Genomic DNA, 60,948 nt, shown 5'->3' with positions numbered 1-60,948 from the left:
GTGGTGGCTGCAGACAGGATCTTATGTATCTGAGAGAGGATTCAGAAAGATATAAATAAACTGGAGAAGTGGGCAGCAACTAACAGAATGGTTTTTAACAGGGAAAAATGCAAAGTACTACATCTGGGCAATAAAAATGAAAAAAGCATATACAGAATGGGAGGAATAGGGCTAAGTGACAGCACATGTGAAAAAGACTTGGGTATACTAATAGATCACAGACTGAATATGAGTCAACAGTGTGATGCAGCAGCAAAAAAGGCAAATGCAATTCTAGGATGTATTAATAGAAGCATACAGTCTAGATCACGTGAAGTCATTATTTCCCTCTACTCTTTGGTCAGACCTCATCTGGAATATTGTGTCCAGTTTTGGGCGCCACATTTTAAAAAAGACATCAACAAACTGGAGCAAGTTCAGAAAAGAGCGACCAGAATGGTGACCGGTCTGCAAACCCTGTCTTATGAGGAAAGGTTGCAGGATTTGGGAATGTTTAGTTTGCAAAAGAGAAGACTGAGAGGAGACTTAATAGCTGTCTACAAATATCTAAAGGGCTGTCACATTGTAGAAGGATCAACTTTATTCTCATTTGCACAAGGAAAGACTAGAAGCAATGGGATGAAACTGAATGGGAGGAGACACAGATTAGATATTAGAAAAAACTTTTTGACAGAGTGATCAATGAGTGGAACAAGCTGCCACGAGAAGTGGTGAGTTCTCCTTCAATGGAAGTCTTCAAACAGAGGCTGGACAGACATCTGACTGAGATGATTTAGCGAATCCTGCTTTGAGCAGGGGGTTGGACCAGATGGCCCAGGAGGTCCCTTCCAACTCTGCGATTCTATGATTCTATCTCTGTATACAGGGAGTTCCCCCTAGTGGTGGCTGCAGACAGGATCTTATCATGTATCTCTGTATACAGGGAGCTCCCCCTAGTGGTGGCTGCAGACAGGATCTTATCATGTATCTCTATACAGGGAGCTCCCTCTAGTGGTGGCTGCAGGCAGGATCTTATCATGTATCTCTGTATACAGGGAGCTCCCCAGTGGTGGCTGCAGACAGGATCTTATCATGTATCTCTGTATACAGGGAGCTCCCCCTAGTGGTGACTGGAGACAGGATCTTATCATGTATCTCTGTGTACAGAGAGCTCCCCCTAGTGGTGGCTGCAGACTAGATCTTATCATGTATCTCTGTATACAGGGAGCTCCCCCTAGTGGTGGCTGCAGACAGGATCTTATGCATCTCTGTATACAGGGAGCTTCCCCTAGTGGTGGCTGCAGACAGGATCTTATGCATCTCTGTATACAGGGAGCTCCCCCTAGTGGTGACTGCAGACAGGATCTTATGTATCTCTGTATACAGGAAGCTCCCCCTAGTGGTGACTGCAGACAGGATCTTATGTATCTCTGTATACAGGGAGCTCCCCCTAGTGGTGGCTACAAACAGGATCTTATCATGTATCTCTGTATACAGGGAGCGCCTCCTAGTGGTGGCTGCAGACAGGACCTTATGTATCTGTATACAGGAAGCTCCCCCTAGTGGTGACTGCAGGCAGGATCTTATCATGTATCTCTGTATACAGGGAGCTCCCTCTAGTGACTGCAGATCTCTATACAGGGAGCTCCCCCTAGTGGTGGCTGCAGACAGGATCTTATCATGTATCTCTGTATACAGGGAGCTCCCCCTAGTGGTGGCTGCAGACAGGATCTTATCATGTATCTTTGTATACAGGGAGCTCCCTCTAGTGGTGACTGCAGATCTCTGTATACAGGGAGCTCCCCCTAGTGGTGGCTGCAGACAGGATCTTATGTATCTCTGTATACAGGGAGCTCCCCCTAGTGGTGGCTACAGACAGGATGTTATCATGTATCTCTGCATACAAGGAGCTCCCTCTAGTGGTGACTGCTGACAGGATCTTATCATGTATCTCTGTATACAGGGAGCTCCCTCTAGTGGTAGCAGCACGGTGGCTCAGTGGATAGCACTGCAGCCTTGCAGCGCTGGAGTCCTGGGTTCGAATCCCACCAAGGACAACATCTGCAAGGAGTTTGTATGTTCTCCCCGTGTTTGCGTGGGTTTCCTCCTGGTACTCCGGTTTCCTCCCACACTCCAAAGACATACTGATAGGGAATTTAGATTGTGAGCCCCATCGAGGACAGTGATGAAAATGTGTGCAAACTGTAAAGCGCTGCGGAATATGTTAGCGCTATATAAAAATAAAGATTATTTATTATTATTATTTAGTGGTGACTGCAGACAGAATCTTATCATGTATCTCTGTATACAGGAATCTCCCTCTAGTGGTGACTGCAGACAGGATCTTATCATGTATCTCTGTATACAGGGAGCTCCCTCTAGTGGTGGCTGCAAACAGGATCTTATCATATATCTCTGCATACAAGGAGCTCCCCCTAGTGTCTGCAGACAGGATCTTATCATGTATCTCTATACAGGGAGCTCCCCCTAGTGGTGGCTGCAGGCAGGATCTTATCATGTATCTCTGTATACAGGGATCTCCCCCTAGTGTCTGCAGACAGGATCTTATCATGTATCTCTGTATACAGGAATCTCCCTCTAGTGGTGACTGCAGACAGGATCTTATCATGTATCTCTGTATACAGGGATCTCCCCCTAGTGTCTGCAGACAGGATCTTATCATGTATCTCTGTATACAGGAATCTCCCTCTAGTGGTGACTGCAGACAGGATCTTATCATATATCTCTGCATACAAGGAGCTCCCCCTAGTGTCTGCAGACAGGATCTTATCATGTATCTCTGTATACAGGGAGCTCCCCCTAGTGGTGGCTGCAGGCAGGATCTTATCATGTATCTCTGTATACAGGGATCTCCCTCTAGTGGTGACTGCAGACAGGATCTTATCATGTATCTCTGTATACCGGGAGCTCCCCCTAGTGGCTGCAGACAGGATCTTATCATGTATCTCTGTATACAGGGAGCTCCCCCTAGTGGTGGCTGCAGACAGGATCTTATCATGTATCTCTGTATACGGGGAGCTCCCCCTAGTGGTGGCTGCAGGCTGATTTTTGCCGCTTTCCCTGGTCTTGTGTAGATTACGGTCAGGACACAGATGTGACCTTTGTATGATGTGTTTAATGTACAATCAGACAGAACATTATGTCAGCGTTCGATCTTGGCCCTTTGTGCTGTCCTGGGCCTTGTTTGTCCCTTGGTGCTTACTTTGGTCCACCTGCTCTTCGGCTTCTCTCTTCAGGGGTGTTACTGATGAGTATCACTCATAAAGGTGTGCACTGAGCCGGACATGTTTGTGAATGAGTTTCTCTCCCTCTTAGTCACCGCTCTGCCCCTCTCTACAGGCCGTGATGCGCCCCCTGTTGGCCGGACACTAGATATGGGTGCCTTTCGCTCCTGTGTGCAGAGGTATCGGCGGGTGCTGTGACTGTAGGACGAGTGTCTGCTCCGCCCGGTGCCCACTTTGCCATCTGCATCAGTGCTCCCTGGTCTGGCAGAAGTTCAGGGAGTGACGCCGGTGTCTCCAGGGCCCGGGTATATACGTATACCAGTGGCCACCGCTCTGGACACCTGGGGATCACCGGCTCTAGATGGAAGTTCTCTGCTCACATCTTCCCTCATTTCTCGTAGCTCCGGATCCGCACCCAACAGCCCTTATCACACTCTCTGTCCCATACGTAGATGGCGGCATGTAGCGGTGCCGTGAAGGTGGAGAGGAAAGTATGTAAGTGTTTGACAGGGTCACCCAACTCGTAGAAGGAGAGACGCCCGGCCCCATAATCCAGGTAGATCCCAAACCTCTGAGAGGAGATCTTGTCGGGGATCGGGGTGGTTTTCCAGTTATGTATGACTGCGTATTCCAGGCCGTTAATCCACCGGCACAGAGCCCAGGACTGCTCATTGTTCCCTACAGAGCCCTGCCGACCCTTCCTGGCCACGCCAGCGTAGCTCATGCCTACCCTCCAGGCCCCCGTGCCGCTGGTCTCCACCTCCCAGTAACCCTGGTCTGTAGCAACCCCGGTGCTGCTGAGCACCTGCGAGTGGTCGAACCGCTCCTCGGATTCCGGACGCTGCAGGTCTCTTTGTGACCAGGTTGCAGTCTTCAGATCTTCGGATATATGGACGTGGTTTTCTGCCGTGTTTACGTCCAGTAGTAGGTCAGTAATTTCCTGAGCGTAGATTCCTCTCTTTATACCGGTGATCATGTCTGATAGACCGGAGTGTAACATTGCGGAGATCAGACCCACGTCCATATCATGGTCACGTACAGCACAAAGGCTCCTTTCTGTTCCTCGCTCTGTATTAGTGTTATATTCCGTCTCCTGCAGTGCCATCAGTGGTCCGTTGGAGGTACGCAGCTCCTTGATGTGACCTATATCTCTGCACAGCTCCTCGTTCTTGACCTTCAGCTTCTGGATCAGATCAGAGACTGACTTGGACGCCTGCTCTTCTTGTCTGGAGATCTCACTCAGGATTCGTTTCTCCAGGAGATCCAGCTGTCTTCTGCTGTTTATGAACAGGACGTTCATTCTCCTGCTGATATCCTCGGCTTTGGCTTTTTCCGCCCCCATTTCTTCTTGAAGTTTCTGAACTCTTTGATGAAGATGACCATTTTGGGAAGTCATTTCCTCCAGGACTTGGTGTACATTGTGTTTCTCCTGTGAATGCAGGTGCTGGCCTCTGTCTGCAGTGCAGTCTTCTCTCGGAGTTCTCTCATGAAAGAACCATTCTTCCAAACCAGTTATGACCTCCTCTTTAATCTCTGCTCCTAGTTTATGGTCCACACTTGATTGGACATATTGCTTCCTACGGACTGAGTGATTGGAATCGGCCATAGGAGCTTTATGATCTGACCAGTTATGAATGGACTGCAGACTCTTCTCCATGTTGGTCACCACCAGTGGATTGCTGTTCTTCAGACATTTGTAGACTGTTGTTTTTTCAGCGTGGCCCCAGCTCTTGACATGTCGGTAAAGTTCCCTCATCTGCTCTTGGGTGGTGCCGTTGTTCTTCACAAGGTCATACTGCTCGTCCGTCAGGAGCTTCATCTGTCTCAGGTCATCCATGGCTGGCACTACCATAGAGATGGTCTGGATGAGACGACTAATGCTCTGGTCCAGGACGTGTCCTGTTGGGGATGACACATTGAACGACCAGTCAATGAAATGCAGACTGAGGGGATGGCCTTACTGATGTCCTCCGTCATGAACAGAGGAAGGGTCTTTCTACTGCTGTAGAAGTTTACAAGCTTTCTGCTGTTTACACTAAACCAACGAAACAAGAACAATATAAATCATAGAATCATAGAATCGTAGAGTTGGAAGGGACCTCCTGGGCCATCTGGTCCAACCCCTGCTCAAAGCAGGATTCGCTAAATCATTCCAGTCAGATGTCTGTCCAGCCTCTGTTTGAAGACTTCCATTGAAGGAGAACTCACCACTTCTCGTGGCTGACACAACGGGTAGGTTCTCCAAATTCACCACAAAATGCCACTTATTACCGACTTCTGCCCTCTGGAGATTATTTACTTTTACATGACCAGTATCTTTAGTCCTTAGTAGACCTTTCTGGCTGGTATAACCTGCTTCAGATGTGATGCATAGCCATACTCCAGGTTCTGGCGGCATTCTTGATGGGCAGTGGCCAACACCATGCTGCACTTTAGACACCACCGAGCCCCCGCTGTGCTTCACTGTAAACATCACCGAGCCCCCGCTGTGCTTCACTGTAAACATCACCGAGCCCCCGCTGTGCTTCACTGTAAACACCACCGAGCCCCCGCTGTGCTTCACTGTAAACACACAGACACCACCGAGCCCCCGCTGTGCTTCACTGTAAACACACAGACACCACCGAGCCCCCGCTGTGCTGCACTGTAAACACACAGACACCACCGAGCCCCCGCTGTGCTTCACTGTAAACACACAGACACCACCGAGCCCCCGCTGTGCTGTACTGTAAACACACAGACACCACCGAGCCCCCGCTGTGCTTCACTGTAAACATCACCGAGCCCCTGCCTTGCTTCATGTCCAGTGCAGCCGGTCCCATCTGCTCCCCTTGTCTCTTTATCTCTTCTCTTCACTTTTTGGATCATTCTCAAGACAATTCCAGAATATTAGTGACCTGGAGGCCTTTGCCCGTGAGGACCAAGCTCAGATCTCTCAGGAACACTGCCAGAAGCCGTTGTCAAACTATGAATCGTGTCTGTAGCAGGTTATAACAGCCAAACCGATCTACCAAGTACATCGGTCATGAACGTGTGAATAGTCCCGAGTGCGCGGGATGTAATAAGTGGCGTTTGGTAAATTTGGAGGAACCACTGGTTATATTAGATGTGCTCAGATATTTACTATGTTCTTGATTCATTGATTTGTTGTGGACGGGATCTGACCCCGGTGGGCACGGTACGGCTGTATGTGGACGGGATCTGACCCCGGTGGGCACGGTACGGCTGTATGTGGACGGGATCTGACCCCGGTGGGCACGGTACGGCTGTATGTGGACGGGATCTGACCCCGGTGGGCACGGTACGGCTGTATGTGGACGGGATCTGACCCCGGTGGGCACAGTACGGCTGTATGTGGACGGGATCTGACCCCGGTGGGCACAGTACGGCTGTATGTGGACGGGATCTGACCCCGGTGGGCACAGTACGGCTGTATGTGGACAGGATCTGACCCCGGTGGGCACAGTACGGCTGTATGTGGACGGGATCTGACCCCGGTGGGCACAGTACGGCTGTATGTGGACGGGATCTGACCCCGGTGGGCACAGTACGGCTGTATGTGGACAGGATCTGACCCCTGTGGGCACAGTACGGCTGTATGCGGACGGGACCTGACCCCGGTGGGCACAGTACGGCTGTATGCGGACGGGATCTGACCCCGGTGGGCACAGTACGGCTGTATGCGGACGGGATCTGACCCCGGTGGGCACAGTACGGCTGTATGCGGACGGGATCTGGCCCGGTGGGTACAGTACGGCTGTATGCGGACGGGATCTGGCCCGGTGGGCACAGTACGGCTGTATGCGGACGGGATCTGGCCCGGTGGGCACGGTACGGCTGTATGCGGACGGGATCTGGCCCGGTGGGCACGGTACGGCTGTATGCGGACGGGATCTGGCCCGGTGGGCACGGTACGGCTGTATGCGGACGGGATCTGGCCCGGTGGGCACGGTACGGCTGTATGCGGACGGGATCTGGCCCGGTGGGCACGGTACGGCTGTATGCGGACGGGATCTGGCCCGGTGGGCACGGTACGGCTGTATGCGGACGGGATCTGGCCCCGGTGGGCACGGTACGGCTGTATGCGGACGGGATCTGACCCCGGTGGGCACGGTACGGCTGTATGCGGACGGGATCTGACCCCGGTGGGCACGGTACGGCTGTATGTGGACGGGATCTGACCCCGGTGGGCACAGTACGGCTGTATGTGGACGGGATCTGACCCCGGTGGGCACAGTACGGCTGTATGTGGACAGGATCTGACCCCTGTGGGCACAGTACAGCTGTATGCGGACGGGACCTGACCCCGGTGGGCACAGTACGGCTGTATGCGGACGGGATCTGACCCCGGTGGGCACGGTACGGCTGTATGCGGACGGGATCTGACCCCGGTGGGCACGGTACGGCTGTATGCGGACGGGATCTGGCCCGGTGGGTACGGTACGGCTGTATGCGGACGGGATCTGGCCCGGTGGGTACGGTACGGCTGTATGCGGACGGGATCTGGCCCGGTGGGCACGGTACGGCTGTATGCGGACGGGATCTGGCCCGGTGGGCACGGTACGGCTGTATGCGGACGGGATCTGGCCCGGTGGGCACGGTACGGCTGTATGCGGACGGGATCTGGCCCGGTGGGCACGGTACGGCTGTATGCGGACGGGATCTGGCCCGGTGGGCACGGTACGGCTGTATGCGGACGGGATCTGGCCCGGTGGGCACGGTACGGCTGTATGCGGACGGGATCTGGCCCGGTGGGCACGGTACGGCTGTATGCGGACGGGATCTGGCCCGGTGGGCACGGTACGGCTGTATGCGGACGGGATCTGGCCCGGTGGGCACGGTACGGCTGTATGCGGACGGGATCTGGCCCGGTGGGCACGGTACGGCTGTATGCGGACGGGATCTGGCCCCGGTGGGCACGGTACGGCTGTATGCGGACGGGATCTGGCCCCGGTGGGCACGGTACGGCTGTATGCGGACGGGATCTGACCCCGGTGGGCACGGTACGGCTGTATGCGGACGGGATCTGACCCCGGTGGGCACGGTACGGCTGTATGCGGACGGGACCTGACCCCGGTGGGCACGGTACGGCTGTATGCGGACGGGATCTGACCCCGGTGGGCACGGTACGGCTGTATGCGGACGGGATCTGACCCCGGTGGGCACGGTACGGCTGTATGCGGACGGGATCTGACCCCGGTGGGCACGGTACGGCTGTATGCGGACGGGATCTGACCCCGGTGGGCACGGTACGGCTGTATGCGGACGGGATCTGACCCCGGTGGGCACGGTACGGCTGTATGCGGACGGGATCTGACCCCGGTGGGCACGGTACGGCTGTATGCGGACGGGATCTGACCCCGGTGGGCACGGTACGGCTGTATGCGGACGGGATCTGACCCCGGTGGGCACGGTACGGCTGTATGCGGACGGGATCTGACCCCGGTGGGCACGGTACGGCTGTATGCGGACGGGATCTGACCCCGGTGGGCACGGTACGGCTGTATGCGGACGGGATCTGGCCCGGTGGGCACGGTACGGCTGTATGCGGACGGGATCTGACCCCGGTGGGCACGGTACGGCTGTATGCGGACGGGATCTGACCCCGGTGGGCACAGTACGGCTGTATGTGGACGGGATCTGACCCCGGTGGGCACAGTACGGCTGTATGTGGACGGGATCTGGCCCGGTGGGCACAGTACGGCTGTATGTGGACGGGATCTGACCCCGGTGGGCACGGTACGGCTGTATGTGGACGGGATCTGGCCCGGTGGGCACAGTACGGCTGTCGTGGACAGTGTATGGCATTACTAGAGAGGTGATATGAAACATTATAGATGCCCGGTGCGATCACGTACATCAGACCCGATGGATGAGACGTCGCTTCTCACCTTCCGCCATGGTCTGCAGTTACTCCTCGTTCTCTGTTTCCTGTGGGTCCATCAGTCGCTCGTTCCTCAGTGGTGGAGGATGAGGGTGGTAGTGTCCTGGGAACACAAGTGTCTGTGAGAGGCTGATAAGGCTTCTGCCGCAGATCCCTAGTGTACAGGGAGGACTAGGACTACTGAAGTCCTGCATATGTCAGACACTGTATATGGGGGCACCCTCTGGCAGACACTGTATATGGGGCACCCTCTGGCAGACACTGTATATGGGGCACCCTCTGGCAGACACTGTATATGGGGCACCCTCTGGCAGACACTGTATATGGGGCACCCTCTGGCAGACACTGTATACGGGGGCACCCTCTGGCAGACACTGTATATGGGGCACCCTATGGCAGACACTGTATATGGGGCACCCTCTGGCAGACACTGTATATGGGGCACCCTATGGCAGATACTGTATATGGGGGCACCCTCTGGCAGACACTGTATATGGGGCACCCTATGGCAGACACTGTATATGGGGCACCCTATGGCAGACACTGTATATGGGGCACCCTCTGGCAGACACTGTATATGGGGCACCCTCTGGCAGATACTGTATATGGGGGCACCCTCTGGCAGACACTATACGGGGGCACCCTCTGGCAGACACTGTATACGGGGGCACCCTCTGGCAGACACTGTATACGGGGGCACCCTCTGGCAGACACTGTATACGGGGGCACCCTCTGGCAGACACTGTATACGGGGGCACCCTCTGGCAGACACTGTATACGGGGGCACCCTCTGGCAGACACTGTATATGGGGCACCCTCTGGCAGACACTGTATATGGGGCACCCTCTGGCAGACACTGTATATGGGGCACCCTCTGGCAGACACTGTATATGGGGCACCCTATGGCAGACACTGTATACGGGGGCACCCTATGGCAGACACTGTATATGGGGCACCCTATGGCAGACACTGTATATGGGGCACCCTCTGGCAGACACTGTATACGGGGGCACCCTCTGGCAGACACTGTATACGGGGGCACCCTCTGGCAGACACTGTATACGGGGGCACCCTCTGGCAGACACTGTATACGGGGGCACCCTCTGGCAGACACTGTATACGGGGGCACCCTCTGGCAGACACTGTATATGGGGGCACCCTATGGCAGACACTGTATATGGGGGCACCCTATGGCAGACACTGTATATGGGGGCACCCTCTGGCAGACACTGTATATGGGGGCACCCTCTGGCAGACACTGTATACGGGGACAGACTCGGTATATGGGGGCACCCTCTGGCAGACACTGTATATGGGGCACCCTCTGGCAGACACTGTATATGGGGGCACCCTCTGGCAGACACTGTATACGGGGGCACCCTCTGGCAGACACTGTATACGGGGGCACCCTCTGGCAGACACTGTATACGGGGGCACCCTCTGGCAGACACTGTATATGGGGGCACCCTCTGGCAGACACTGTATATGGGGCACCCTCTGGCAGACACTATACGGGGGCACCCTCTGGCAGACACTGTATACGGGGGCACCCTCTGGCAGACACTGTATACGGGGGCACCCTCTGGCAGACACTGTATATGGGGGCACCCTCTGGCAGACACTGTATATGGGGGCACCCTCTGGCAGACACTGTATATGGGGGCACCCTCTGGCAGACACTGTATATGGGGGCACCCTCTGGCAGACACTGTATACGGGGGCACCCTCTGGCAGACACTGTATACGGGGGCACCCTCTGGCAGACACTATACGGGGGCACCCTCTGGCAGACACTGTATATGGGGGCACCCTCTGGCAGACACTATACGGGGGCACCCTCTGGCAGACACTGTATATGGGGGCACCCTCTGGCAGACACTGTATACGGGGGCACCCTCTGGCAGACACTGTATATGGGGCACCCTCTGGCAGACACTGTATATGGGGCACCCTCTGGCAGACACTGTATATGGGGGCACCCTCTGGCAGACACTGTATATGGGGCACCCTCTGGCAGACACTGTATATGGGGCACCCTCTGGCAGACACTTGTGTGTGACTTGTAGACTTCAGTGTCAGCCGTGTGCAGGTGTAGAATGAGTCTCTGTTCCCGCTCGTCACTTGTGTCCAGCCATTTTTTTTTTACACCTGACCCTTCTACTAGTGACCCTATCGGTCCCGGCCGGCGCTGACATACCTGGCAGGTTACACGGCAATGTTCGGTTCCTTCCAGAGATCCCCCAGTGGACGGATAGAAGTCCGGGAATGTTACCTGCGGCTCCGTGCCAGGTTCAGGGTCGGTGACGTCTCTGCTCCCAGCGGTCACCACACTCCGTCTTTGCGCCTCACTCTTGACGTTGGGGCCGGTGGTCTGCGCCCCTCTGGTGCCCCCTCCTCAGCCTCCACTGACACTGTGTTCACAGGCCCGTTATCTCTGCGCTGACGCCACTGGGCGTGTTCTGTACAGATGTCCGCTGCCCCCATAGGACGGGACCCATCAAGGTTAACTCAAACCTTCATTTAAAGGGACAGCAAGGAATAGAAGAAACCCTGCAGAGCATCTCTGTCCCGGGATCAGCGCTGGTCTTGGTCTGACATGCAACCCTGGCATTTAACAACAAATGGGCCCATGGCCACCCTGCCTCCTCCCTAGGGATGAGTAATACTGCCAGACAATGACCAAATATTACAACCGCAACAAAGTCATCAAGTAATACCGCCATACTGATCAGTAACAAAATGTGTACCAAATATTACCATGTACTGCGATATAGAGGGCAAATGCTACCGCCATACCGGGACACAGTACTTGCCAAATACTACCGCAATATAATGGCCCCATAATGGTGGATAGCAGTTATTCTCTGGGGCCAGAAGTGTGTATACAGTACAGATACATCCAGTGGTCACCGCTAACGTCGCCCATAGTTGGGTTCATGTTCTCGATTCTCCTCTATAGCTTCTGTCCACGACGTCTCTGCACAGATGACTGATACCTCACTTCTCCTGCATCCTCCCTACTTCATCTCCGCTCTACACAGTAATAGTGCCCCCCTGTGCCTCCATGTAGTAAGTGCCCCCCCTGTGCCTCCATATAGTAATAGTGCCGCCCTGTGCCTCCATATAGTAATAGTGCCCCCGTGCCTCCATATAGTAATAGTGCCCCCCGTGCCTCCATATAGTAATAGTGCCCCCCTGTGCCTCCATGTAGTAAGTGCCCCCCTGTGCCTCCATGTAGTAAGTGCCCCCCCTGTGCCTCCATATAGTAATAGTGCCGCCCTGTGCCTCCATATAGTAATAGTGCCCCCGTGCCTCCATATAGTAATAGTGCCCCCCGTGTCTCCATATAGTAATAGTGCCCCCCCTGTGCCTCCATATAGTAATAGTGCCCCCCTGTGCCTCCATGTAGTAAGTGCCCCCCCTGTGCCTCCATATAGTAATAGTGCCGCCCTGTGCCTACATATAGTAATAGTGCCCCCGTGCCTCCATATAGTAATAGTGCCCCCCGTGCCTCCATATAGTAATAGTGCCCCCCCTGTGCCTCCATATAGTAATAGTGCCCCCCCTGTGCCCCCATATAGTAATAGTTCCCCCTGTGCCCCCATATAGTAATAGTTCCCCCTGTGCCCCCATATAGTAATAGTGCCCCCTGTGCCCCCATATAGTAATAGTGCCCCCTGTGCCTCCATATAGTAATAGTGCCCCCCTGTGCCTCCATATAGTAATAGTGCCCCCATATAGTAATAGTGCCCCCCTGTGCCCCCAGGATTTGGAGTAGGTATGGGGGGTTATTTAATGTGGGGGGGATTTGGAGTAGGGAATGGGGTTATTTAATGGGGGGATTTGGAGTAGGGATTGGGGTTAATGGGGGGATTTAGAGTAGGGATTGGGGTTAATGTGGGGGGATTTGGAGTAAGGATTGGGGTTATTTAATGTGGGGGGATTTGGAGTAGGGATTGGGGTTAATGTGGGGGGGGTTTGGAGTAGGGATTGGGGGTTATTTAATGTGTGGGGGATTTGGAGTAGGGATTGGGGTTAATGTGGGGGGGATTTGGAGTAGGGATTGGGGTTAATGTGTGGGGGGATTTGGAGTAGGGATTGGGGGTTATTTAATGTGGGGGGATTTGGAGTAGGGATTGGGGTTATTTAATGTGGGGGTGTTTGGAGTAGGGATTGGGGTTATTTAATGTGGGGGTGTTTAGAGTAGGGATTGGGGGTTATTTAATGTGTGGGGGGATTTGGAGTAGGGATTGGGGTTATTTAATGTGGGGGGATTTGGAGTAGGGATTGGGGGTTATTTAATGTGTGGGGGGATTTGGAGTAGGAATTGGGGTTAGTATGGGGAGTGAGGGTGATGGGATGTGTGCAGACACAGTATGGGGAGTCAGGGGAATATGTGAGCAGACCGTATAGAGAGTGAGGGGGTAAATAAATGAGGAGACAGTATTGTGAACAGGTGGGATGTTAGAGGGGACAGTATGAGGAGGGAGGGGAATAGTGTGAGGAGACAGTATGGGGGGAGAAAAGTGGGTGGGCACAGAATACAGACTGAGTAGTGTGGGAGTAGCATGGGGGACAGTGTAAGGGTACAGCCAGGAGGTGACAGTATACCAAGGAGGAGGAGTGTGATGAGAGGGAACAGTATAGACTGGACCCTATAGGGAGGACACAGTGTGAGAGGACAGTGTGAAGAGGGGGCCGGAATGGAAAGGAGAGCTCAGTGTGAAGAGCATGTACCATAAGAGGGACAGCGTGGGGTCATATTTTGTGCAGACGATATAGTGAGGGGCAATTATTTATTCAGGAGCATTATAATGACTCTTCTATCTTTAAGGGGATCGTGTGGAGATTTGCTGCAGAAGACCGGAGAAGATGGAAGTCTACAGAGACGAGATGTGGATGAGAAAACTCATCATGGAGTCTGGACAAGAAGAAGAAAAGGAGAACGACTCCAGAGACGACGTCATATATAAGGTACCTGGATGTAAATGTTATCTGTGATACTGACTAATTCTCATGTTTTTATTTGTTAGGAACATTACAGGGGTTCTCCAGGTCTGTGCTGAGTCTGCAGTCATTCTATGTGACTGCAGACTTCTGAATTCTCACTGTGCGCACAGGACACTGTCAGGATTCTCTCGTGCCGGTAATTTACATACATACGGTCACATGCTGACTAGACGTGTGTGGCCTCACTCAATGATAATGAACGGAGCGAGGCCGGGCACGTCTAGTCGGAATGTGGCTAGAAGTATATAAATCACATACTTGTGCTGACATGACTGTATATCGGCAAGGGAGAATCCTAAAAGTGTGCAGTGCATTCGTTGTGAGAATTCAGAAGCTGCAATGTCAGGATTCAGCTCTGCAGGTTCCAGTAGTCATCACACGGACACTTCACTCATATGCGACTCTCACACTTATGGTCCTGTGACAACGAGCTTCTCTTCTGCTTCTCTCAGGTTATCACTGATCGCTGAGATCATTACGGAGAGCGGCTCGTGGGTACAGGACTAAGTGTGCAAGTCGCGTGTGTGCTGGGGGGGCACCGAACCGAATTCTTGCCCCGGGTGCCAGAAGCCTCGATACGCCTCTGCCCCCATCCAGACAGAGGGGGACGGAACGTGAGCGGCCGCACAAAGCCTGGACCCCCAACATCAGACCCCACAAATCATCTTCTGGATGAAGGGGCGGAGCCGTTGTATCTGCAGACGGCCCTCGCCGGATTATCGGACGTCTGACGAGATTTAAAAACAAACAGCGAATTTATTTAAAAAATAGATTTATGTGAAACCAGTGGCAAATAGTGAAAAACTGAAGCCCCTCCCCCGAGGAGCAGACCCACCACCATTCTGGTAATTAAAGGGCCGGCGTCCTGTAAACAAAGGGAGCCACCGCATAACCTTGGTTCAGTGTCTGACGCTATCGTCTAGGGTGTCAAAATCTCTGCTTGCTGTGAGTGAGCGGCAGCAGTCTCATTAACCCAGAAATGAATCACCGGTCACTTCTCCCAGTCAAGGGCTTGTGTGACTGCGGACAAGAATCTGTGAACCTGGAGGTTTGCTACAATGTGTCAGTGCAGGAACAATGTCCCAGTCTGGAGTGCGGACCCTTCATGTCTCCAGATGTGAACCAACAAAACTTCACTTGTCAAATTGGCCTGACAGATTTCCAGCTTCTGACTCTAATCTCTATACACTTTCACTGACGGCAAGAAGAGATCTGCGATATTTTACAGAACACAAATCCCCAACCATACAAGCTGCAGTAATGCTGAACTGACACCAGGGGTCAGATATCTCACAAGAAACAAAAATAGACTTCTTATATTTGTATACAGGGAGCTCCCCCTAGTGGTAACTGCAGACAGGATCTTATCCTGTATCTCTGTATATAGGGAGCTCCCCCTAGTGGTGACTGCAGACAGGATCTTATCCTGTATCTCTGTATACAGGGAGCTCCCCCTAGTGGTGACTGGAGACAGGATCTTATCATGTATCTCTGTATACAGGGAGCTCCCCCTTGTGGTGGCTGCAGACAGGATCTTATCATGTATCTCTGAATACAGGGAGCTCCCCCTAGTGGTGGCTGCAGACAGGATCTTATCATGTATCTCTGTATACAGGGAGCTCCCCCTAGTGGTGTCTGCAGACAGGATCTTATCATGTATCTCTGAATACAGGGAGCTCTCCCTAGTGGTGGCTGCAGACAGGATCTTATCATGTATCTCTGTATACAGGGAGCTCCCCCTAGTGGTGTCTGCAGACAGGATCTTATCATGTATCTCTGTATACAGGGAGCTCCCCCTTGTGGTGGCTGCAGACAGGATCTTATCATGTATCTCTGAATACAGGGAGCTCCCCCTAGTGGTGGCTGCAGACAGGATCTTATCATGTATCTCTGTATACAGGGAGCTCCCCCTAGTGGTGTCTGCAGACAGGATCTTATCATGTATCTCTGTATACAGGGAGCTCTCCCTAGTGGTGGCTGCAGACAGGATCTTATCATGTATCTCTGAATACAGGGAGCTCCCCCTAGTGGTGGCTGCAGACAGGATCTTATCATGTATCTCTGTATACAGGGAGCTCCCCCTAGTGGTGTCTGCAGACAGGATCTTATCATGTATCTCTGAATACAGGGAGCTCCCCCTAGTGGTGTCTGCAGACAGGATCTTATCATGTATCTCTGAATACAGGGAGCTCTCCCTAGTGGTGGCTGCAGACAGGATCTTATCATGTATCTCTGTATACAGGGAGCTCCCCCTAGTGGTGGCTGCAGACAGGATCTTATCATGTATCTCTGTATACAGGGAGCTCCCCCTAGTGGTGGCTGCAGACAGGATCTTATCATGCATCTCTGTATATAGGGAGCTCCCCCTAGTGGTAACTGCAGACAGGATCTTATCACGTATCTCTGTATACAGGGCGCTCCCCCTAGTGGTGACTGCAGACAGGTTCTTATCCTGTATCTCTGTATACAGGGAGCTCCCCCTAGTGGTGAATGCAGGCAGGATCTTATCCTGTATCTGTATACAGGGAGCTCCCCCTAGTGGTGACTGGAGACAGGATCTTATGTATCTCTGTATACAGGGAGCTCCCCCTAGTGGTGACTGCAGACAGGATCTTATCATGTATCTCTGTATACAGGGAGCACCTCCTAGTGGTGGCTGCAGACAGGATCTTATCATGTATCTCTGTATACAGGGATCTCCCCCTAGTGGTGACTGGAGACAGGATCTTATCATGTATCTCTGTATACAGGGAGCTCCCCCTAGTGGTGGCTGCAGACAGGATCTTATCATGTATCTCTGTATACAGGGAGCTCCCCCTAGTGGTGACTGGAGACAGGATCTTATCATGTATCTCTGTATACAGGGAGCTCTCCCTAGTGGTGGCTGCAGACAGGATCTTATGTATATCTGTATACAGGGAGCTCCCCCTAGTGGTGACTGCAGGTTAACACATTCTCTACCATGTAACTGTGAGCTCATATGGAGGGATTTGGGCACTGATAATGTAAGGAGGACCCCAGCATCTTGTTAGGTTAATTTATGGTTATCGTGGGGTTCAACATGCAAGCCATATTGGTACTAGGGGGGGTCAACATTTATTGTGGACATATATAATGTTCCTGACACACTTCACCAGTACGGGATATGGCTGGTGGTTGGTGCACTGTTGGCATCTACCGGGGGCGCTAGCGAGCTACAACTCTGACATACACTCCATCCTTCGGCCTCAGGGTGGACACTGCGGTGACCTGTAGCGGAATCTGGAAAAAAGATACAAAGGGTTAAGTTCTGAGTCGCATCCTCTGTCTCCCCCACATATCATCTTTGCTCCTCCAGAATCAATGGTCTCCACTCCCTGGAGCACTACAACTCCCAGCATGCTCACAGAACTACAGTCTGTACCATGAATATAAAAGGATCCGCAGCTTTTTCTTCCTCACCTGAGTGTGAGGACAAGTCTCAAAGCGAAACTTCCGCAGGATCCGGTACAAGGTGATTTTGGCTTCCAAGATGGCGAGTCGCATCCCGATGCAGCTGCGGGGTCCGGCTCCAAACGGCAGGTAGAGGAAGGGGTGACGCTTCTGCTTCTCCTCAGCCGTGAATCTGCGGGAAGATCCTGATTAACGGCACTATGCTGATCCGCCATACTGTGCACATAGCGTCATATCGTTACCTCTCGGGTCTGAAGCGCTCAGGCTCTTCCCAGTACCGGGGGTCATTCTGCATGCAGCCAATAGGAATCTCCAGCACCGTCCCGGCCGGGATCTTACACCCCATCACTGTGCAATCAGCAGCCGCTTCCCGGGCAAACCTAGAGGCAAACGGGCACCATACACTATAGATGCATCACACCCAGAGCTGCATTCACTATTCTGCTAATCTCTTGGCCATGCCTTTGTGTCTTGTTTCCCGGTCTGCCTTTCTACTGAGCAGGTACTACGTTCCCCATCGTCCACTGCATCACATTCCCAACAAACTGCAAGTAAAGATCGTTCTGGGTGCAATGTAGAAATTGAGAGCGCAGCTCTGGATGTGCAAGATATAAAGCAGCAACTGTTGTGAATGCTGCTCTGGAAGTATGAAGAGTGATTAATATGAGGTAGCAGATAACTTGTGAACGCAGCTCTGGAGTAGTATAAAGTCGTGGCCAAAACTTTTGAGACTGATGTAAATTTTGTTTTTCACAAACTTTGCTGCTTCAGTTTTAGTAATGAACTCCAGATTGTTATAAAGATATAAGATATTACAAAGTCTTTCCTTGCCACGACAATAAACTTTATCACATAAACCCTATTTGCACTGAATTTCTGCTCTGCCACAAAGTGACCTGACATCTCAGTGATCTCCTCGTTCGCTCAGGAGAAAGTGTTATCGAGGACAAGGCAGCGGATATCATTTCTTCTGTTATCAATAACTACCTGCAAGGAAACACATGCAATCACCATTGCTTTGCATCCATAGGGCTTTACAGGCAAGGACATTGCTGCTTGTATGATTGCCCCTAAATCGACCATTTATTGGGTCATCAAGAATCTAAAGAAGAGAGGTCCAGTTGCTGTGAAAACGCTACAGGGCACACAAGAAAGTCCAGTGAGTGTCAGGACCGTCTCCTAAAGAGGATTTAACTACAGGATTGGTTCACCATCAGTGCAGAGCTTGCACAGGAATGGCAGCAGGCAGGAGTCCATGCATCTGCAAGCACAGCGAGGGGAAGGCTATTGGAGGTTGAGCTGGTGTAAAGAAGGGCAGCAAAGAAGCCACATCTCTTCAAGAAGAACATTATGGTCAGATGAACATTCTGCATGAAGTACAGGGATTGGACTGCAGGGGGGGGTAATTTTCGAGGATGACGCCCCTCACACTGTTCTAGATGTTTAGAAGAATGATTGGAGAAGTGAAGATGACGCTGCCATCAGTCTTGTGTCTGCCAACATTAAAGCCTCCTGAGACCCCCTCCAGGTCTTCTCATCCATGGAGGGGATCACTCACAATGTGCGGGGGCTTCTCATCCATGGAGGGGATCACTCACAATGTGCGGGGGCTTCTCATCCATGGAGGGGGTCACTCACAATGTGCGGGGGCTTCTCATCCATGGAGGGGATCACTCACAATGTGCGGGGGGCCTCTCATCCATGGAGGGGGATCACTCACAATGAGCGGGGGCTTCTCATCCATGGAGGGGATCACTCACAATGTGCGGGGGCCTCATCCATGGAGGGGGTCACTCACAATGAGCGGGGGCTTCTCATCCATGGAGGGGGTCACTCACAATGAGCGGGGGCTTCTCATCCATGGAGGGGGTCACTCACAATGTGCGGGGGCTTCTCATCCATGGAGGGGATCACTCACAATGAGCGGGGGCTTCTCATCCATGGAGGGGATCACTCACAATGTGCGGAGGTCTTCTCATCCATGGAGGGGATCACTCACAATGTGCGGAGGTCTTCTCATCCATGGAGGGGATCACTCACAATGTGCGGAGGTCTTCTCATCCATGGAGGGGATCACTCACAATGTGCGGAGGTCTTCTCATCCATGGAGGGGATCACTCACAATGTGTGGGGGCTTCTCATCCATGGAGGGGGTCACTCACAATGTGTGGAGGCTTCTCATCCATGGAGGGGATCACTCACAATGTGCGGAGGTCTTCTCATCCATGGAGGGGATCACTCACAATGTGCGGAGGTCTTCTCATCCATGGAGGGGATCACTCACAATGTGTGGGGGCTTCTCATCCATGGAGGGGGTCACTCACAATGTGTGGAGGCTTCTCATCCATGGAGGGGATCACTCACAATGAGCGGGGGCTTCTCATCCATGGAGGGGATCACTCACAATGTGCGGAGGTCTTCTCATCCATGGAAGGGATCACTCACAATGTGCGGAGGTCTTCTCATCCATGGAGGGGATCACTCACAATGTGCGGAGGTCTTCTCATCCATGGAGGGGATCACTCACAATGTGCGGAGGTCTTCTCATCCATGGAGGGGATCACTCACAATGTGCGGAGGTCTTCTCATCCATGGAGGGGATCACTCACAATGTGTGGGGGCTTCTCATCCATGGAGTGGGTCACTCACAATGTGCGGAGGTCTTCTCATCCATGGAGGGGATCATTCACAATGTGTGGGGGCTTCTCATCCATGGAGGGGGATCATTCACAATGTGCGGAGGGCTTCTCATCCATGGAGGGGGATCATTCACAATGTGCGGAGGTCTTCTCATCCATGGAGGGGATCACTCACAATGTGTGGGGGCTTCTCGTCCATGGAGGGGGTCACTCACAATGTGCGGGGGCTTCTCGTCCATGGAGGGGATCACTCACAATGAGCGGGGGCTTCTCGTCCATGGAGGGGATCACTCACAATGTGTGGGGGCTTCTCGTCCATGGAGAGGATCACTCACAATGTGTGGGGGCTTCTCGTCCATAGAGGGGATCATTCACAATGTTCGGGGGCTTCTCGTCCATGGAGGGGGTCACTCACAATGAGCGGGGGCTTCTCATCCATGGAGGGGTCACTCACAATGAGCGGGGGCTTCTCGCCCATGGAGGGGGTCACTCACAATGAGCGGGGGCTTCTCGCCCATGGAGGGGGTCACTCACAATGAGCGGGGGCTTCTCGCCCATGGAGGGGGTCACTCAGAATGTGTGGAGGCTTCTGATCCATGGAGGGGGATCACTCACAATGTGCGGGGGCTTCTCTTCCATGGAGGGGGTCACTCACAATGTGCGGGGGCTTCTCATCCATGGAAGGGGTCACTCACAATTTTTGGGTTGGTAACCATAGAAACATCTGACTAAAGGAAAAAAACCACTGAAGCTACAGATTGTGAAATCCATAACTTGTGTCGTCTGAAACCTTTTGGCCGCGACTACAATGATGATGATGGAAATAGGACGAGCGCAGCTCCGGATGTGAGTGGAGCAATGCACATGAAGCTACAGGCGGGCACGCACCGGAACGCGGGGGGATACATCCGCAGGGACTCGGCGATCACCAGGTCCATGTAGGGCAGATCGTGCACCGTGTTGTAGTCAGCGTCGTCCTACGATGAGAGACATTTGCCCTCATTACATCCTGCCCCCTCTGCGGGGATCGGGGTCCAACCCCTCGTCCGCCTCCCCCCGAGTCACTCACGTGGTTCTCCGAGAACTCGTCCACTTCCCTCAGTAGCCGCTCCTGGCTCTCGGGGTGAGTGGCCAGCAGGTAGGTGGTGAATGCCAGGAGGCTGCTGGTGGTCTCGTAGCCGGCGATGAGGAAGATGAAGGCTTGGCCCAGGATCTCGTCCTCACTCAGGGTCTTGGTGGTCTTCTTTCTAGGCTCTTCCTTTACAGGGGCCGCCAGATCCGCCTGGTTCACAATATCGAAATGCTCCACGGAGATGTCGGCGGCCGTCGTCCTGGCGTCCAGCAGGAGCTGCAGGAAATCCCGGCGTCGCTGCGGCAAAACACACGATTAACCCAGAATGGGAGGAGGATGCTGCGAGCGGCAAAGGCGTGAGACGCCGTGTACCTCGCCGGCCGGCTGCTGGTCGCGCTGCTCCATCATGTCCTTCATGACCTTGCGGAAGAAGTCGTTTATCTTGTCGCGGTTCCTATTGGGAAGGCGGCGAGCGATGGGGACCATGATGGATGGAAACGCCACTGGTGGGAAAGGAAGAGATAAGTAAGGTGGCGACCGTCCACCAGGAGGTCACCCCGCTCTCCGGGAGTCCTGAGAGACAGATCTGCCACTAAATATGGCCGAGAGCCACCATCCTGAATATTAATGAGTCCTGATGAATAATAATGACCTCTACTGAATATTAATGAGCCCTGCTAAATAATAATGAGCTATACTGAATATTAATGAGCCCTGTTGAATATTAATGACCCCACTGAATATTAATGAGCTATACTGAATATTAATGAGCTATACTGAATATTAATGAGCCCAGCTGAATAAAATTAGCGCAACTGATTATTAATGAGCTATACTGAATATTAATGAGCGCTATCACATATTAATGAGCCCTGCTGAATATTAATTAGTCCTGAATATGAATGAGCCCTGCTGAATATTAATTAGTCCTGAATATTAATGAGCTCTATGGAATATTACTGGACCCAAAGAATACTGATTATCCTTCCAACACGTTATTGATCCCATCTGACAATTAATGAGCTCCCTGAATATTAATGAGCTTGTTAACACATTATTGTGAGCCCACCTGAATATTAATGACCTCCTGCATATTAATAAGGCAGGAATTTTCATAACCCCGCCCACATTGTAAAGAACCCTACTGAATATTAATGAGCTTGTTAACATTTTATTATAAGCCCACTAGAATATTAATAAGATTACTGGGATATCAATGAGCCCCCTTCATATTAAAATGATCTTCCTTATATTAACCCTTCCATATATTAATGATTCCTGCTTCATATTAATGAGCCTAATTGAATAATAATGAGTCCTCATGCATATTAATGAGCTTCCTGCTCATTAATTAACCCATACTGCATCTCCTCTCTTCTGATTGGAGGCCCTGCCACACCCATCACCACGGCCGCCCCTCCCCCTTACACGTCAGCAGGACGAGGGGCTTCAGTGGGGTGAACAGTTCCAGGAACTTCTTGCTGTTCTCCACCATCGGGTGATCCGGATCTTTCTGGGAATCCACGTTGGTGCCGAACGCCACGCTGGCGACGATGTCCATGGTGTAACACGCGTAACATCTGAGGAGGCGAGAAACCGCGGAGGACGGTCACCAAAGTGCTCGCTGCTGCTCTCTGCTATCAGCCAGGGGTTGTGGTGGGTTTTTCGTTACCTTTGGACGTTACAGGATTCTCCCGAGACTGCAAAAGTCCGCAGGTTACTGAGCAGCACGTCACATCCCTGGTGTATGAGGGGGCACATCTGGAAGACAGCGGAAGAAATGGGGGCGGCGGGAAGGGAGAGGGGACCTGACAAGTCAAGACACTGTGGCAGGTGGTCAGCTGGGGTCACCATCACTGCGCAGGGGCCGTGCAGACCTGTGACCGGCCACCGCACCCAGGACGAGAAGAGACCAGTCCGGCATCAGCACCCAGGACGAGAGGAGACCAGTCCGGCATCGGCCCCCCGCACCCAGGATGAGAGGAGACCAGTCCGGCATCAACACCCAGGACGAGAGGAGACCAGTCCGGCATCAACACCCACCACCCAGGACGAGAGGAGACCAGTCCGGCATCAGCACCCAGGACGAGAGGAGACCAGTCCGGCATCGGCCCCCCGCACCCAAAACGAGAGGAAACCAGTCCGGCATCAACACCCAGGACGAGAGGAGACCAGTCCGGCATCAACACCCACCACCCAGGACGAGAGGAGACCAGTCCGGCATCAACACCCACCACCCAGGACGAGAGGAGACCAGTCCGGCATCGGCCCCCCGCACCCAGGACGAGAGGAGACCAGTCCGGCATCGGCCCCCCGCACCCAGGACGAGAGGAGACCAGTCCGGCATCGGCCCCCCGCACCCAGGACGAGAGGAGACCAGTCCGGCATCGGCCCCCCGCACCCAGGACGAGAGGAGACCAGTCCGGCATCGGCCCCCCGCACCCAGGACGAGAGGAGACCAGTCCGGCATCGGCCCCCCGCACCCAGGACGAGAGGAGACCAGTCCGGCATCGGCCCCCCGCACCCAGGACGAGAGGAGACCAGTCCGGCATCGGCCCCCCGCACCCAGGACGAGAGGAGACCAGTCCGGCATCGGCCCCCCGCACCCAGGACGAGAGGAGACCAGTCCGGCATCGGCCCCCCGCACCCAGGACGAGAGGAGACCAGTCCGGCATCGGCCCCCCGCACCCAGGACGAGAGGAGACCAGTCCGGCATCGGCCCCCCGCACCCAGGACGAGAAGAGACCAGTCCGGCATCAACCCCCCACACCCAGGACAAGGGGAGACCAGTCCGGCATCAGCCCCCGCACCCAGGACAAGGGGAGACCAGTCCGGCATCGGCCCCCCGCACCCAGGACGAGAGGAGACCATTCCGGCATCGGCCCCCCGCACCCAGGACGAGAGGAGACCAGTCCGGCATCAACGCCCGCACCCAGGACGAGAGGAGACCAGTCCGGCATCGGCCCCCCGCACCCAGGACGAGAGGAGACCAGTCCGGCATCAACCCCCGCACCCAGGACGAGAGGAGACCAGTCCGGCATCGGCCCCCCGCACCCAGGACGAGAGGAGACCAGTCCGGCATCAACCCCCCACACCCAGGACGAGAGGAGACCAGTCCGGCATCAACCCCCGCACCCAGGACAAGGGGAGACCAGTCCGGCATCAACACCCAGGACGAGAGGAGACCAGTCCGGCATCAACACCCACCACCCAGGACGAGAGGAGACCAGTCCGGCATCAACACCCACCACCCAGGACGAGAGGAGACCAGTCCGGCATCGGCCCCCCGCACCCAGGACGAGAGGAGACCAGTCCGGCATCGGCCCCCCGCACCCAGGACGAGAGGAGACCAGTCCGGCATCGGCCCCCCGCACCCAGGACGAGAGGAGACCAGTCCGGCATCGGCCCCCCCGCACCCAGGACGAGAGGAGACCAGTCCGGCATCGGCCCCCCCGCACCCAGGACGAGAGGAGACCAGTCCGGCATCTGCCCCCCGCACCCAGGACGAGAGGAGACCAGTCCAGCATCGGCCCCCCGCACCCAGGACGAGAGGAGACCATTCCGGCATCGGCCCCCCGCACCCAGGACGAGAGGAGACCAGTCCGGCATCAACCCCCGCACCCAGGACGAGAGGAGACCAGTCCGGCATCGGCCCCCCGCACCCAGGACGAGAGGAGACCAGTCCGGCATCAACCCCCCACACCCAGGACAAGGGGAGACCAGTCCGGCATCAACCCCCGCACCCAGGACAAGGGGAGACCAGTCCGGCATCACCCCCCCCCCCGCACCCAGGATGAGAGGTGACCAGTCCGGCATCGGCCCCCCGCACTGACTGCCAGAAAGATCTCACGGCTCAGTTTGTTCTGGGTTATTTCTGCTTTTTGCTGAACTTTTAAAAGTAAAAAGTTCTAACTGTTATTTGTTATTCCTTTTTTTATTTTTTTTATAGTGGTAGGGTTAGAGTTCTGGATATGATTAGGCTTAGTGGTAACCAATTATATGATCGCAGTCCTTATACTAGCTGTAATTCTAACTCTAGCCCTATTCCTAACACTAAGACTACCTCTAGTTCTAACACTAGCTCTAACCTTAGCACTAAGCCTAACTAAAATCCTATCCTACTTCTAAAACTAGTCCTATCCTTAGCACTAAGTATAACTGTAAGCCTAGCCATAAACCTAACACAGATCCTAGTTATTACCCTGTCCCACAACCTAACCCACATCCTATCTAAAGCCCTACCCTTAAGCCTAAATTAAATTCTACCAGAGCCCTAATGCTAAGCTTAACCCAACTCCTAATACTAACCCCAGCACCAAGTCTAACTCTAGTCCGAACGCTAGCTTTAATCATAGCTGCAAGCCTAACCCAAATCATAAACCTAGCCCTAACCATAGCACTAACCATAACTCTAACCCTAGACGTAAACCTAACTCAGGGCTTTGGGGTTAGGCTTAGCGCTAGGATCTATCAGTTTGCCTAAAGCAAATCTTAAACCTAGCCATAAATTTAACCCTAGCCCTATCTAAGCCTAACCATACTTATAACTCTATCCATACCACTAAGCCTAACCATACCTGTAATGATACTGTAAGATATGACTTCTCTGGAACATTCCAGAATCTTCCATTCTCTAAACTACAGATGAGAATTTGCCTGTCACATAGCTGCGGCCCCCGTCTTCTTCCCCCACAGCTCTGTGCCTGTTTGTAACCCAACACCAGACACTTCCTATGCAAACATTCCCCTCTCCACAGCTAAGGAACGTTAATTAAGCTAAGTGGAAAGAATGTCCTTGTCCTTGCCATGCGGCGAATTCAGGTATGGGAAATATTAAAAGAAGCCATAGCGCGCACCTCGTTCGCGACAGAAAAATGAAACGGATATTTCTGCGATGTGCGCCAATTGGGCTTCCCTACGGTGGTTCTTGCGAAGTTCTAACCCCAACGGAATCTGAGAAATGGATTTCTCCTAAACGGTGTGATATAATTACTGCATGTTTGGTTCTGAATTATGCCCTTCGACAGGCTAAAGAGAATGATACCATGTGCGTGTTTATACGAGGTACCCTCTGCGAGATATAGTTATAATAAGTTTAGTAGTCAGATTGTAACTCCAAGAGCAGGGAGAGGACCTTCCCAAGACCGCCCCTCTGGTGATGTCGTCACATACCCAAAGGGATAAAAGTATTCCCTCCCAAAAATTAGTCATTCCAGCTAAGAGATCTCAGGCCAAGAGGTCCTCAGATGAGTGGAGACATTTGGCTCCGCCTCCTCCCCACATGGTTAGCCTAAGACCGTGTTAACCTCTATTTTCATCCCGTTTATTTTATATTTGCATTGTACATATCTAATGTCTCAACTTTGCAAGATCTTTTATCTCTCTAATCACTGCCCCCTTTTGGGGAATAAATTATAACTTTATTAGTCTGTCTTCATGCTCTAAGACGAATTTTACGTGCCTTTAAGATAATTATGCTACCGATGGGGTTGGCTTCGAACCCCTCTATTAAGTTTATAACTTAAATCAGAGAAATCAGGAGCTGGTAGCGGCGATGTGTGGTCTGGGCCCTGGGTACTGCTGGCTGAGACGGAAAGGGATTTTATAAGCTAATTGAGTGGCTGCGGCCAGAGCATTTTATAATTCCCTCACTGCAACGTGCCGGGTGGCCAGACCTCATTGAGGCAGCTGACCGGCGACCAATTATCCCAGGTGTACTTCCCTAACTGACCTGAGGATAAGGGGGGCGGCGGAGAGCTGCGAGTTCCAAAGTGGAACTGAAAAGTGGGATATACATAAATCCCTGCAGTTCATGGAAGATTGTTAGCAGAGGTGGGGCATCCAAAATAACTCCCACCTGTGATAAACTGTTAAGGCAAGACTAGCTTGCTGTTTTTATCACATGGTGCCAGCGGTGGGATAACTAAGATAAGCCCCCAGTGTGCCTGTGATAGCCGTGTGTTGGCAGTGCGTCGCATCCCCCCCGTCCGTGACATACCGGTGTCAGCGGCGGGATCATGACAATACCCATAATTCTAACCCTAGCACTAAGCCTAACCATACCCATAACTCTAACCACTGAGCTTAACCCTATCCATAACTCTAACCCTAACCATACCCATAACTCTAACCCTATCACTAAACCCAACCTTACCCGGAACTCTAACCCTGTCACTAAGCCTAACCATACCCATAACTCTAACCCTAGCGCTAAGCCTAACCATACCCGGAACTCTAACCTTAGTCCTAAACCTGTCTGAATTTCTAACAGTAACCGTAGAGCTCAGCTTTGCCATAGCCTCCCCCCAGCCTTCCAGGCTGCGCCATGGGCCCTCAGCATTGGACTCACCTCCTTCATACGTGCCGCACTGAAGGACGGGGTCAGGACGCTGCGCACGCGCTTCCATTGCTGGTCACGGAGGCACAGGAGGCTGTCGCTCATCGGCTTGGTCACCAGGTTCATTTTCTGCAGGTATAAGAGCGAATGATTAGCGGCGCCTCGCCAGCACTGGGTGCAACTGGAGCAAACCCTCAGCTGTGAAAGCAGAACAAGGTCCAGACTCATTTTCAGCCTCATTCACTGAAAGCAAGCGGAGAACTTACCAGCCTGTTGGTAAAGTTTGAGAAGTCTTTCTGAAGAACCTGCTTCACGGCCTCCGGATCAGACAGAAGAACCATCGGACGGCGGCCCATGTAATACCTGTGCATGATGTAACGCCGGGCATCATGGGAGATGTACCGCCAGCTGGAAACACTACATCTCCCACAATGCCTCCCAGCAGGAGGTGACGGACAGACAAACGTTTACATGCAGCTTTGGGTGTGACTAGAGTAGACTCAGTTACCCCGAGATCGGCCCGTACGTCTTCAGGATTTGATTGGCTCCTTCCCAGAATCCCTGAAAATGAAAGTAAAATTACCAATCACGGCGACGGATGAAAGACGCACCAAGTGACCACAACTCCCATCATCCTACCTTCTGGAACAGCAGCACATTCCCAATGAACGGCGCCGGCCTCGGATGTCCGATCCCCATCCTCTGCAGCTGCGAGAAGGCGGATATGGAATACCTGCAGGAGAAGCGGCCATCACACACGTGTCCGCGGACTACCCCCCCATCAGGCACAGCGCATGGTTATACCTCCGCTCCCACAATTCCCTGCTCTGCGTCCCCGGCATAGACGAGAGGGTGACGGACCGCGCCTGTGTGCATGGATAAGAATCCATGTGAGACCCCCGACCATCTGCCACAATGAGCCTGAACCCATGATCTGCCACATTAATATCACATGGTGGCGGTATTACATAGGTGCTGTATGGAGGTATTATTAGTTTACCACGTGACGGCATTACATAGGTGCTGTATGGAGGTATTATTAGTTTACCACGTGACGGCATTACATAGGTGCTGTATGGTGGTATTAGTTTACCATGTGACGGTATTATTAGTATACCATGTGACGGTATTACATAGGTGCTGTATGGTGGTATTAGTTTACCATGTGACGGCATTACATAGGTGCTGTATGGTGGTATTAGTTTACCATGTGACGGTATTATTAGTATACCATGTGACGGTATTACATAGGTGCTGTATGGTGGTATTAGTTTACCATGTGACGGTATTACATAGGTGCTGTATGGCGGTATTATTAGTATATCATGTGGCGGTATTACATGGGTGCTGTATGGTGGTATTAGTTTACCATGTGACGGTATTACATAGGTGCTGTATGGTGGTATTATTAGTATATCATGTGGCGGTATTACATGGGTGCTGTATGGTGGTATTAGTTTACCATGTGACGGTATTACATAGGTGCTGTATGGCGGTATTATTAGTATATCATGTGGCGGTATTACATGGGTGCTGTATGGTGGTATTAGTTTACCATGTGACGGTATTACATAGGTGCTGTATGGTGGTATTAGTTTACCATGTGACGGTATTACATAGGTGCTGTTTGAGGGTATTATTAGTATATCATGTGGCGGTATTACATGGGTGCTGTATGGTGGTATTATTAGTTTACCATGTGGCGGTATTACATAGATGCTGTATGGAGGTATTATTAGTTTACCATGTGGCGGTATTACATAGATGCTGTATGGAGGCATTATTAGTATACCATGTGACGGTATTATTAGTACACCATGTGACGGTATTACATAGGTGCTGTATGAGGGTATTATTAGTATACCATGTGGCGGTAATACATGGGTGCTGTATGGTGGTATTATTAGTTTACCATGTGGCGGTATTACATAGGTGCTGTATGGAGGTATTATTAGTTTACCATGTGGCGGTATTACATAGGTGCTGTATGGGGGTATTATTAGTATACCATGTGACGGTATTACATAGGTGCTGTGTGGTAGTATTAGTATACTATGTGGCAGTATTACATAGGTGCTGTATGGCGTTATTAGTATACCATGTGGTGGTATGACATAGGTGCTGTATGGGGGTATTATTAGTACACTATGTAGTGGTATTACATAGGTGCTATATAGGAGTATTATTAGTATACCATGTAGCGGTATTACATAGGTGATCAATGGGGTATACTATGTGGCAGTATTACATAAGTACTGTATAGGGGTATTTGTATACTATGTGGTGGTATTACATACTGTAGATGCTGTATAGTGGTATTATTAGTATACCATGGGGTGATATTATATAGGTGCTATATAATGGCATTATTAGTATACCATGTGGTGGTATTGCATAGGTGCAGTATGATGGTTTTAGTGTACTATGTGGCGGTATTACACAGGTGCTGTATGGTGGTATTATTAGTATACTATGTGGCTGTACTACATAGGTACCGAGTGGTTTATGGTCCAGCCACGGACCCTGGATTTTAGCTGGACCATAACCGCTGTGAACCAGCCTATCCCTAATACATCGTCCCGTTCTAAAGGTGCAATATCTTATATATCTGGATCGGCCCGCAGAACTCCCAATATTCCTGTAAGGTGCCCATCACTTGGTCATCATAGGACCCAATGATCCATGTCCTTTATTCTTTGCTTGGGTACTTATAGACTCTGACCCTGTAAATATAGGATATGTTTATAAGCCCCCCGAATATGGGGTACGGATATCCTCTTCTAAGGAATATTTTTTTTGAAGTCTTTTTCTTATTTTTTCAAAGGCAGATACAATAGAACAATAACATCTTATACTATTAAATTGGCCTTTTCAGATCCCTTTCTTTAAGTTTGAGGGGGGGGGGGGGGGCTGATAACTTTCCCATGTCAATAAGTTTTTAGTCACTGTCGTATTAGTTAATAATTGACCATTTGTTCCTCTTTGGATAATATATGTCCGGGAAGGGTAGTCTGTCACCTCCTAGGTCTCAAGTGAATCTTGAACCCATCGGATTCACATTCAGGTATTTAATAAAGTCATTAAAGCCATCGGGTGTTCCTGACTATAAGATAAAGGTATCATTAATGTATCGTCCCCCAGAAAAATCTGAGTGCACCACTCATGGTCATCCTCACAGAAGAATAAGGGGTCCTCACAGTAGCACAGGGGCCAACTGGCAAAATTGGGGGCACCAGGGGACCCCATAGCGGTGCCCCTGAGATGGGGATATCACTTCCTAAGTCAGATTTAAAGATGTCTTCAAGTAATTCAATAATCAAGTTTGTATTTCTCCTGATGAGAACGTAACCCAAAATCATGAGGGGGCTGCTCTACAAGGTCTCCACATCACTAGAGGTCATCCAAAAGCTCAAGTTCCCGCAATTCAGGCTGACTATTCAGGTGAATAATGGATAGACTGTGATCTAGTTCATTCTTTTCCACCAAAATAACAAATATCTGAACAGACATTTCCCTGGTGGAGGCTTCTCTCTCTCTCCTTCTTCCATCAATGCAGCCAATGTGGGTCCTCTGCTGAAACCCCCAATTCTTGGCATTTTTGTCTATCAAGTTTTTGACATAATTTTATATGAATAAAAGAGGAATGTTTCATATTCAGGAGGAGAAAGAATCAAATGTAATTTGTGGTAGAAAAAAAATGAAACTCTTGTAAGGAGACAGGAGCGGAGATATTGAGAACCTGATTACAGACTATCTCCCCCTTCTGTAAGAGATTCCGGACCCCCAAAACCCTAATGAAGGGCTCGTGTTTCCTATCTTTAGGGAATGACTGGGGATTCTTATACCTCAGACTTTTGGGGGCTTTGGTCTTGATTCATATCGCTTATGGGTAAGCACTTGGGGCATTTATTTAGGATGTATAATTGTATTTTGGCCGGTTCCAACAGTGGGGGATTTAGTACATATACTGGCCAGTACTTCTAGAATCTATTCCCATGGTGGTATAATGCACTTTGGCATTTTTTACATGGTATTTAATCTGTGACCTTGCCTTCATTACCTGATCCTTTTGTATGTATTCATGTTTGTGACAATTATATCTAATAAAATTATATAGGTTTTATATTCTTTGGACTTTGTACTCCTTATGGTGTCTTTGGTTATCAAGTTCTAATGTGGAAGCCGTCTATTACCTATCACTGATATGGGTCGAGTGGGTGTCCTATCACACATTGTGCTTTGGAGGGTTTGTTATTCTATGTGGCGGTATTACATAGGCGCTGAATTGTGGTATTATTTGTTTACTATGTGATGGTATTACATAGGTGCTGTAAGATAAGGGGCTATTAAGTGGAAATCATTGGACACTTCTAAGTGGATTTAGTAAGGCAGTAATATTTGGATACTATGACAACATTGCTTGGACACTAAGTGATGGTATTATGTAGTGCTTTAGGGTGGCATTATTTCAGTACTGTATATAGTCTGTGGATACTATGTGGGGTCTTACATGGCCGCCTGTATGGTGGGAGCTGTATTGTAGCATTATTAGTGCACTTTGTGGTGGTATTAAGGATTATTGTATAACAGTATTATTCGGACACTATATAACGGCTTCATGCTGGTATTCCTTGGTCACTATGTGGTGGTATTAGGTCACCTCTATATAGTAGTAATTTGTGAACACAGTGTAGCGGTATGATTAGAATGATATGGCGGGTAGATATATGCATATAGTTCTGTGTATGCAGCTATAAAGGATACAGAAACCGTCTATACAGAGGGTGTGCGGGGAGTCACTCACCAGTACAGCAATCCCAGCAATCCAGCAATGAGGGCGATGGTGACTTTAGAGCCATCCAGTCCGTGCACCCAGGACGCCTCCATCTTTCCCTTCTTGTCACAGACCAGTCAGTCCCTGGGGAGAAGGAGGCGTCAGAGATACGGGACGGTGCGTCAGGGAGCGCCGGCGACCCCACAGGACGAGGCAGAAAATCCCATAAATATTTATCACGATCCACGTTGTGCAGGAAAACTGAATAAACACGGAAAATGAAGAAGTTATCATGAGCGGCCGACCTCCCCGCACAGTACTACTTCCTCCGCCGGCTATACATAGGAAACCACAACCGCCTGTAGACGATTAACAGAGAGACGCTCACAGGTCGCAACGGAAACTCCGCGTATCATCCATCTGCGGAGAAAACATTACTGCTACAACAGAACTGTGCACCCAGTATACAGGGCAGGAGAAGGGGTACTGTGCACCCAGCATACGGTGAAGGAGAAGGGGTACTGTGCACCCAGCATACGGGGCAGGAGAAGGGGTACTGTGCACCCAGCATACGGGGCAGGAGAAGGGGTACTGTGCACCCAGCATACGGGGCAGGAAAAGGGGTACTGTGCACCCAGCATACGGGGCAGGAAAAGGGGTACTGTGCACCCAGTATACGGGGCAGGAGAAGGGGTACTGTGCACCCAGCATACGGGGCAGGAAAAGGGGTACTGTGCACCCAGTATACGGGGCAGGAGAAGGGGTACTGTGCACCCAGCATACGGGGCAGGAAAAGGGGTACTGTGCACCCAGTATACGGGGCAGGAAAAGGGGTACTGTGCACCCAGTATACGGGGCAGGAAAAGGGGTACTGTGCACCCAGTATACGGGGCAGGAGAAGGGGTACTGTGCACCCAGTATACAGGGCAGGAGAAGGGGTACTGTGCACCCAGTATACGGGGCAGGAGAAGGGGTACTGTGCACCCAGTATACAGGGCAGGAGAAGGGGTACTGTGCACCCAGTATACAGGGCAGGAGAAGGGGTACTGTGCACCCAGTATACAGGGCAGGAGAAGGGGTACTGTGCACCCAGTATACAGGGCAGGAGAAGGGGTACTGTGCACCCAGTATACGGGGCAGGAGAAGGGGTACTGTGCACCCAGTATACAGGGCAGGAGAAGGGGTACTGTGCACCCAGTATACGGGGCAGGAGAAGGGGTACTGTGCACCCAGTATACAGGGCAGGAGAAGGGGTACTGTGCACCCAGTATACAGGGCAGGAGAAGGGTACTGTGCACCCAGTATACAGGGCAGGAGAAGGGGTACTGTGCACCCAGTATACAGGGCAGGAGAAGGGGTACTGTGCACCCAGTATACAGGGCAGGAGAAGGGGTACTGTGCACCCAGTACACGGGGCAGGAGAAGGGGTACTGTGTACCCAGCATACGGGGCAGGAGAAGGGGTACTGTGCACCCAGCATACGGGGCAGGAGAAGGGGTACTGTGCACCCAGTATACAGGGCAGGAGAAGGGGTACTGTGCACCCAGTATACAGGGCAGGAGAAGGGGTACTGTGCACCCAGTATACGGGGCAGGAGAAGGGGTACTGTGCAGCCAGCATACGGGGCAGGAGAAGGGGTATTGTACACCCAGTATACGGGGCAGGAGAAGGGGTACATACAGCGCGGTATATGAGCGAATGTCATAGACTGCGAGAAAGAGAACTATGACATGCCATGGACTCCTATAGCCCCATCCTGGATCTGCCCCCAACCACCATCCTTACTCCCTTCTGTACACTTGCTTTGGCAAAAGTAATGTGTATATAGTCCTGCCAATAAAGCTTCTTTGAATGTGAATTTGAATTTTACAGGACAGGAGGAGTGGTACTGTTCAGTGTATATATACAGGAGGAGTGGTACTGTGCAGTGTATATATACAGGAGGAGCGGTGCTGTGCAGTGTATATATATACAGGAGGAGTGGTACTGTGCAGTGTATATATACAGGAGGAGCGGTACTGTGCAGTGTATATATACAGGAGGAGGGGTACTGTGCAGTGTATATATACAGGAGGAGCGGTACTGTGCAGTGTATATATACAGGAGGAGTGGTACTGTGCGGTGTATATATACAGGAGGAGTGGTACTGTGCAGTGTATATATACAGGAGGAGTGGTACTGTGCGGTGTATATATACAGGAGGAGTGGTACTGTGCAGTGTATATATACAGGAGGAGTGGTACTGTGCAGTGTATATATACAGGAGGAGTGGTACTGTGCAGTGTATATATACAGGAGGAGTGGTACTGTGCAGTATATATATACAGGAGGAATGGTACTGTGCAGTATATATATACAGGAGGAGGGGTACTGTGCAGTGTATATATACAGGAGGAGCGGTACTGTGCAGTGTATATATACAGGAGGAGGGGTACTGTGCAGTGTATATATACAGGAGGAGTGGTACTGTGCGGTGTATATATACAGGAGGAGCGGTACTGTGCAGTGTATAAATACAGGAGGAGCGGTACTGTGCAGTGTATATATACAGGAGGAGCGGTACTGTGCAGTGTATATATACAGGAGGAGCGGTACTGTGCAGTGTATATATACAGGAGGAGCGGTACTGTGCGGTGTATATATACAGGAGGAGCGGTACTGTGCAGTGTATAAATACAGGAGGAGCGGTACTGTGCAGTGTATATATACAGGAGGAGCGGTACTGTGCAGTGTATATATACAGGAGGAGCGGTACTGTGCAGTGTATATATACAGGAGGAGCGGTACTGTGCAGTGTATATATACAGGAGGAGCGGTACTGTGCAGTGTATATATACAGGAGGAGTGGTACTGTGCAGTGTCTATATACAGGAGGAGCGGTACTGTGCAGTGTACATATACAGGAGGAGCGGTACTGTGCGGTGTATATATACAGGAGGAGCGGTACTGTACAGTGTATATATACAGGAGGAGTGGTACTGTGCAGTGTATATATACAGGAGGAGTGGTACTGTGCAGTGTATATATACAGGAGGAGGGGTACTGTGCAGTGTATATATACAGGAGGAGTGGTACTGTGCAGTGTATATATACAGGAGGAGTGGTACTGTGCAGTGTATATATACAGGAGGAGTGGTACTGTGCAGTGTATATATACAGGAGGAGTGGTACTGTGCAGTGTATATATACAGGAGGAGTGGTACTGTGCAGTGTATATATACAGGAGGAGTGGTACTGTGCAGTATATATATACAGGAGGAGTGGTACTGTGCAGTGTATATATACAGGAGGAGTGGTACTGTGCAGTGTATATATACAGGAGGAGTGGTACTGTGCAGTGTATATATACAGGAGGAGTGGTACTGTGCAGTGTATATATACAGGAGGAGTGGTACTGTGCAGTGTATATATACAGGAGGAGTGGTACTGTGCAGTATATATATACAGGAGGAGTGGTACTGTGCAGTGTATATATACAGGAGGAGTGGTACTGTGCAGTGTATATATACAGGAGGAGTGGTACTGTGCAGTGTATATATACAGGAGGAGTGGTACTGTGCAGTGTATATATACAGGAGGAGTGGTACTGTGCAGTGTATATATACAGGAGGAGGGGTACTGTGCAGTGTATATATACAGGAGGAGTGGTACTGTGCAGTGTATATATACAGGAGGAGTGGTACTGTGCAGTGTATATATACAGGAGGAGTGGTACTGTGCAGTATATATATACAGGAGGAGTGGTACTGTGCAGTGTATATATACAGGAGGAGTGGTACTGTGCAGTGTATATATACAGGAGGAGCGGTACTGTGCAGTGTATATATACAGGAGGAGCGGTACTGTGCAGTGTATATATACAGGAGGAGTGGTACTGTGCAGTATATATATACAGGAGGAGTGGTACTGTGCAGTGTATATATACAGGAGGAGTGGTACTGTGCAGTGTATATATACAGGAGGAGCGGTACTGTGCAGTGTATATATACAGGAGGAGCGGTACTGTGCAGTGTATATATACAGGAGGAGTGGTACTGTGCAGTGTATATATACAGGAGGAGTAGTACTGTGCAGTGTATATATACAGGAGGAGCGGTACTGTGCAGTGTATATATACAGGAGGAGCGGTACTGTGCAGTGTATATATACAGGAGGAGCGGTACTGTGCAGTGTATATATACAGGAGGAGCGGTACTGTGCAGTGTATATATACAGGAGGAGTGGTACTGTGCAGTGTATATATACAGGAGGAGTGGTACTGTGCAGTGTATATATACAGGAGGAGTGGTACTGTGCAGTGTATATATACAGGAGGAGTAGTACTGTGCAGTGTATATATACAGGAGGAGTGGTACTGTGCAGTATATATATACAGGAGGAGTGGTACTGTGCGGTGTATATATACAGGAGGAGCGGTACTGTGCAGTGTATATATACAGGAGGAGCGGTACTGTGCGGTGTATATATACAGGAGGAGCGGTACTGTGCAGTGTATATATACAGGAGGAGCGGTACTGTGCAGTGTATATATACAGGAGGAGTGGTACTGTGCAGTGTATATATACAGGAGGAGTGGTACTGTGCAGTGTATATATAGAGGAGGAGTGGTACTGTGCAGTGTCTATATACAGGAGGAGTGGTACTGTGCAGTGTATATATAGAGGAGGAGTGGTACTGTGCAGTGTCTATATACAGGAGGAGCGGTACTGTGCAGTGTATATATACAGGAGGAGTGGTACTGTGCAGTGTATATATACAGGAGGAGTGGTACTGTGCAGTGTATATATAGAGGAGGAGTGGTACTGTGCAGTGTCTATATACAGGAGGAGCGGTACTGTGCAGTGTATATATACAGGAGGAGTGGTACTGTGCAGTGTATATATACAGGAGGAGCGGTACTGTGCAGTGTATATATACAGGAGGAGTGGTACTGTGCAGTGTATATACACAGACTGTGGGTCACTTACTTTCCGGGTTCCTTTCCCCGGTGACTCCTGAGGGCTCGCTCTCCGCCGCTGCTGTCGGGCAGATTCCGGGGCGGCGCTGTCGGGGGCGGTCGGATCCTGTAGACACCTGGGAGATCGGATTCTGTAGCAGGGATTACCTTTAGTAATGGCGGCCAGGAGCCGCACTGCGCGGATTGTATCTGACCGGGAGAAAAAGAGCAACAAATGGAAAATAAGCAGAGATTTACATTTTTCCAGTTATTTAATTAAATTATGCCTTGTACTTGTGTCACCTCCAGAGCTGCACTCACTATTCTACTGTTACATCATGTTTTATCCTCCAGTCACCTCTAGAGCTGCACTCACTATTCTGCTGTTACATCATGTTTTATCCTCCAGTCACCTCTAGAGCTGCACTCACTATTCTGCTGTTACATCATGTCTTATCCTCCAGTCGCCTCTAGAGCTGCACTCACTATTCTGCTGTTACATCGTGTCTCATACTCCAGTCACCTCCAGAGCTGCACTCACTATTCAGATGTTACATCGTGTCTTATCCTCCAGTCACCTCCAGAGCTGCACTCACTATTCAGCTGTTACATTGTGTCTCATACTCCAGTCACCTCCAGAGCTGCACTCACTATTCAGCTGTTACATTGTGTCTCATACTCCAGTCACCTCCAGAGCTGCACTCACTATTCAGCTGTTACATTGTGTCTCATACTCCAGTCACCTCCAGAGCTGCACTCACTGTTCTGCTGTTACATCGTGTCTCATACTCCAGTCACCTCCAGAGCTGCAGTCACTATTCTGCTGTTACATCGTGTCTTATCCTCCAGTCACCTCCAGAGCTGCACTCACTGTTCTGCTGTTACATTGTGTCTCATACTCCAGTCACCTCCAGAGCTGCACTCACTGTTCTGCTGTTACATCGTGTCTCATACTCCAGTCACCTCCAGAGCTGCAGTCACTATTCTGCTGTTACATCGTGTCTTATCCTCCAGTCACCTCCAGAGCTGCACTCACTGTTCTGCTGTTACATCGTGTCTCATACTCCAGTCACCTCCAGAGCTGCACTCACTATTCAGCTGTTACATTGTGTCTCATACTCCAGTCACCTCCAGAGCTGCAGTCACTGTTCTGCTGTTACATTGTGTCTCATACTCCAGTCACCTCCAGAGCTGCAGTCACTGTTCTGCTGTTACACCCAGTGTCAGTGGTGGAGTCGCCGCAGCACAGAGGGTTCCAGGTTGGGGGTCTCCCGGCCCCGGAGCAGATGCCGCAGCAGTCGGGCCCCGTTCACACCCGCGTTCTCCGCTCTGGTCTGCGCCGTTTTCTTTGCTCAGGAAATTTTGCGCCATTTTTAACCCTTGAAATCACCAACAGAGCGAAACGTCTCCCCCTGAAACCTCACCGGGGAACCCCGCAACGTGAGGCCTCCGATTAACCCTTCGCCTCTCGGCCGATAACCCAATGGAGTAATAGGGGCGGGGGGAGGAGACCCCTGTTAACCTCTTCTCTCCCAGCTCCAATAATCCAACTGCGTTATTTACTAGCGGATTAACAGGAGGCGACTGGTTCATAGGGTTAAATGCCTGCCGGCTGCCATTAACCCTCCACCTGCCGGCTGCCATTAACCCTCCACCTGCCGGCTGCCATTAACCCTCCACCTGCCGGCTGCCATTAACCCTCCACCTGCCGGCTGCCATTAACCCTCCACCTGCCGGCTGCCATTAACCCTTTGTCTCCTGTCCCTGGAGGGGGAGGATGAACGCTGCATGAAGGGGGGAATTACTTTCGGCCTTGACCCCCCCCCAAGATAAAACCGATTTTAGGAGCCAGTCACAGGTGATCCTCACTCCGATGTTGTAACCCTCTCATTACCGCCCGCCTCCGCGCTCACCTGTCACTTTCTGAATGAAGAGCGCTGTCATACACTATCGTGGCCACCAGGTGGCGCCCGGACCCCGCACTGGCTGCTGGGAAATGAAGTGATGTGAGTCATGGAGGAGACTACAACTCCCATGTGTCCAGAGAGCGTCGCGGACGGAAGTCAGCGCGGAGCTTGCCGGGAGTTGTAGTTTATGACGTCTATTCACGGGCAGCGCTCGGACCGACAATAAAAACCCGAGTAGAAAAAATAACGCAGCGTGTGGATGACGTTCGGGAAAATGCTGCAGGTGCTCAGACTGCAGGGGAGCGTTCACATCATATCTCGGGTGAGCCCAGCTGCTGTCCTGCACGTCACCACCAGGGGGCGCAGAGGAACCCATCATTACTCTGCACAGACCCCCAACCTCTGTGTGACCCCTGGAAACAGTCAGCAAGCTGCTGGTGACAATGGAGACCTCTTGTTTAATGCCCCTGAGGAGGGGTCAGCTCATTAACTCCCAGTCATCCAGTCCCTGCCTTCCTCCTGGTGTCTCGGAGCTCGTCCTGCTTGTTGATGGTTTCCAGGCCCTGAATCTTTCCAGGTTTCTCTCTCGGCGGCAGCTGGTGCAGTTTAGATACAGTATTAGGGAAGTTTTCGTGCGGTTTTGTTCCCACACAAAGAAACGCTTTATTTCTTCTGTTTTTTGGGTTTTTTTTTAGAAAGAAAATCTGCTGCGTTTCCCTGTACAAGCACAGGGGGAGCTACTGAGCGGGCGCGGATTCCTGCGCGTTTCTCGTCTCTCTGTTGGCTGAAAAACGCAAATTAAAAACTGCAAACGGAATCAGAGAAGACTGTGGGGCGGAGGCTGCGTGTGCGGCCATAGATGCTGGAGTTATCTGTTTCTAGATGCAGTTTTTGATTAGGTTCTTGGTGTCACCTTGGAGCAGTGATCACACATTTAGGTGCAGGCCTTGGAGCAGTGATCACACATTTAGGTGCAGGCCTTGGTGCAGTGATCACACATTTAGGTGCAGGCCTTGGAGCAGTGATCACACATTTAGGTGCAGGCCTTGGAGCAGTGATCACACATTTAGGTGCAGGCCTTGGAGCAGTGATCACACATTTAGGTGCAGGCCTTGGAGCAGTGATCACACATTTAGGTGCAGGCCTTGGAGCAGTGATCACACATTTAGGTTCAGGCCTTGGAGCAGTGATCACACATTTAGGTGCAGGCCTTGGAGCAGTGATCACACATTTAGGTGCAGGCCTTGGAGCAGTGATCACACATTTAGGTGCAGGCCTTGGAGCAGTGATCACACATTTAGGTGCAGGCCTTGAAGCAGTGATCATACATTTAGGTGCAGGCCTTGGTGAAGTGATCACACATTTAGGTGCAGGCCTTGGTGCAGTGATCACACATTTAGGTGCAGGCCTTGGAGCAGTGATCGCACATTTAGGTGCAGGCCTTGGAGTAGTGATCACACATTTAGGTTCAGGCCTTGGTGCAGTGATCACACATTTAGGTGCAGGCCTTGGAGTAGTGATCACACATTTAGGTGCAGGCCTTGGAGTAGTGATCACACATTTAGGTTCAGGCCTTGGAGTAGTGATCACACATTTAGGTGCAGGCCTTGGTGCAGTGATCACACATTTAGGTGCAGGCCTTGGAGCAGTGATCACACATTTAGGTGCAGGCCTTGGAGCAGTGATCACACATTTAGGTGCAGGCCTTGGAGTAGTGATCACACATTTAGGTTCAGGCCTTGGAGCAGTGATCACACATTTAGGTGCAGGCCTTGGAGCAGTGATCACACATTTAGGTGCAGGCCTTGGTGCAGTGATCACACATTTAGGTGCAGGCCTTGGAGCAGTGATCACACATTTAGGTGCAGGCCTTGGAGCAGTGATCACACATTTAGGTGCAGGCCTTGGAGCAGTGATCACACATTTAGGTGCAGGCCTTGGAGCAGTGATCACACATTTAGGTGCAGGCCTTGGAGCAGTGATCACACATTTAGGTGCAGGCCTTGGTGCAGTGATCACACATTTAGGTTCAGGCCTTGGAGCAGTGATCACACATTTAGGTGCAGGCCTTGGAGTAGTGATCACACATTTAGGTGCAGGCCTTGGAGTAGTGATCACACATTTAGGTGCAGGCCTTGGAGCAGTGATCACACATTTAGGTGCAGGCCTTGGAGCAGTGATCACACATTTAGGTGCAGGCCTTGGAGCAGTGATCACACATTTAGGTGCAGGCCTTGGTGCAGTGATCACATTTAGGTGCAGGCCTTGGTGCAGTGATCACACATTTAGGTGCAGGCCTTGGTGCAGTGATCACACATTTAGGTGCAGGCCTTGGAGCAGTGATCACACATTTAGGTGCAGGCCTTGGTGCAGTGATCACACATTTAGGTGCAGGCCTTGGTGCAGTGATCACACATTTAGGTGCAGGCCTTGGTGCAGTGATCACACATTTAGGTGCAGGCCTTGGAGCAGTGATCACACATTTAGGTGCAGGCCTCGGAGCAGTGATCACACATTTAGGTGCAGGCCTCGGAGCAGTGATCACACATTTAGGTGCAGGCCTCGGTGCAGTGATCACATTTAGGTGCAGGCCTCGGTGCAGTGATCACACATTTAGGTGCAGGCCTTGGAGCAGTGATCACACATTTAGGTGCAGGCCTTGGAGCAGTGATCACACATTTAGGTGCAGGCCTTGGAGCAGTGATCACACATTTAGGTGCAGGCCTTGGAGCAGTGATCACACATTTAGGTGCAGGCCTTGGAGCAGTGATCACACATTTAGGTGCAGGCCTTGGAGCAGTGATCACACATTTAGGTGCAGGCCTTGGAGCAGTGATCACACATTTAGGTGCAGGCCTTGGTGCAGTGATCACACATTTAGGTGCAGGCCTTGGTGCAGTGATCACACATTTAGGTGCAGGCCTTGGAGCAGTGATCACACATTTAGGTGCAGGCCTTGGAGCAGTGATCACACATTTAGGTGCAGGCCTTGGAGCAGTGATCACACATTTAGGTGCAGGCCTTGGTGCAGTGATCACATTTAGGTGCAGGCCTTGGTGCAGTGATCACACATTTAGGTGCAGGCCTTGGTGCAGTGATCACACATTTAGGTGCAGGCCTTGGAGCAGTGATCACACATTTAGGTGCAGGCCTTGGTGCAGTGATCACACATTTAGGTGCAGGCCTTGGTGCAGTGATCACACATTTAGGTGCAGGCCTTGGTGCAGTGATCACACATTTAGGTGCAGGCCTTGGAGCAGTGATCACACATTTAGGTGCAGGCCTTGGAGCAGTGATCACACATTTAGGTGCAGGCCTCGGAGCAGTGATCACACATTTAGGTGCAGGCCTCGGTGCAGTGATCACATTTAGGTGCAGGCCTCGGTGCAGTGATCACACATTTAGGTGCAGGCCTTGGAGCACTGATCACACATTTAGGTGCAGGCCTTGGAGCAGTGATCACACATTTAGGTGCAGGCCTTGGAGCAGTGATCACACATTTAGGTGCAGGCCTTGGAGCAGTGATCACACATTTAGGTGCAGGCCTTGGAGCAGTGATCACACATTTAGGTGCAGGCCTTGGAGCAGTGATCACACATTTAGGTGCAGGCCTTGGAGCAGTGATCACACATTTAGGTGCAGGCCTTGGTGCAGTGATCACACATTTAGGTGCAGGCCTTGGTGCAGTGATCACACATTTAGGTGCAGGCCTTGGTGCAGTGATCACACATTTAGGTGCAGGCCTTGGTGCAGTGATCACACATTTAGGTGCAGGCCTTGGAGCAGTGATCACACATTTAGGTGCAGGCCTTGGAGCAGTGATCACACATTTAGGTGCAGGCCTTGGTGCAGTGATCACACATTTAGGTGCAGGCCTTGGAGCAGTGATCACACATTTAGGTGCAGGCCTTGGAGCAGTGATCACACATTTAGGTGCAGGCCTTGGAGCAGTGATCACACATTTAGGTGCAGGCCTTGGTGCAGTGATCACACATTTAGGTGCAGGCCTTGGTGCAGTGATCACACATTTAGGTGCAGGCCTTGGTGCAGTGATCACACATTTAGGTGCAGGCCTTGGAGCAGTGATCACACATTTAGGTGCAGGCCTTGGAGCAGTGATCACACATTTAGGTGCAGGCCTTGGTGCAGTGATCACACATTTAGGTGCAGGCCTTGGTGCAGTGATCACACTTTTAGGTGCAGGCCTTGGTGCAGTGATCACACATTTAGGTGCAGGCCTTGGTGCAGTGATCACACATTTAGGTGCAGGCCTTGGAGCAGTGATCACACATTTAGGTGCAGGCCTTGGAGCAGTGATCACACATTTAGATGCAGGCCTTGGAGCAGTGATCATACATTTAGGTGCAGGCCTTGGTGCAGTGATCCCACATTTAGGTGCAGGCCTTGGTGCAGTGATCACACATTTAGGTGCAGGCATTGGAGCAGTGATCACACATTTAGGTGCAGGCCTTGGTGCAGTGATCACACATTTAGGTGCAGGCCTTGGTGCAGTGATCACACATTTAGGTGCAGGCCTTGGAGCAGTGATCACACATTTAGGTGCAGGCCTTGGTGCAGTGATCACACATTTAGGTGCAGGCCTTGGTGCAGTGATCACACATTTAGGTGCAGGCCTTGGAGCAGTGATCACACATTTAGGTGCAGGCCTTGGTGCAGTGATCACACATTTAGGTGCAGGCCTTGGTGCAGTGATCACACATTTAGGTGCAGGCCTTGGAGCACTGATCACACATTTAGGTGCAGGCCTTGGAGCAGTGATCACACATTAAGGTGCAGGCCTTGGTGCAGTGATCAAACATTTAGGTGCAGGCCTTGGTGCAGTGATCACACATTTAGGTGCAGGACTTGGTGCAGTGATCACACATTTAGGTGGAGGCCTTGGAGCAGAGATCACACATTTAGGTGCAGGCCTTGGAGCAGTGATCACACATTTAGGTGCAGGCCTTGGTGCAGTGATCACACATTTAGGTGCAGGCCTTGGAGCAGTGATCACACATTTAGGTGCAGGCCTTGAAGCAGTGATCACACATTTAGGTGCAGGCCTTGGTGCAGTGATCACACATTTAGGTTCAGACCTTGGAGCAGTGATCACACATTTAGGTGCAGGCCTTGGTGCAGTGATCACACATTTAGGTGCAGGCCTTGGAGCAGTGATCACACATTTAGGTGCAGGCCTTGGAGCAGTGATCACACATTTAGGTGCTGGCCTTGGTGCAGTGATCACACATTTAGGTGCAGGCCTTGGAGCAGTGATCACACATTTAGGTGCAGGCCTTGGAGCAGTGATCACACATTTAGGTGCAGGCCTTGGTGCAGTGATCACACATTTAGGTGCAGGCCTTGGAGCAGTGATCACACATTTAGGTGCAGGCCTTGGAGCAGTGATCACACATTTAGGTGCAGGCCTTGGGGCAGTGATCACACATTTAGGTGCAGGCCTTGGTGCAGTGATCCCACATTTAGGTGCAGGCCTTGGAGCAGTGATCACACATTTAGGTGCAGGCCTTGGAGCAGTGATCACACATTTAGGTGCAGGCCTTGGTGCAGTGATCACACATTTAGGTGCAGGCCTTGGAGCAGTGATCACACATTTAGGTGCAGGCCTTGGTGCAGTGATCACACATTTAGGTGCAGGCCTTGGAGCAGTGATCACACATTTAGGTGCAGGCCTTGGTGCAGTGATCACACATTTAGGTGCAGGCCTTGGTGCAGTGATCCCACATTTAGGTGCAGGCCTTGGAGCAGTGATCACACATTTAGGTGCAGGCCTTGGAGCAGTGATCACACATTTAGGTGCAGGCCTTGGTGCAGTGATCACACATTTAGGTGCAGGCCTTGGAGCAGTGATCACACATTTAGGTGCAGGCCTTGGTGCAGTGATCACACATTTAGGTGCAGGCCTTGGAGCAGTGATCACACATTTAGGTGCAGGCCTTGGAGCAGTGATCACACATTTAGGTTCAGGCCTTGGAGCAGTGATCACACATTTAGGTGCAGGCCTTGGTGCAGTGATCACACATTTAGGTGCAGGCCTTGGAGCAGTGATCACACATTTAGGTGCAGGCCTTGAAGCAGTGATCACACATTTAGGTGCAGGCCTTGGTGCAGTGATCACACATTTAGGTTCAGGCCTTGGAGCAGTGATCACACATTTAGGTGCAGGCCTTGGTGCAGTGATCACACATTTAGGTGCAGGCCTTGGAGCAGTGATCACACATTTAGGTGCAGGCCTTGGAGCAGTGATCACACATTTAGGTGCTGGCCTTGGTGCAGTGATCACACATTTAGGTGCAGGCCTTGGAGCAGTGATCACACATTTAGGTGCAGGCCTTGGAGCAGTGATCACACATTTAGGTGCAGGCGTTGGTGCAGTGATCACACATTTAGGTGCAGGCCTTGGAGCAGTGATCACACATTTAGGTGCAGGCCTTGAAGCAGTGATCACACATTTAGGTGCAGGCCTTGGTGCAGTGATCACACATTTAGGTTCAGGCCTTGGAGCAGTGATCACACATTTAGGTGCAGGCCTTGGTGCAGTGATCACACATTTAGGTGCAGGCCTTGGAGCAGTGATCACACATTTAGGTGCAGGCCTTGGAGCAGTGATCACACATTTAGGTGCTGGCCTTGGTGCAGTGATCACACATTTAGGTGCAGGCCTTGGAGCAGTGATCACACATTTAGGTGCAGGCCTTGGAGCAGTGATCACACATTTAGGTGCAGGCCTTGGTGCAGTGATCACACATTTAGGTGCAGGCCTTGGAGCAGTGATCACACATTTAGGTGCAGGCCTTGGTGCAGTGATCACACATTTAGGTGCTGGCCTTGGTGCAGTGATCACACATTTAGGTGCAGGCCTTGGTGCAGTGATCACACATTTAGGTGCAGGCCTTGGTGCAGTGATCACACATTTAGGTGCAGGCCTTGAAGCAGTGATCACACATTTAGGTGCAGGCCTTGAAGCAGTGATCATACATTTAGGTGCAGGCCTTGAAGCAGTGATCATACATTTAGGTGCAGTCCTTGGTGCAGTGATCACACATTTAGGTGCAGGCCTTGGTGCAGTGATCACACATTTAGGTGCAGGCCTTGGTGCAGTGATCACACATTTAGGTGCAGGCCTTGAAGCAGTGATCATACATTTAGGTGCAGTCCTTGGTGCAGTGATCACACATTTAGGTGCAGGCCTTGGTGCAGTGATCACACATTTAGGTGCAGGCCTTGGTGCAGTGATCACACATTTAGGTGCAGTGATCACACATTTAGGTGCAGGCCTTGGTGCAGTGATCACACATTTAGGTGCAGGCCTTGAAGCAGTGATCACACATTTAGGTGCAGGCCTTGAAGCAGTGATCACACATTTAGGTGCAGGCCTTGGTGCAGTGATCACATTTAGGTGAAGGCCTTGGTGCAGTGATCATACATTTAGGTGCAGGCCTTGAAGCAGTGATCACACATTTAGGTGCAGGCCTTGAAGCAGTGATCACACATTTAGGTGCAGGCCTTGAAGCAGTGATCACACATTTAGGTGCAGGCCTTGGTGCAGTGATCACACATTTAGGTGCAGGCCTTGAAGCAGTGATCATACATTTAGGTGCAGGCCTTGGTGCAGTGATCACACATTTAGGTGCAGGCCTTGGTGCAGTGATCACACATTTAGGTGCAGGCCTTGGTGCAGTGATCATACATTTAGGTGCAGGCCTTGGTGCAGTGATCACACATTTAGGTGCAGGCCTTGGTGCAGTGATCATACATTTAGGTGCAGGCCTTGAAGCAGTGATCACACATTTAGGTGCAGGCCTTGGAGTAGTGATCACACATTTAGGTGCAGGCCTTGGAGCAGTGATCACACATTTAGGTGCAGGCCTTGGTGCAGTGATCACACATTTAGGTGCAGGCCTTGAAGCAGTGATCACACATTTAGGTGCAGGCCTTGGTGCAGTGATCACACATTTAGGTGCAGGCCTTGGTGCAGTGATCACACATTTAGGTGCAGGCCTTGAAGCAGTGATCACACATTTAGGTGCAGGCCTTGAAGCAGTGATCATACATTTAGGTGCAGGCCTTGAAGCAGTGATCATACATTTAGGTGCAGTCCTTGGTGCAGTGATCACACATTTAGGTGCAGGCCTTGGTGCAGTGATCACACATTTAGGTGCAGGCCTTGGTGCAGTGATCACACATTTAGGTGCAGGCCTTGAAGCAGTGATCATACATTTAGGTGCAGTCCTTGGTGCAGTGATCACACATTTAGGTGCAGGCCTTGGTGCAGTGATCACACATTTAGGTGCAGGCCTTGGTGCAGTGATCACACATTTAGGTGCAGTGATCACACATTTAGGTGCAGGCCTTGGTGCAGTGATCACACATTTTGGTGCAGTGATCACACATTTAGGTGCAGGCCTTGAAGCAGTGATCACACATTTAGGTGCAGGCCTTGAAGCAGTGATCACACATTTAGGTGCAGGCCTTGAAGCAGTGATCACACATTTAGGTGCAGGCCTTGGTGCAGTGATCACACATTTAGGTGCAGGCCTTGAAGCAGTGATCATACATTTAGGTGCAGGCCTTGGTGCAGTGATCACACATTTAGGTGCAGGCCTTGGTGCAGTGATCACACATTTAGGTGCAGGCCTTGGTGCAGTGATCACACATTTAGGTGCAGGCCTTGGAGCAGTGATCACACATTTAGGTGCAGGCCTTGGTGCAGTGATCATACATTTAGGTGCAGGCCTTGGTGCAGTGATCACATATTTAGGTGCAGGCCTTGGTGCAGTGATCACACATTTAGGTGCAGGCCTTGGTGCAGTGATCACACATTTAGGTGCAGACCTTGGAGCAATGATCACACATTTAGGTGCAGGCCTTGGTGCAGTGATCCCACATTTAGGTGCAGGCCTTGAAGCAGTGATCACACATTTAGGTGCAGGCCTTGGAGTAGTGATCACACATTTAGGTGCAGGCCTTGGTGCAGTGATCACACATTTAGGTGCAGGCCTTGGAGCAGTGATCACACATTTAGGTGCAGGCCTTGGAGCAGTGATCACACATTTAGGTGCAGGCCTTGGTGCAGTGATCATACATTTAGGTGCAGGCCTTGGTGCAGTGATCACATATTTAGGTGCAGGCCTTGGTGCAGTGATCACACATTTAGGTGCAGGCCTTGGTGCAGTGATCACACATTTAGGTGCAGACCTTGGAGCAATGATCACACATTTAGGTGCAGGCCTTGGTGCAGTGATCCCACATTTAGGTGCAGGCCTTGAAGCAGTGATCACACATTTAGGTGCAGGCCTTGGAGTAGTGATCACACATTTAGGTTCAGGCCTTGGAGTAGTGATCACACATTTAGGTGCAGGCCTTGGTGCAGTGATCACACATTTAGGTGCAGGCCTTGGAGCAGTGATCACACATTTAGGTGCAGACTTTGAAGCAGTGATCATACATTTAGGTGCAGGCCTTGAAGCAGTGATCACACATTTAGGTGCAGGCCTTGGAGCAGTGATCACACATTTTGGTGCAGGCCTTGGTGCAGTGATCATACATTTAGGTGCAGGCCTTGGTGCAGTGATCATACATTTAGGTGCAGGCCTTGGAGCAGTGATCACACATTTAGGTGCAGGCCTTGGTGCAGTGATCATACATTTAGGTGCAGGCCTTGGTGCAGTGATCATACATTTCGGTGCAGGCCTTGGTGCAGTGATCACACATTTAGGTGCAGGCCTTGGAGTAGTGATCATACATTTAGGTGCAGGCCTTGGAGCAGTGATCACACATTTAGGTGCAGGCCTTGGTGCAGTGATCATACATTTCGGTGCAGGCCTTGGTGCAGTGATCACACATTTAGGTGCAGGCCTTGGAGCAGTGATCATACATTTAGGTGCAGGCCTTGGAGCAGTGATCACACATTTAGGTGCAGGCCTTGGAGCAGTGATCACACATTTAGGTGCAGGCCTTGGAGCAGTGATCACACATTTAGGTGCAGGCCTTGGAGCAGTGATCATACATTTAGGTGCAGGCCTTGGAGCAGTGATCACTCATTTAGGTGCAGGCCTTGGAGCAGTGATCATACATTTAAGCGCAGGCCTTGGTTGGTGCAGTGATCATACACTTAGGTGCTGTTTTTTGGACAATGCTGAAGTCAGTTTCTCCTTTTCTGTTTTTCCCAGTTTAAACACAAAAACAAAAAATCACCATAATCAGCGCAGACCCTTAAAAGCAGCTACCAATCATATAAAATGATTTTTGCACCAGTTTTATAACACTTACAGCAGCTTTTATGTGTATTCACACCAGAGTCCTCGCTCCATTGTATTCTATTGTTGTGATTTTTTTATTTTTGTAGTTAAACCTGTAAAAACAGAAAAACAGAAACTGACGAATAAGAAACCGACTCCGGCCCCGAATAAGAAACCGACTCCGGCCCCGAATAAGAAACCGACTCCGGCCCCGAATAAGACACCGACTCCGGCCCCGAATAAGACACCGACTCCGGCCTCGAATAAGAAACCGACTCCGGCCCCGAATAAGAAGCCGACTCCGGCCCCGAATAAGACACCGACTCCGGCCCCAAATAAGACACTGACTCCGGCCCCGAATAAGACACCGACTCCGGCCCCGAATAAGACACTGACTCCGGCCCCGAATAAGAAGCCGACTCCGGCCCCGAATAAGACACCGACTCCGGCCCAAAATAGGAAACTGACTCCGGCCCCGAATAAGAAACCGACTCCGGCCCCGAATAAGACACCGACTCCGGCCCAAAATAGGAAACTGACTCCAGCCCCGAATAAGAAACCGACTCCGGCCCCGAATAAGACACCGACTCCGGCCCCGAATAAGACACCGACTCCGGCCTCGAATAAGAAACCGACTCCGGCCCCGAATAAGAAGCCGACTCCGGCCCCGAATAAGACACCGACTCCGGCCCCGAATAAGACACTGACTCCGGCCCCGAATAAGAAGCCAACTCCGGCCCCGAATAAGACACCGACTCCGGCCCAAAATAGGAAACTGACTCCGGCCCCGAATAAGACACCGACTCCGGCCCAAAATAGGAAACTGACTCCGGCCCCGAATAAGAAACCGACTCCGGCCCCGAATAAGAAACCGACTCCGACCCCGAATAAGACACCGACTCCGGCCCCGAATAAGAAACCGACTCCAGCCCCTAATAAGACACCGACTCCGGCCCCGAATAAGAAACCGACTCCGGCCCCGAATAAGACACCGACTCCGGCCCCGAATAAGACACCGACTCCGGCCTCGAATAAGAAGCCGACTCCGGCCCCGAATAAGACACCGACTCCGGCCCCGAATAAGACACCGACTCCGGCCCCGAATAAGACACTGACTCCGGCCCCGAATAAGAAGCCGACTCCGGCCCCGAATAAGACACCGACTCCGGCCCAAAATAGGAAACTGACTCCGGCCCCGAATAAGACACCGACTCCGGCCCAAAATAGGAAACTGACTCCGGCACCGAATAAGAAACCGACTCCGGCCCCGAATAAGAAACCGACTCCGACCCCGAATAAGACACCGACTCCGGCCCCGAATAAGAAACCGACTCCAGCCCCTAATAAGACACCGACTCCGGCCCCGAATAAGACACCGACTCCGGCCCCGAATAAGACACCGACTCCGGCCCAAAATAGGAAACTGACTCCGGCCCCGAATAAGAAACCGACTCCGGCCCCGAATAAGAAACCGACTCCAGCCCCGAATAAGACACCGACTCCGGCCCCGAATAAGACACCGACTCCGGCCCCGAATAAGAAACCGACTCCGGCCCCGAATAAGAAACCGACTCCGGCCCCGAATAAGAAACCGACTCCGGCCCCGAATAAGAAACCGACTCCGGCCCCAAATAAGACACCGACTCCGGCCTCGAATAAGACACCGACTCCGGCCCCGAATAAGAAACCGACTCCGGCCCCGAATAAGAAACCGACTCCGGCCTCGAATAAGACACCGACTCCGACCCCGAATAAGAAACCGACTCAGACCCCGTATAAGAAACCGACTCCGACCCCGAATAACAAACCGACTCCGACCCCGAATAACAAACCGACTCCGACCCCGAATAAGAAACCGACTCAGGCCCCGAATAAGAAACCGACTCAGGCCCCAAATAAGAAACCGACTCCGGCCCCGAATAAGAAACCGACTCGGGCCCCGAATAAGAAACCGACTCGGGCCCCGAATAAGAAACCGACTCCGGCCCCGAATAAGAAACCGACTCCGGCCCCGAATAAGATACCGACTCCGACCCCGAATAAAACCGATTCAGGCCCCGAATAAGAAACCGACTCCGGCCCCGAATAAGAAACCGACTCCGGCCCTCAATAAGAAACCGACTCCGGACCCGAATAAGACACCGACTCCGGCCCCGAATAAGACACCGATTCCGACCCCGAATAAGACACCGACTCCGACCCCGAATAAGACACCGACTCCGGCCCCGAATAAGAAACCGACTCCGACCCCGAATAAGAAACCGACTCCGGCCCCGAATAAGAAACCGACTCCGGCCCCGAATAAGAAACCGACTCCGGCCCCGAACAAGAAACCGACTCCGGCCCCGAATAAGAAACCGACTCCGGCCCCGAAGAAGAAACCGACTCCGGCCCCGAATAAGAAACCGACTCCGGCCCCGAATAAGACACCGACTCCGGCCTCGAATAAGACACCGACTCCGGCCCCGAATAAGAAACCGACTCCGGCCCCGAATAAGAAACCGACTCCGGCCCCGAATAAGACACCGACTCCGGCCCCGAATAAGACACCGACTCCGGCCCCGAATAAGAAACCGACTCCGGCCCCGAATAAGAAACCGACTCCGGCCCCGAATAAGAAACCGACTCCGGCCCCGAATAAGACACCGACTCCGGCCCCGAATAAGACACCGACTCCGGCCCCGAATAAGAAACCGACTCCGGCCCCGAATAAGATACCGACTCCAGCCCCGAATAAGACACCGACTCCGGCCCCGAATAAGACACCGACTCCGGCCCCGAATAAGAAACCGACTCCGGCCCCGAATAAGATACCGACTCCAGCCCCGAATAAGACACCGACTCCGGCCCCGAATAAGAAACCGACTCCAGCCCCGAATAAGACACCGACTCCTGCCCAAAATAGGAAACCGACTCCGGCCCCGAATAAGAAACCGACTCCGGCCCCGAATAAGAAACCGACTCCGACCCCGAATAAGACACCGACTCCGGCCCCGAATAAGAAACCGACTCCGGCCCCGAATAAGAAACCGACTCCGGCCCCGAACAAGAAGCCGACTCCGGCCCCGAATAAGAAACCGACTCAGGCCCCGAATAAGAAACCGAGTCCGGCCCAAAATAAGAAACCGACTCCGGCCTCGAATAAGAAACCGACTCCGGCCCAGAATAAGAAACCGACTCCGGCCCAGAATAAGAAACCGATTCCAGCCCCGAATAAGAAACCAACAGTGACGGGGTCTACCCAGGCTGGGGTACCTCTTTCAGTACCACCCCGTGTTTTTGGAGGTCCGCTCTGCGTTGGCTGGAGTTTGAATGAATGATGCTGGCTGGAATTCCTTGGTTACATGGGCGCATATAAAAGATCACTGCTTCTCCACGTATTTCCAGTCTGACAACACTTTACTCCCAGGACACAGAATATATCACACAGATACAGAGGGCCGGCCAATAGAAAAGCGGCAGGCCAGACATACATTACAAAAGCCGCAGGTGGCCAGAGCCTGCCGATGTTTACTGTGGGAATTACAAATGTGGGCGGACAAAAGGAGAATATCGTGTCCCCTCTGCCCAGGGGCGCAGCCTGTGGGCTGATGAATTAGGGACATGTATCTCACATAGAACCTATTATACATAAATATAACTGCACAACATATTCTGGGTGCTAAGTGGTTCTGTAACACGTAACACCGACTCCGGCCCCGAATAAGAAACCGACTCCGGCCCCGAATAAGACACCGACTCCGGCCCCGAAAAAGAAACCGACTCCGGCCCCGAATAAGAAACCGACTCCGGCCCCGAATAAGAAACCGACTCCGACCCCATATAAGAAACCGACTCCGACCCCGAATAACAAACCGACTCCGACCCCGAATAACAAACCGACTCAGGCCCCGAATAAGAAACCGACTCAGGCCCCGAATAAGAAACCGACTCCGGCCCCGAATAAGAAACCGACTCCGGCCCCAAATAAGAAACCGACTCCGACCCCATATAAGAAACCGACTCCGACCCCGAATAACAAACCGACTCCGACCCCGAATAACAAACCGACTCAGGCCCCGAATAAGAAACCGACTCCGGCCCCGAATAAGAAACCGACTCCGGCCCCAAATAAGAAACCGACTCCGGCCCCGTATAAGAAACCGACTCCAGCCCCGAATAAGAAACCGACTCCAGCCCCGAATAAAAAACCGACTCCAGCCCCGAATAAGAAACCGATTCAGGCCCCGAATAAGAAACCGACTCCGGCCCCGAATAAGAAACTGACTCCGGCCCCGAATAAGAAACCGACTCGGGCCCCGAATAAGAAACCGACTCGGGCCCCGAATAAGAAACCGACTCGGGCCCCGAATAAGAAACCGACTCCGGCCCCGAATAAGAAACCGACTCCGGCCCCGAATAAGAAACCGACTCCGGCCCCAAATAAGAAACCGACTCCGGCCCTCAATAAGAAACCGACTCCGGACCCGAATAAGACACCGACTCCGGCCCCGAATAAGAAAAAGACTCCGGCCCCGAATAAGACACCGATTCCGACCCCGAATAAGACACCGACTCCGACCCCGAATAAGACACCGACTCCGACCCCGAATAAGACACCGACTCCGGCCCCAAATAAGACACCGACTCCGGCCCCAAATAAGAAACCGACTCCGACCCCGAATAAGAAACCGACTCCGACCCCGAATAAGACACCGACTCCGGGCCCGAATAAGAAACCGACTCCGGCCCCGAACAAGAAACCGACTCCGGCCCCGAATAAGAAACCGACTCCGGCCCCGAATAAGAAACCGACTCCGGCCCCGAATAAGAAACCGACTCCGGCCCCGAATAAGACACCGACTCCGGCCCAAAATAGGAAACTGACTCCGGCCCCGAATAAGAAACCGACTCCGGCCCCGAACAAGAAACCGACTCCGGCCCCGAATAAGAAACCGACTCCGGCCCCGAATATGAAACCGTGTCCGGCCCAAAATAAGAAACCGACTCCGGCCCCGAATAAGAAACTGACTCCGGCCCAGAATAAGAAACCGACTCCGGCCCAGAATAAGAAACCGATTCCAGCCCCGAATAAGAAACCAACTGTGACGGGGTCTACCCAGGCTGGGGTACCTCTTTCAGTACCACCCCGTGTTTTCGGAGGTCCGCTCTGCGTTGGCTGGAGTCTGAATGAATGACGCTGGCTGGAATTCCTTGGTTACATGGGCGCATATAAAAGATCACTGCTTCTCCACGTATTTCCAGTCTGACAACACTTTACTCCCAGGACACAGAATATATCACACAGATACAGGCCAATAGAAAAGCGGCAGGCCAGACATACATTACAAAAGCCGAAGGTGGCCGGAGCCTGCCGATGTTTACTGTGGGAATTACAAATGTGGGAGGACAAAAGGAGAATATCGTGTCCCCTCTGCCCAGGGGCGCAGCCTGTGGGCTGATGAATTAGGGACATGTATCTCACATAGAACCTATTATACATACATATAACTGCACAACATATTCTGGGTGCTAAGTGGTTCTGTAACACCGACTCCGGCCCCGAATAAGAAACCGACTCCGGCCCCGAATAAGACACCGACTCCGGCCCCGAACAAGAAACCGACTCCGGCCCCGAATAAGAAACCGACTCCGACCCCGAATAACAAACCGACTCCGACCCCGAATAACAAACCGACTCCGACCCCGAATAAGAAACCGACTCCGGCCCCGAATAAGAAACCGACTCCGGCCCCGAATAAGAAACCGACTCCGGCCCCGAATAAGAAACCGACTCCGGCCCCGAATAAGAAACCGACTCGGGCCCCAAATAAGAAACCGACTCCAGCCCCGAATAAGAAACCGACTCCGGCCCCGAATAAGAAACCGATTCAGGCCCCGAATAAGAAACCGACTCCGGCCCCAAATAAGAAACCGACTCCGGCCCCGAATAAGAAACCGACTCCGGCCCCGAATAAGAAAAAGACTCCGGCCCCGAATAAGACACCGATTCCGACCCCGAATAAGACACCGACTCCGGCCCCGAATAAGAAAAAGACTCCGGCCCCGAATAAGACACCGATTCCGACCCCGAATAAGACACCGACTCCGACCCCGAATAAGACACCGACTCCGGCCCCGAATAAGAAACCGACTCCGGCCCCGAATAAGAAACCGACTCCGACCCCGAATAAGACACCGATTCCGACCCCGAATAAGACACCGACTCCGACCCCGAATAAGACACCGACTCCGGCCCCGAATAAGAAACCGACTCCGGCCCCGAATAAGAAACCGACTCCGGCCCCGAATAAGAAACCGACTCCGGCCCCGATTAAGACACCGATTCCGACCCCGAATAAGACACCGACTCCGACCCCGAGTAAGACACCGACTCCGGGCCCGAATAAGAAACCGACTCCGGCCCCGAACAAGAAACCGACTCTGGCCCTGAATAAGAAACCGACTCCGGCCCCGAATAAGAAACCGAGTCCGGCCCAAAATAAGAAACTGACTCCAGCCCGGAATAAGACACCGACTCCGACCCCGAATAAGAAACCGACTCCGGCCTCGAATAAGAAACTGACTCCGGCCTCGAATAAGACACTGACTCCGACCCCGTATAAGAAACCGACTCCGGCCCCGAATAAGACACCGACTCCGGCCCCGAATAAGAAACCGACTCCGACCCCGAATAAGAAACCGACTCCGACCCCGAATAAGACACCGACTCCGGGCCCGAATAAGAAACCGACTCCGGCCCCGAACAAGAAACCGACTCTGGCCCTGAATAAGAAACCGACTCCGGCCCGGAATAAGACACCGACTCCAGCCCAAAATAAGAAACCGACTCCGGCCTCGAATAAGACACTGACTCCGGCCCATAATAAGAAACCGACTCCGGCCCCGAATAAGAAACCGGCTCCGAACAAGAAACGCACTCCGGCCCAAACTAAGAAACGGACTCCGGCCCCGAACAAGAAACGCACTCCGGCCCAAACTAAGAAACCGACTCCGGCCCAGAATAAGAAACGGACTCCGGGCCAGAATAAGAAACCGACTCCGGCCCAAAATAAGAAACCGACTCCGGCCCAGAATAAGAAACCGACTCCAGCCCCGAATAAGAAACCAACTGTGACGGGGTCTACCTAGGCTGGGGTACCTCTTTCAGTACCACCCCGTGTTTTCGGAGGTCCGCTCTGCGTTGGCTGGAGTCTGAATGAATGACGCTGGCTGGAATTCCTTGGTTAGGGTGGTTTCACATTAGCGCTTTTTAAGCGCACGCACGGCCGGGGGTAGCTCCGCCCCCGAGCCGGCTCTCTGCCCGGCGTGCCCGCCCCTTGCTTGTAGCGCCGCCTCCTAGCGCACAGCGGCGCCTGCGATCGGCGCACCCTATCTTTAGCATACGGTGCGCAGATCGTGTGCAGGCCGTGCGCTAGTTGCGCTTTGACCTGCGCTGCGCACTTTTGACGGTGCGCCGTGCGCGCCAAAATCAAACTTAAGAAACCGACTCCGGCCCCGAACAAGAAACCGACTCCAGCCCAAAATAAGAAAATGACTTCGGCCCCAAATAAGAAACCGACTCCTGCCCCAAATAAGAAACCGACTCCAGCTCCGAATAAGAAACCGACTCAGGCCCCGAATAAGAACCCGACTCCAGCCCCAAATAAAACACCGACTCCGTCCCCAAATAAGAATCCAACTCCGGCCCCGAATAAGAAACTGACTCCGACCCCGATTAAGAAACTGACTCCGACCCCAAGTAAGAAACCGACTCCAGCCCCGAATAAGAAACCAACTCCGGCCCCGAATAAGACACAGACTCCGGACCCGAATAAGAAACTGACTCCGACCCCGAGTAAGAAACCGACTCCGACCCCGAATAAGACACCGACTCCGGCCCCGAATAAGAAACCGACTCCAGCTCCAAATAAGACACAGACTCCGGCCCCGAATAAGAAACTGACTCCGACCCCGAGTAAGAAACCAACTCCAACCCCGAATAAGACACCGACTCCGGCCCCGAATAAGAAACCAACTCCGGCCCCGAATAAGACACAGACTCCGGCCCCGAATAAGAAACTGACTCCGACCCCGAGTAAGAAACCGACTCCGACCCCGAATAAGACACCGACTCCGTCCCCAAATAAGAAACCGACTCCAGCTCCGAATAAGAAACCAACTCCGGCCCCGAATAAGACACAGACTCCGGCCCCGAATAAGAAACTGACTCCGACCCCGAGTAAGAAACCGACTCCGACCCCGAATAAGACACCGACTCCGGCCCCGAATAAGAAACCGACTCCGGCCCCGAATAAGACACCGACTCCGGCCCCGAATAAGAAAAAGACTCCGGCCCCGAATAAGACACCGACTCCAGCCCCGAACAAGAAACCGACTCCGGCCCCGAATAAGAAACTGACTTCGGCCCCAAATAAGAAACCGACTCCGGCCCAGAATAAGAAACCGACTCCGGCCCAGAATAAGAAACCGACTCCGGCCCCGAATAAGACACCGACTCCGGCCCCGAACAAGAAACCGACTCCAGCCCAAAATATGAAACTGACTTCGGCCCCAAATAAGAAACCGACTCCTGCCCCAAATAAGAAACCGACTCCAGCTCCGAATAAGAAACCGACTCAGGCCCCGAATAAGAACCCGACTCCAGCCCCAAATAAAACACCGACTCCGTCCCCAAATAAGAATCCGACTCCGGCCCCGAATAAGAAACTGACTCCGACCCCGATTAAGAAACTGACTCCGACCCCGAGTAAGAAACCGACTCCGGCCCCGAATAAGACACAGACTCCGGCCCGAATAAGAAACTGACTCCGACCCCGAGTAAGAAACCGACTCCGACCCCGAATAAGACACCGACTCCGGCTCCGAACAAGAAACCGACTCCAGCCCAAAATAAGAAACTGACTTCGGCCCCAAATAAGAATCCGACTCCGGCCCAGAATAAGAAACCGACTCCGGCCCCGAATAAGAAACCGACTCCGGCCCAGAATAAGAAACCGACTCCGGCCCAGAATAAGAAACCGACTCCGGCCCAGAATAAGAAACCGACTCCGGCCCCAAATAAGAAACCGACTCCGGCCCCGAATAAGAAACCGACTCCGGCCCCGAATAAGAAACCGACTCCGGCCCCGAATAAGAAACCGACTCCGGCCCCGAATAAGAAACCGACTCCGGCCCCGAATAAGAAACCGACTCCTGCCCCAAATAAGAAACCGACTCAGGCCCCAAATAAGAAACCGACTCCGGCCCCGAATAAGAAACCGACTCTGGCCCGGAATAAGAAACCGACGCCGGCCCCGAATAAGAAACCGACTCCGGCCCCGAATAAGACACCGACTCCGGCCTCGAATAAGACACCGACTCCGGCCCCGAATAAGAAACCGACTCCGGCCCCGAATAAGACACCAACTCCGGCCCCGAATAAGACACCGACTCCGGCCCAAAATAAGAAACCGACTCCGGCCCCGAATAAGAAACCGACTCCGGCCCCGAATAAGAAACCGACTCCGGCCCCGAATAAGACACCGACTCCGGCCCCGAATAAGACACCGACTCCGGCCCCGAATAAGAAACCGACTCCGGCCCCGAATAAGATACCGACTCCAGCCCCGAATAAGACACCGACTCCGGCCCCGAATAAGACACCGACTCTGGCCCCGAATAAGAAACCGACTCCGGCCCCGAATAAGATACCGACTCCAGCCCCGAATAAGACACCGACTCCGGCCCCGAATAAGAAACCGACTCCAGCCCCGAATAAGACACCGACTCCTGCCCAAAATAGGAAACCGACTCCGGCCCCGAATAAGAAACCGACTCCGGCCCCGAATAAGAAACCGACTCCGACCCCGAATAAGACACCGACTCCGGCCCCGAATAAGAAACCGACTCCGGCCCCGAATAAGAAACCGACTCCGGCCCCGAACAAGAAGCCGACTCCGGCCCCGAATAAGAAACCGACTCAGGCCCCGAATAAGAAACCGAGTCCGGCCCAAAATAAGAAACCGACTCCGGCCTCGAATAAGAAACTGACTCCGGCCCAGAATAAGAAACCGACTCCGGCCCAGAATAAGAAACCGATTCCAGCCCCGAATAAGAAACCAACAGTGACGGGGTCTACCCAGGCTGGGGTACCTCTTTCAGTACCACCCCGTGTTTTTGGAGGTCCGCTCTGCGTTGGCTGGAGTTTGAATGAATGATGCTGGCTGGAATTCCTTGGTTACATGGGCGCATATAAAAGATCACTGCTTCTCCACGTATTTCCAGTCTGACAACACTTTACTCCCAGGACACAGAATATATCACACAGATACAGAGGGCCGGCCAATAGAAAAGCGGCAGGCCAGACATACATTACAAAAGCCGCAGGTGGCCAGAGCCTGCCGATGTTTACTGTGGGAATTACAAATGTGGGCGGACAAAAGGAGAATATCGTGTCCCCTCTGCCCAGGGGCGCAGCCTGTGGGCTGATGAATTAGGGACATGTATCTCACATAGAACCTATTATACATAAATATAACTGCACAACATATTCTGGGTGCTAAGTGGTTCTGTAACACGTAACACCGACTCCGGCCCCGAATAAGAAACCGACTCCGGCCCCGAATAAGACACCGACTCCGGCCCCGAAAAAGAAACCGACTCCGGCCCCGAATAAGAAACCGACTCCGGCCCCGAATAAGAAACCGACTCCGACCCCATATAAGAAACCGACTCCGACCCCGAATAACAAACCGACTCCGACCCCGAATAACAAACCGACTCAGGCCCCGAATAAGAAACCGACTCCGGCCCCGAATAAGAAACCGACTCCGGCCCCAAATAAGAAACCGACTCCGACCCCATATAAGAAACCGACTCCGACCCCGAATAACAAACCGACTCCGACCCCGAATAACAAACCGACTCAGGCCCCGAATAAGAAACCGACTCCGGCCCCGAATAAGAAACCGACTCCGGCCCCAAATAAGAAACCGACTCCGGCCCCGTATAAGAAACCGACTCCAGCCCCGAATAAGAAACCGACTCCAGCCCCGAATAAAAAACCGACTCCAGCCCCGAATAAGAAACCGATTCAGGCCCCGAATAAGAAACCGACTCCGGCCCCGAATAAGAAACTGACTCCGGCCCCGAATAAGAAACCGACTCGGGCCCCGAATAAGAAACCGACTCGGGCCCCGAATAAGAAACCGACTCGGGCCCCGAATAAGAAACCGACTCCGGCCCCGAATAAGAAACCGACTCCGGCCCCGAATAAGAAACCGACTCCGGCCCCAAATAAGAAACCGACTCCGGCCCTCAATAAGAAACCGACTCCGGACCCGAATAAGACACCGACTCCGGCCCCGAATAAGAAAAAGACTCCGGCCCCGAATAAGACACCGATTCCGACCCCGAATAAGACACCGACTCCGACCCCGAATAAGACACCGACTCCGACCCCGAATAAGACACCGACTCCGGCCCCAAATAAG

At 52.0% G+C, this 60,948-nt stretch overlaps 2 protein-coding genes across 9 annotated transcripts; both read right to left on the bottom strand.

Annotated features, from left to right (window-relative positions):
• Positions 1-569: 569 nt before the first annotated feature.
• Positions 570-12,162, bottom strand: LOC141048467 (uncharacterized). Its single transcript, XM_073544051.1, has 3 exons — positions 11,306-12,162; positions 9,116-9,211; positions 570-5,123 (listed from the first exon to the last, which is right to left on the bottom strand). Exons 2-3 carry the CDS (start codon positions 9,123-9,125, stop codon positions 3,613-3,615), a joined length of 1,521 nt encoding a protein of 506 aa, XP_073400152.1. The 5' UTR covers positions 9,126-9,211; positions 11,306-12,162; the 3' UTR covers positions 570-3,612.
• Positions 12,163-17,195: 5,033 nt separating this feature from the next.
• Positions 17,196-39,379, bottom strand: TBXAS1 (thromboxane A synthase 1). Of its 8 annotated transcripts, none has more exons than XM_073544046.1 (15): positions 39,222-39,379; positions 37,340-37,518; positions 32,403-32,633; positions 28,238-28,331; positions 28,107-28,159; positions 27,865-27,961; positions 27,611-27,727; positions 22,934-23,022; positions 22,690-22,841; positions 21,634-21,764; positions 21,259-21,558; positions 21,078-21,166; positions 17,793-17,930; positions 17,560-17,722; positions 17,196-17,379 (listed from the first exon to the last, which is right to left on the bottom strand). In XM_073544046.1, the coding sequence occupies exons 3-15, from the start codon at positions 32,483-32,485 to the stop codon at positions 17,305-17,307; spliced, it is 1,581 nt and encodes a 526-aa protein (XP_073400147.1). In that variant the 5' UTR covers positions 32,486-32,633; positions 37,340-37,518; positions 39,222-39,379; the 3' UTR covers positions 17,196-17,304. The 8 variants fall into 8 exon arrangements, with proteins under 8 accessions (XP_073400147.1, XP_073400149.1, XP_073400144.1 ...); XM_073544048.1 differs by lacking the exon at positions 39,222-39,379 and adding an exon at positions 39,039-39,205; XM_073544043.1 differs by lacking the exon at positions 39,222-39,379 and adding an exon at positions 38,492-39,016.
• Positions 39,380-60,948: the final 21,569 nt, after the last annotated feature.

The sequence above is a fragment of the Dendrobates tinctorius genome, unplaced genomic scaffold (genome assembly GCF_039654945.1).
Source record: "Dendrobates tinctorius isolate UK_male_01 unplaced genomic scaffold, ASM3965494v1 ptg000136l, whole genome shotgun sequence".
Taxonomy (NCBI): Eukaryota; Metazoa; Chordata; class Amphibia; order Anura; family Dendrobatidae; genus Dendrobates; species Dendrobates tinctorius.
This window is presented reverse-complemented; position numbering and strand designations above follow the sequence as displayed.

Excerpts from the sequence above, each read along its gene's own strand:
- TBXAS1 (XM_073544046.1), bottom strand. The coding sequence starts at position 32,485 with ATGGAGGCGTCCTGGGTGCACGGACTGGATGGCTCTAAAGTCACCATC. Across the intron at positions 28,332-32,402 it reads TTGCTGGGATTGCTGTACTG|GTATTCCATATCCGCCTTCT; the intron begins GTGAGTGACTCC and ends CTTCTCCTGCAG. Across the intron at positions 27,728-27,864 it reads CAAACTTTACCAACAGGCTG|AAAATGAACCTGGTGACCAA; the intron begins GTAAGTTCTCCG and ends TTATACCTGCAG.